This window comes from Aotus nancymaae, unplaced genomic scaffold, assembly GCF_030222135.1.
Source record: "Aotus nancymaae isolate 86718 unplaced genomic scaffold, 86718_ANA_hifiasm-v0.15.2.pri h1tg000028l, whole genome shotgun sequence".
Classification (NCBI taxonomy): Eukaryota; Metazoa; Chordata; class Mammalia; order Primates; family Aotidae; genus Aotus; species Aotus nancymaae.
Window position 1 is genome coordinate 41,305,207 of NW_026988441.1, and position 55,850 is coordinate 41,361,056.

Consider the following 55,850-nt stretch of genomic DNA (forward strand, 5'->3'; position numbering starts at 1 on the left):
AGTGAGACTCCATCTCAAAAATAAATAAAAATTTTAAAAAAAATTGCTGGAGAGAGATAGCAAGGCTGAGAACAGAATAGTCAGGAGAACACTAACTCAGCTCTTCTCAAGAATATGCTGAAAGCTACAGATGCTTTCCCCAAAAAGCACATCAATGCACCAGCACACACTTTGCATCCAGTTCAAAGTTCACAGAGCTCTTAAAAAACCTTACTCGGCCAGGCACTGTGGCTTACTCCTGTGATCCCAGCACTTCTGGAGGCCAAGGCAGACAAATTACCTGAGGTCAGGAGTTAGAGACTAGCCTTGGTGACAGAGAGAAACCCGTCTCTGCTAAAAATACAAAAAATTAGCCGGGCGTGGTCACGCGTGCTTGTAATCCCAGCTACTCAGGAGGCTGAGGCAGGAGAATCTATTGAACCCGGGAGTCGGAGGTTGCGGTGAGCCGAGATTGCCCGCTACACTCCAGCCTGGGCGACAGAGTGAGACTCAGCCTCAAAAAAGAAAAGAAACTTACTCATCAACCCAGTAGGGTCTAGACTGGTCGTGGATCAAGGATCTCTAAGGGAAAGCAACATGTTAGATTTGGGTGTAAGGAGATCGGACAGGCAGTCTCCCTCATTAGCTCAAGGAAAAAGGGAAGATTCACAGCAAAGTTAGGTGACGTCTAAGAGAAAATTTGTAAGTTTTTTTTTTTTTTTTGAGACGGAGTTTCGCTCGTTACCCAGGCTGGAGTGCAATGGCGCGATCTCGGCTCACCGCAACCTCCGCCTCCTGGGTTCAGGCAGTTCTCCTGCCTCAGCCTCCTGAGTAGCTGGGATTACAGGCACGTGCCACCATGCCCCGCTAATTTTTTGTATTTTTAGTAGAGACGGGGTTTCACCATGTTGACCAGGATGGTCTCAATCTCTTGACCTCGTGATCCACCCACCTCGGCCTCCCAAAGTGCTGGGATTACAGGCATGAGCCACCGCGCCTGGCCCCGTAAGTTTTTTTCTGAGGCAGTGTCTTGCTTTGTCACTGAGGCTGGAATGCAGTGGTGTGCTCATAACTCACTGTAGCCTGAAGCTCCTGGGCTCAAGGAGTCCTTCCACCTCAGCTCCCAGAGTAGCTGGGACTACAGGCGTGAGCCACCATGCCTGGCTAATGTTTGTATTTTTCTTTCTTTTTTTTTTGAGACAGAGTCTCACTCTGTTGCCCAGGCTGGAGTGTAGTGGCGCAATCTTGGCTCACTGTAACCTCTGCCTCCTGAGTTCAAGTAATTCTCCTGCCTCAGCCTCCTGAATCCCGAGTAGCTGGGACTACAGGCTCGCGGCATCACACCCAGCTTGCCAGGATGGTCCCGATCTCCTGACCTCGTGATTCACTCACCTCGGCCTCCCAAAGTGCTGGGCTTACGGGTATGAGCCACCGCGCCCAGCCTAATGCTTATGCTTTGCAGATACAGAGCCTGTATTGCCCAAGCTGGGCTGAACCCCTGGACTCAAGTGAGTCTCCTGCCTCAGTTCCCAAAATACTGGGATTACAGTTGTAAGCCACTGCATTCGGCTTTCCAAGAGAAAATTTGGGAAACAGTTCCCTGCTTGGTGGCCTGGTGAATGAGGTCTTGGCTTTCTACAGGTGGTTCAAGGCCAAATCCAGATTCCACTACTCATTTTTTTTTCTTTGAGAGAGTCTCACTGTCACCCAGGCTGGAGTGCAATGGTGCCATCTTGGCTCACTGCAACCTCTGCCTCCTGCGTTCAAGGTATTCTCATGCCACAGCCTCCTGAATAGCTGGGACAAGCAGCGTGTACCACCATGCCCAGCTAATTTTTGGATTTTTTGGTTGACATGTTAGCCAGGCTGGTCTCCAACTCCTGACCTCAGGCTATCCACTCACCTTAGCCTCCCAAAGTACTGGGATTTTCGGCATGAGCCATCACGCCCACCTAGATTCCACTACTTTATTATTTATTCATTTATTTACTTTTAGATACGGGATTTCTCCATGTTGGCCAGGGTGGTCTCGAACTCCTGACCTCAGGTGATCCACGCGCCTCGGCCTCCCAAAGTGCTGGGATCACAGGCGTGAGCTACCGCGCCCGGCATCCACTACTGTTTTTTCTGAGAAGAGTCTCACTTTGTTGTCCAGGCCGGAGTGCAGTGGCTCCATCTCAGCCCACTGCTACCTCTACCTCCCAGGTTCAAGCGATTCTCCTGCCTCAGCTTCCTGAGTAGCTGGGATTACAGACACCCGCCACCACACCTGGCTAATCTTTGTATTTTTAGTAGAGATGAGGTTTCAGCACGTTGGCCAGGCTGGTCTCGAACTTCTGACCTCCTGATTCACCCAGTCTCCCAGCCTCCCAAAGTGCTGGGATTACAGGTGTGAGCTACCGTGCCTGGCCAATTCCACTACTTTCTAATTGTGTGACCTAGAGAAAATTATTTCTGTTTCGTCTTCTGTAAAATGGAATGTGAAGAGTGGTTATCTCATGGGGTTGTGAGGGCTAAATGAACCACATGGAAGTACTCGACTGGTGCTTGGTATACAGTGAGCATCCAATACGTGTTAGTGACGATAACGCCCATCAGCACTCTCAGTCTCCACTTTGCTTGGTCCATCTCACAGGGTGGGACTTTTCCCAGGCCACCAAAGGTCATTCCCCGCCATGTCCCAAAGCCTGCTGTGTCCCCACCATCTAGGTATCCACAGTCTACCCTACCCCACTCTGTTCCACATCCTCAACAATTCTGGGTGCTATTTGATTTTTATTCATTGCCACAATGATGACAGCAGTACCACATGAAATGGCGAAAGACACAGAATCACACATGATCGGAGTCCCCAGTAATCACATAAATGATTCATTTCTTCACATCTCTCCCAGCCTCTGTCCTTTTGTGCATGGATGAAATTACTAGTACTATTTTGAACCCCTTACATTTTTTAAACTGCACATCCAAAGCACTTTGTCTTGGCACACAGCCTGCACCGGCGCAGTAGTGCACACGAGAGACGGGTCTAGCTAAGGGACCAATGTGAAACGCTGCAGCGGAACACTGAAGTGAAGGCCGGGCACGGCGGCCCACACCTGTAATCCCAGCACTTCGAGAGGCCAAGGAGGGTGGACGCTTGAGGTCATGAGTTCGAGACCAGCCTGGGCAGCCTGGTGAAAGCCCACTGCTACAAAAAATAGAAAAAAAATTAGCTGGGTGTGGTATCGGTGCACATCTGCAGTCCCAGCTACTTGAGAGGCTGAGGTGGGAGGTCTGCTTGAGTCTGGGAAGGGAAGGCTGGCTACAGGAAGCTATGATCACACCACTGTACTTCAGCCTCAGCAACAGAGTGAAGATCTGTCTCAAATAAACCCAGCAAAGAATATTGAAATTAAAACAATGAACAATGAAATAAAACAGTTAACACACGGAAGTAGTTAAGAATCAGCATACCTTTTGTTTAAGCAACTAAATCAACATGTGGTTCTCAGCAAAATGCCATCTGTGATAGCATTTTTGTCAACCAATCTTTTCTCAGACTCTGGAGCTAACTGGACAGAGCATAATGGCAATGCCTCCCATTAAAAGGCTGCTTCAGGTTGGACACAGTGGCTCACGCTTTTAATCCCAACGCTTTGGGAGGCCAAGAGAGGAGGACTGCTTGACCCCAGGAGTTCAAGACCAGTCTTGGCAATGTAGCAAGACCCCAACGGCATAAAAAATTTAAAAATTCTCTAGGCATGGTGATGCACACCTGTAGTAGACGGAGTCTCGCTCTGTCGCCTGGGCTGGAGTGCGGTGGTGTGATCTTGGCTCACTGCAGCCTCCCGTTTCGAGGTTCAAGTGATTCTCCTGCCATAGCCTCTTGAGCAGCTGGGATTACAGGCACGTACCACCAAGCCTGGCTCATTTGCATAATTGTAGTAGTGATGGGGTTTCACCATGTTGGTCAGGCTGGTCTCAAACTCCTGACCTCGTGATCCTTCCGCCTCGGCCTCCCAAAGTGCTGGGATTACAGGCATGAGCCACTGCACCCGGCCAATAAACCCACTTCTTTTCAAATAATCCATCACACCAGGGCAAAGTCTAACCACATGTATGTGTCAAAGTACTCAACAGCGGTTTACAAAGCATTGTACACTTGCTAGCATCCGATAAGATGTCTGTTCCGGTAGAATGCTTCCCCACAGTCAATGATCTTATAGGTTTTCTGGCTGCTATGAGTCTTCTGATGTGTGGCAAGGGAGGAGCTCTGGCTGAAGGCTTTCCCGCACTCCTGACACCTGTAGGGTTTCTCTCCAGTGTGAGTTCTCTCGTGCCTGACAAGGGAGGACCTCTGGCTGAAGGCCCTTCCACACTGCTTACATTCATAGGGGTTCTCACCCGTGTGAGTTCGCTCGTGCTGGTTGAGGGAGGAACGGTCGCTGAAGGCCTTTCCACAATCACTGCATTCATAGGGCTTCTCGCCCGTGTGTGTCCTCTTGTGCAAGATCAGGTAAGAACTCTGGCAGAAGGATTTCCCACAGTCTTCACATTTGTAGGGCTTTTCCCCGGTGTGGATCCTCTGGTGCTGAGTCAGAGATGAGATCCTGTTGAAGGCCTTCCCGCATTCGCCACACGTGTAGGGCTTCTCTCCAGTATGAGTTCTCAGATGGCGCGTGAGGGTGGAGCTGTGCGTAAAGGCTCGCCCGCACTCCTGACACTCGTAGGGCTTCTCTCCTGTGTGAATTCTCTGATGTTCGCTCAGTGAATGTCTCCGGTTGAACACCTTCCCGCACTGGTGGCACTCAAAGGGTTTCTCTGCTGTGTTGATTTTGTTGTATATCAGCGCCATACTGTGGTTCAGTGACTGTCCATTTTCCAAATACACAAACATTTCCCCTCCATGTTGACTAAAGTGACCGTTCCGGCTGATGGCATTTCCACATTCGTGATCTTCACAGGGTCTCCCATCAGCATGTCCCATCTGATGGCGGTTTAAGACTGAATCAGATGCCAAGCTTGTAATATCCAGTTCACTGTCACACATGTGTTTCCCTTTAGAGCTTCCCTGTGATAAAATGAGGGCTGAGCTCAGATGACCATTTTCCCCAAATCCATGCCATCCAGCAGCCGTCTCCTGAGGAAGTGCCACTGCCTGGACGGATGCCTTCTGGCTCAAAAGCCCCTGGGGGTCTTCATGACTCTCCTCTGACTGCTTCCATCCCCCGTCTTCTCTGATAAGCGTTATGATATTTATACCACCAGCTGGTTCCTCCTGTAAGACCACCTTCTTGTAAGTTGAGTCTTGGTTTTTCAGTACAGTTGTCCAATCTGAAATAAATTGAGGGGGAAACAATTTTTTTAGAAGCAGCAGCTACTTGAAAATCAGTGGGCCAAAAGTCCTTCCAACATCTACAAGGCCTATGTGGACTGACGTTTAGATATCAGCTTTGAACATGGGGGAAGGATGGGAAAAAGGGAAGTGGGCAGCAAGGAAGGCTACTGAGGGAGAAGTGCAGCAGCAGAAGATTGACAGTGATGGAAAAAGGCAGGGGAATAGAAATACAGAGATTATTCTGTGAAGCTGGGAGAATATGTCTGGAAGAGAGAAAGAGTTACCAAGAAAGCAAAGAGGAAAGAGACAACTAGAAACACAGGCAGAATGGCTTCAAGAAGAAAAGGGAGAAGGCCAGGTGCGGTGGCTCACGCCTGTAATCCCAGCACTTTGGGAGGCCGAGGCAGGAGGATCACCTGAGGTCAGGAGTTTGAGACCATCCTGGCTAACATGGTGAAACCCTATCTCTACTAAAAATACAAAATATTAGCTGAGCATGCTGGTGGGTGCCTGTAGTCCCAGCTACTTGGGAAGCTGAGACAGGAGAAACCCTTGAACCCAGGAGGCGGGGGCCGTAGCGAGCCAAGATCTCGCCTCTACATTCCAGCCTGGGTGACAGAGCGAGACTCAGCCTCAAAGAAACAAACAAAAAAAGAAAATGGGGCCAGGAGTTGTGGCTGATGCCTGTACTCCCAACATTTTGGGAGGCTGAGAAAGAAGGATCGCTTGAGGCCAGGAATTCAAGACCAGCCTGGAAAACACAGTGAGACCCCATCTCTGGAAAAAAAAAATAGCTGGGAGTGATGGCAAGTGTCTATAGTCCCAGCTGCTCAGGAGGCTGAGGCAGGAGAATCACTTGAGCCCAGGAAGGCAAGGATGCAGCGAGATATGATCGTGCCACCACACTCCAGCCTGGGCCACAGAGTGAGACCCTTAAGATAAATAAATAAAATGGCTGGGCGCGGTGGCTCATGCCTATAATCCCAGTACTTTGGGAGGCTGAGGAGGGCAGATCACGAGGTCAAGACATCCTGGCCTCGAGACCATCCTGGCCAACATAGTGAAACTCCATCTCTACTAAAATACAAAAATTAGCTGGCCAGGGTGGCATGTGCCTGTAGTCCCGGCTACTGGGTAGGCTGAGGCAGGAGAAGTGCTTGAACCCGGCAGGCAGAGGTTGCAGTGAGTCAAGATTGCACCACTGCACTCCAGCCTGGCACCTGGTGAAAGAGAGTCTATCTCAAAAAAAATAAAAAATAAGTAAATAAAACAAGAAAACGGGATATTCTTTTCTCTGTACCCAGAAAGAGGTCACATAAAGTAGTAAAGAGAAGGGGAAAGCTGACAGGAAGTGAACTGTGGGTGTCTGAGGAAGGTCTCTTGGCTCTGTCCTTACAGAATTGGGGCCTTCTGAAGAGGTCTCTACCAATGTTTCCCCAGATGCTACTGCCGTCCTGATGCTTTCCATGTGCCCGATTCTCACCAGAACAGGAGGCTTGAGGAGTTCCTTTTTCCTCCATCCACAGGGCTTCACTTTGCTCCACGTGGGCAGAAGCCACTGGTTGAAGAAGTAAATGCCCCATCCACGAGGAAAGACGAGTGGCTTGTGGGGTGTGTGCCGTGGAAAATGGACCCTCCTCAATCCCTGCATGAGCACGTGGGTTCTTCAAGGCTTCTGCAAGAGACAAGAGTGCACTTGAGAGGTAGCACAAAGTAAAGATTCCATTTTCTAATTAAAAAAAATCACAGGTCTGGCTGAGCATGGCGGCTCACACCTATAATCCCGAACTTTGCGAGACCCAGAGGCAGGCGGACGACTTGAGCCCAGGAGTTTGACACTAGCCTGGGCAACATGGCAAGACCCCGTACCCACACACACACACACACAAAACTAGCCAGGTGTCATGGTGTGAGCCTGTGGTTTCAGCTACTTGGGAGTGGACGTAGGAGGATCACTTAAGCCTGGGGAGGTCAAGGCTGCAGTGAGCCGTGATCACAACACTGCACCCCAGGCTGGGCAATGACAGTGAGAACCCGTCTCAAAAAAAAAAATATTACAGATCCCACATTTCTCCCGAAAATCAATAAACAAATTGTCAGTAAACACGTGAAAGGGCGCTTAATGTGGGCTTTAGGGAAATGCAGATCAAAACCACAAGGAGACACCACTTCCCACATACTAGGAAAGCCATCATAAAACGCAGCAAGTGTTGCCAAGGATGTGGAGAAATTGCAACAGTTTGCACTGTGGGTGGGAATGGAAAATGTCCACTGCTGATACAAAAAGCACTCTGGGGCTGGGCACAGTGGCTCACGTCTGCAATCCCAGCACTTTGGGAGGCCGAGTTCGGTGGCCCACTTGAGGTCATGAGTTCAACACCAGCCTGGCCAACATGGCGAAAATCCATCTCTACTAAAAATACAAAAACAGGTGTGGTGGTGCACACTTGTAATTCCAGCTACTCGGGAGGCTGAGGCATGAGAATCATTTGAACTGCGGAGGCGGAGGTTGCAGTGACCTGAGATGTGCCACTGCATTCCAGCCTGGGTGACAAAGTGAGACTCTGTGTCAAAACAAACAAACCAAAAAAAACAAAACAAAAGCCAGTATGTCAGTTCCTCAAAAATCTAAATTTTAAACATAGAATTACTGTATAATCCAGCAATTCTTCTACTCGTATTGACCCAAAGCACTGAGAATAGTAACTGAAACAGATACGTAGGGCCGGGCGGTGGCTCATGCCTGTCATCCCAGCACTTTGGGAGGCCGAGGCAGGCAGATCACAGGTCAAGAGATCGAGACCATCCTGGCCAACATGGTGAAACCCTGTCTCTACTAAAAATACAAAAATTAGCTGGGCGTGGTGGCGCGTGCCTGTAGTCCCAGCTACTCAGGAATTTGAGGCAGGAGAATTACTTGAATCTGGGAGGTGGAGGTTGCAGTGAGCTGAGATTGTGCCACCCCACGCCAGTCTGGAGACAGAGTGAGATGGAAGGGAGGGCGTAAGGAGGAAGCATCATGCCCAGTGGAAGCCGCCAGACACAAAAGGCCGCATGTTATATGATCCCATTTATATGAAATGCCCAGAATAGGCAAATCCATGGAGATGGAGAGTCAGAGAGTCACTCACGATTACCAGCAGCTGAAGGAGGGGCTGGGGAGGGAGAATTTAATGGGTACAGAGTTTCGGTTTGGGATAAAAACAGTTCTAGAAATGGACAGTTGTGTTGGCTGTAGTACCTGATGAATATAGGTAATGCCACTGAATTGTACACTTAAAAATGGTTACAAAGGCACATTTTATGTTGATATATAGATGTATAGATATGTACCTATATATTTTCGAGACAGAGTCTCATTCTGTCACCCAGGTTAGAGTGCAGTGGCCTGATCTCGGCTCACTGCAACCTCCGCCTCCCTGGTTACAGTGATTCTCATGCCTCAGTCTCCCGAGTAGCTGGGATTACAGGTGCCTGCCACCACACCCAGCTAATTTTTACACTTTTAGTACAGATGGGGTTTTGCCATGTTGGTCAGGCTGGTCTTGAACTCCTGGCCTCAAGTGCTCCACCCACCTCAGCCTCCCGAAGTGCTGGGATTACAGACGTGAGCCACCACACCTGGCCCTATATATATATTTTTTATCACAGTAAAAACATTTTTAAAAAACTGATGGCTCTTTACCTTGGCAGAAAGAATACAAATGCTCTGTGATACGGTTTGGCAATGTCCCGACCCAAAGCTCATCTCAAATTGTAATCTCGAACTGGAATCCCCATGTGTCAATGGACGTACCAGATGGGAGGTAATTAGATCATGGGGCGGTTCCTATGCTGTTCTCATGATAGTCACTTCTCATGAGAACTGATTTTTTTTTTTTTTGAGACAGAGTATTGCTCCATCACCAGGCTGCAGTGCAATGGTGCAATCTCAGCTCACTGCAATCTCTGCCTCCAGGGTTCAAGCAATTCTCCTGCCTCAGCCTCTCGAGTAGTTGGGTGCCACCCAGTAGGTGTGTGCCACCATGCCCGACTAATTTTTTTTATTTTTAGTAGAGACGGTGTTTTACCATGTTGGCCAGGATGGTCTTAATCTCATAACCTTGTGATCCGCCCGCCTCGGTCTCCCAAAGCGCTGGTATTCCAGGCGGAGCCACCGCTCCCAGCTGATCGGATGGTTTTATAAGGTTTCCCCCTGCTCTCTTATCTCTCCTGACGCCTTTTGAAGAAGGTGCCTGCTTCCCTTTCTGCCACAATTGTGTAAATTTTCTGAGGCCTCTCCAGCCATGATTAAACCTCTTTTCTTTTTGAGATGGAGTTTCACTCTTGTTACCCAGAGTAGAGTGCAATGGTGTGACCTTGGCTCACTGCAACCTCCACCTCCCAGGGTCAAGTGATTCTCCTGCCTCAGCCTCCAAGCAGCTGGGATCAGAGGTGCCTGCTACCACGCCTGGCTAATTTTTTAATTTTTAGTAGAGACGGGCTTTTGCCATGTTGGTCAGGCTGGTCTCAAACTCCTGACCTCAGATGACCCACCTGCCTCAGCCTCCCAGAGTGTTGGGATTACAGGTGTGAGCCACCAGACCCAACCTACACCTCTTTTCTTTATAAATTACCCAGTGTCAGGTGGTATTCTTTATAGCAGCGTGAAACCGACTAATAATACACTCGGACTCTGTTCCCAAGAGGAATCAGAGACATTCTCTATGCCTGAGCTGAGATATGCAATTCCCCTGCAGCTTCAGCTACCACGTACTGAACAAGTAAGGTCATCTGTTCTCAGAGAAACCAGACCATGAAAGCCACAAGACCAGGACCCATGTCTGTCTCATTCACCAAGGAATCCCCTATTCCCAGCATGATGCCTGACACATAGTAGATGCTAGATGATACGGTTTGGCTGTGTCCCGACCCAGATCTCACCTTGAAGTGTAATAATCCCCACAAGGGCAGAGCCAGGTGGAGATAACTGAATTATGGGGGTGTTTTTCCCCCGTACTGTTCTCGTGGTAGTGATAAGTCTCACGAGATCTGACGGTTTTACAAATGAGAGTTCCCCTCACAAGTGCTCTTGCCTACCGCCATTAAGACGTGACTGCACCGGGTGTGGTGGCTCACACCTGTAATCCCAGCACTTTGGGAGGCCAAGGCAGGTGGATCACCTGAGGTTGGGAGTTCGAGACCAGCCTGACCAACATGGAGAAACCCCATCTCTACTAAAAATACAAAATTAGCCAGGCGTGGTGGCACATGCCTGTAATCACAGCTGCTCAGGAGGCTGAGGCAGGGGAGTCACTCAAATCCGGGAGGCAGAGGTTGCAGTGAGCTGGGATCGTGCCATTACACTCCAGCCTGGACAACAAGAGTGAAACTGCATCTCAAAAAAAAAAAAAAAAAAAAAGACGACTTTACTCCTCATTTGCCTTCCACCATGATTGTGAGGCCTCCGCAGCCATGTGGAACTGCGTCCATTAAGCCCACTTTCCTTTATAAATTACCCAGTCTTGGGTATGTCTTTATTAGCAGTGTGAGAACAAACTAATCACTAGATAAATGTGAATCAATGAACATATGAATTAATGATGCCTGCCTTACCCAGCGAGACCAGGTTCCTGTAGTTCTCCAGCATCACCTCTCTATACAGGTTCTTCTGAGCAGGGTCCAGCAACTCCCACTCCTCCTGGGAGAAGTCCATGGACACGTCCTCAAAGGTTACTAGTTCCTAGAATATCACAGTGGTTCTGCTCAAGATGGGCCCATTGGCACCCACGTTCATGGCAGGAGGCGCGAGGTTGGTGGCACCAGGGGAGTTCAGAAAGGTCAAGGTGCAAAGTGCAGAAGTCAGCTTCTACTAGCTGCCTTGTGAGTGCTTGTCCTTGGCTTAAAAGCAGAGGGACGTACAGACGTGAGGCCCACCATCAACAGAGCAAGGACGACCAGCACACGGTCTAGATGAAACACTTTGCCCATTTCTAACTGAAATGGGGATTGTAACCTCTGCATCTCTGAGTATGACATTCCCATGTGAGAATCACCCCCTGCTGATTCTGAAAATGAATGGATTTCGTGGGTATGCCACTTGCTAGTTACGGACTGCAGGTATATCACAGACCTGTCCAAGACACAGCCTCATCATCTGTTCAACGGAAAGAATAATTTTTTTTTGGCCGAGCGCGGTGGCTCACGCCTAGAATCCCAGCACTTTGGGAGGCCGAGGCGGGTGGATCACGAGGTCAAGAGATCGAGACCATCCTGGTCAACATGGTGAAACCCGTCTCTACCAAAAATACAAAAATTGGCTGGGCGTGGTGGCGCACGCCTGTAGTCCCAGCTACTCAGGAGGCTGAGGCAGAGAACTGCTTGAACCTGGAAGGTGGAAGTTGCAGTGAGCTGAGATTGTGCCACTGCACTATAGCCTGGGTGACAGAGCGAGACTCTATCTCAAAAAAAAAAAAATTGGCCAAGTGTGGTGGCATACACCTGTAATCCCAGATACTTGGCAGTCTGAGGCATGAGAATCACGTGAGGTCAGGAGGTAGAGGTTGCAGTGAGCCAAGATCACGCCACTGTGCTCTAACCTGGGCAATAGCAAGACCCTGTCTCAAAAACATAAAAAAATAAAATTATAATCATGTCACGCTCAGTGAGAGAAGCCAGACAGCGAAGGACAAATCCTGTGTAGTTTCACTCCTAGGAGGTCCCTAGAGCTGTCAGCTTCACAGAGACAGAAAGTAGGATGGGGAGTGCCAGGAGCTGGGGAGGGGTGGGGAGTGAGTGTCTCATGGGAGGGAGTTTCAGTCTGGGAAGAGGAGAAAGTTGTGGAGAGGATGGTGCTGACGGTTTCACAACCGTGTGAATGTGCTTCATGCCGCTGAGCTGTGCACTTAAAAACGGCTAAGATGGTAAAGTTCATATATGTTTCATGTGTGTTTTATCACAATTACGAAAATATTTTTCAAGTAAAGAGGAGGATGCCTTCCTGGGCGGCCCTGACTGCTCTCCAGGGGAAGGTGCTGGATCCCACCTGCCGATGGCAGTGGCTGCTGCCATCATGCCGGCAGCAGCAGGGAGGTGCCACTGAGGTCACGCACTCCATGGGGCTGGGGGGAGCGGTTTGGGAGCCACCCAAACTGTAGCTGTGGATCGGAGCCTCCCTGTGCTCTCGGGGGACCTGAGAACAGGCAGGATCTGCCCTGCTGGGTGCAGCTGCAGACCTGGGCCTCCCACTCCAGGAAGCAGGCAGGAGCTGGAGACAAGTGGGAGCCCTGCCTCTTCCAAGTTGGTGACACAGGAGCTCCCGGGTGCAGCCGCGGCTGCCCTCCCAGGCCCAGGACCCAGGCATCTTTGCAGCCTGCACCCTCAGAGGTCTCAGGAAGGACCCCCCAGTCCCTGCAGGTTCAGGGGTATCTGCTGCCACTGCCTGGCCTCTGTCTGCTCCTGAAACCTGCTTCAATCTCAGAATAGGGGTTGGGGTCAAGCCCCAGGACCACGAATGGCAGCAGGAGGCAGCTTAATTCCTGGGCGGAAGCCGGTGGGTCCCCAGTAAGACCCCACCTTTAGTCCATGGAGGGTCTGAAGACAGGGCTGGGCTGCCAGTCCTATGGATAACAGGGGGAACTCACGGTGCCTCCTTCAGCCTGCCCACGGCCACCCATGAACCAGCTGGCACACATTTCCTTCCCTCTAAGATCCATAAAAGCCCTGGGCTCAGCCTTAGCAAGGCAGAGGACGGGCAGAGGACAGCCAGAGGACAAAGAGACGACAGGACAGGACCACCAGCTGCAGAGAGGAGTCCCCTCTCCACTGAGAGCTGCAGAGACAACCTGCCGGCAGGGAGGAGCTACCCTCTCTGCTGAGAGCCTCAGAGACCTGCAGAGACGTCCGAATGACTTGCCTGCAGAGAGGAGCCACGCTCTCCAGGGCCTCCTATCTGCAGAGCGCTGAGCACTGGAGCACACAACCTGCCTGCAGAGAGGAGCTGCGCACTCGGAGCTGTTCTAACAGTAAATAAACTCTTCTTCACCCTTCCCTCGTCTGCCTACCTCATTCTTCCTAGATGCAGGACAAGAACTTGGGCAAAGGCACCACGGCCACACAGTTTTCCAGCCAGGAAAACTGACACCCCAGAGATCCCGTAATCCTGTCTCCCGGGAAAGGCTGTGCTCAGTCCCTCTACTGGGGGGTCATTCCTTCCGCTTGGAAGCGGACTGAGTACCTCGTCCCACACACTCCTGGGGAATTCTCTGGAACTTTCCACATAGCAAGGGGTCTCCTTCTCTACCAAGGACTGAGTTTCTGGTGGGATTGTTCCCTCCGGATATACTGGGCACCTTTTGGGAGGGTGACGACATCTCACCTGGGACCAGCGGGGCGGGTGCCCAGCAGCCATTCTCTCCTCTTGGTAAAAGCAGGTTCCTGGGCAGGCAGAGCTGTGGGGAAGAAAAAAGTGCTGTGAATACGAGACCAAAGCCAGTCCCCAGATGCCAGAGCCAATGGCCTGGAGAACCTCCATTTACTTGAAGGACCCCCGTATACGGAGGGAGGTAAACTGAAACCAGGACCCAGGACTGAGGCCAGGGTTTTTGTTTTTTAAGAGACAGAGTCTCCCTCTGTTGCCCAGGCTGGAGTGCAGGGGTGTGATCATAGCTCATGGCAGCCTCAACCTCCTGGGCTCAAGCAATCCTCCCAACTCAGCCTGTAGCTGGAACTATAGGCACCACCATGCCCAACTAATTTTTTGTATTTTCTGTAGATATGGGGCCTTTCTATGTTGTCCCAGGTCCACAGCTCCTGGGCTCAAGGGATCCACCTTCCTTGGCCTCCCCAAGTGCTGCGATTGTAGGTGTGAGACGCTATACCCATCCACGGTCACGGGTCTTAAAGGCCCCCTTTTATTTATGGATGAAAGTACTGAAGCCCTTGGAAGCAAACAAGTTTACAAGACACTGAGGCTCTGTTAGGAAGTGAAGCGCTCCACATGTGTCTCCTGAGGCTGTTTCCACAACTGCCAGTAACCCAGGGGCTTAAAATGACAGGAACAGGCCAGGCGTGGTGGCTCACGCCTGTAATCCCAGCACTGTCAAAGGCCAAGGAGGGCAGATCACCTGAGGTTCGGAGTTTGAGACCAGCCTGACCAACATGGAGAAACCCCATCTCTACTAAAAATACAAAATCAGCAGGGTGTGGTGGCACATGCCTCAGGAGGCTGAGGCAGGAGAATCACTTGAACCCAGGAGGTGGAAGCTGCAGTGAGCAGAGATCGTGCCCCTGCACTCCAGCCTGGGCGACAGAGCAAGACCCAATCTCTAAAAAAGAAAAAAAAAGTTTGGCCCAATGCAGTGGCTCAAGCCTGTAATCCCAGCACTTTGGGAGGCTGAGGCGGGTGGATCACCTGAGGTCAGGAGTTCGACACCAGCCTGACCAACATGGAGAAACCCCATCTCTACTAAAAAAAAAAATACAAAATTAGCCGGGTGTGGTGGTGCATGCCTGTAATCCCAGCTACTCGGGAGGCTGAGGCAGGAGAGTCGCTTGAACCCGGGAGGCGGAGGTTGCAGTGAGCCGAGATAGCGCCATTGTACTTCAGCCTGGGCAACAAGAGCGAAACTCTGTCTTAAAAAAAAAAAAAAGGTCCATGTGATGATGCAGGCAGAGCCTGGAGCAATGAGGCTCCAAGCCGAAGGACACCAGCTTTCATACGCCACCATCAGAAGCTGAAAGAGAGATCTTCCCGCAGAGCCTTTACAAACAGCATGGCCCGGCCATGTCTTCATTTCTGGTTTCTGGCCTCCAGACTTGTGATGGAATAAATTTCAAGGCCCCTCCCGCTGTCCCGGTCTGTGGTACATTGTCACAGCAGCTCCAGGAGGTTCATACAAGAACCAAAGGCAAACAGACACCGTCTCCTTGATCTGAGGGGCTTCGCATGGGGGACTCTTGGTAGGTGCTGCTGGGGATTTACAACCTGCTGGCCTTCCCTCTGCCCTGGCATGGGGAAAGTCTTCCTTTGCACTTGGGACTTTATTTTTATTTTTATTTTTATTTTGAGACGGAGTTTCGCTCTCGTTACCCAGGCTGGAGTGCAATGGCGCGATCTCGGCTCACCGCACCTCCGCCTCCTGGGTTCAGGCAATTCTCCTGCCTCAGCCTCCTGAGTAGCTGGGATTACAGGCACGCGCCACCGTGCCCAGCTAATTTTTTGTATTTTTAGTAGAGACGGGGTTTCACCGTGTTGACCAGGCTGGTCTCGATCTCTTGACCTCGTGATCCACCCGCCTCGGCCTCCCAAAGTGCTGGGATTACAGGCTTGAGCCACCGCGCCCGGCCGGGACTTTATTTTTTTTATTTTTCTGAGATGGAGTCTCACTCTGTCGCCCAGGCTAGAGTGCAGCGGCATGGTCATCTCGGCTCACTGCAACCTCCGCCTCCCGAGTTAATCGATTCTCCTGCCTCAGCATCCTAAGTAGCTGGGATTGCAGGCGCGCCACGCCCCAGCTAATTTTTGTATCTTTAGTAGAGACAGGGTTTCACTATATTGGTCAGGTGCAACTCCTGGGCTGAAGTAATCTAACCGCCTTGGCCTCCCAAAATGCTGGGATTGCAGGCGTGAGCCACCGCATCTGGCCCACTCTTGGGACTTTATATTACAGCTCAAGGCAATGGGTACAGGACCTCCGGCTCCATAGCTCCTGCAGACCATCTCTCTAGTGGAGGGTCCTGTGAGCCACATGAGGGTGGAAGAGAGATGGGTAGGGGACAGATCAGGGAGCTTGGGGTTGCAAGACCGGCAGAAAGGTCAGCTGCCTCCTCATTCCTCAACAGGGGTGTGTGGCCATAAACAGAATGGAGGCTTGCTATCTTAACGCCAGGACTGCGGTGCAGGGTATAAGTGAGGTCTCTCCCCCTGGGCACTGTGCGCACTGGGGCCTGCATCATTCTCTGGGCAGGGGCAGGGCGCTGAGCTGCATCCTTGGGGTCCACTCACTCTGTGCCAGGAACGCCCTCCAGTTGTGACAACCAAAGACATCCCCAGACATCGCCCAGTGCTCCCTGAAGGGCGGGATCGCCCCTCCTGGAGACCCTGTGATGTAGCCTCATGGAGTGCGAGCGTGGCAGCCGCCCTGTCTTTAGGGTAGAGTCGAGGCGTTTTCTCCCTGACCTCGCACGCCGGGCCTCAGAGCTAAGGCGTCTCTGATCCAGGCGCCTTTTCACAGAGCAAGGGCAGACCGTGCCATCCTGGGCGCTGGGGCCCTGGGCGAGCTGCCGGCCCCCGACCCTCCCGTGGGGCCCCTAACGCGACAGGGTCACGCCCCGGCCACCCGGCCACGCAAGGACCAGCAGCACGAGAGCCCCGGCGGGCCCGGAGCGGAGGTCGCGGCGCGAGAGGCGGCGGCACTTACGGCTGAGCTGCCAGGAGCCGCGCGCGCGGGCTCAGGTGGGCGCAGGTGACCATTGGGGCGCGCGCTCGGGTGCCACGCAGGGCCCCCGAGGCGGGAGCGCCCCGTGCAGGCCGGCCGGGCCCGCCTGCGTGTCCCCGGGAGGCCTCCTCCGCTCGGCCCCCTCGGACGCCCCACGCAGGCGCCCCTCAGGAACTCGCCGTAGGCGCAGCCGCAGCCGCCAACCCCGGACGCGCGCAGAGGCGGACTCGGCACTGCGCCTGCGCACCCCGAGCCTGAGAACTACGAGTCCCAGCAGGCTCCGCGGCGCGGCGCTGGGCTCCCTGCGCTTCAAGCTGGGTCACAGCGCCGCCGCTCGCGTTGCCCCGGGGCTGTCGGATCCAGGGCATTCTGGGGTTCGCGGAGCCAATCCTTAAATCCCAGCTCGGTCATTTCCCGGCGGCTTGCCATTGAATATTCATAACTATTATTATTTATTAAGCATAAATAATATGAACATACAATGCTTTACATATTATTAAAATGATTGCTTAATTGTTAAGACTATTAAAGGTTAATCTTACCTGAATTGAACCTTAGAAAGACTGAAGAAAAAGAAAAAAAAGAAAAAAAGAAATGAAGACTATTAAAGGTTAATCTGTGATTGTTATGAAAAGGAAAAAAAGACTGAGTTTCGCTTTTGTCGTCTAGCGGGGAGTGCAATGGCGTCATCTCAGCTCACTGAAACCTGTCTCCCAGGTTCAAGTGATCCTCCTGCCTCAGTCTCTTGAGTAGCTGAGATTACAGGCGTGCGCCACCACATCCGGATAATTATTTATATTTTTGGTAGAGATGTGGTTTCAGCATGTTGTCCAGGCTGGTCTCCAACTCCTGACCTCGAGTGATCCGCCTGCCTCGGCTTCCCGAAGTGCTGGAATTATAGGCATGAGCCACCACGCCCGGCCATGATTGCTTAAATAACTGTTTAAATAAATTGTTCAAATAGTTTATTATTCTGATTGATATTTTTCATGAGAAATTATCATAGTTAAGCTACTATAATTAATATACTATAAAGGTTCATAACATAAGTCACAGTAATTGCATTAGTCTGTTCTCACAGTAAGGCATGGGCCACTATGCCTAATTTTTGTATTTCGGGTTTTTTTTTGAGACAAGAGTCTTACTCTGTCGCCAGGCTAGAGTGCAGTGGCATGATCTTGGCTCACCGCAACCTCCACCTCCCAGGTTCAAGCAATTCTCCTGCCTCAGCTTCTCAAGTAGCTGGGTCTGCAGGCACCTGCCACCAGGCCCAACTAATTTTTGAATTTTTAGTAGAGATGGGATTTCACCATGTTGGCCAGACTGGTCTCAAACTCCTGACCTCAAGTGATCTGCCCACCTCAGCCTCCCAAAGTGCTGGCATTACAGGCACGAACCACTGCACCCAGTCAAATGAAATTACTATTTAAATATTTAATATTCTACTGTTATTCATGAGAAATTAAAATAGTAAAACTACTATAATTAATATACCATAAAGGTTCATAATATAGTCTGAGTAACTGCATTAATCAGTTCTCACACTGACTAAGGCATGGGCCACCACATCTGACTAATTTTTGTATTTTTAGTAGAGATGGGGTTTTGTCATGTTGGCCAGACGGGTCTTGAACTACTGGCCTCAAGTGCTCCACCTGCCTCGGCCTCCCGAAGTGCTGGGATTACAGGCATGAGCCACCACGCCCAGGCAATAAATAAATAAATAAATAATGACTGGGAATGTTTGCACTGACATAACTGCCAAGTTCAGGGGCATTACTGGACCCGAACGTAAACTGGGATCGAGGCACCTGGACGACGTAGTGGGTAGCCTCCATCACAGCCATAGAGTCCTCCGGATTGGCACGCCTGACTCCAAGCAGCTCCACGTGCCGACAGCATTTCCTCCTCCCAATTTCAAGTTCAGGGAAAAATAAAATTCTTTTTCTAATAGTTCAAAGGCAGGTGCTCCAAAATAGATCACTAGCCCATCCGTAAACTAACAACAAGAGGTGGCCGGGGGCACGGGATGGCCTCCAGGATAGAGCTCCATCTCCCTGGCCTCCTGAGCTGAGGACGCGGTGAGAGGGAATACCCAACGGCCGTGTGGGGTCTGAAGAGGAGAGCGTCCCAGTGGCCTGATGCAGCCTTGAAAGACCGGAAAGCTCTGTGCACGGCCCCGGGGAGCTCGGTACCCCAGGGAGCCATGTGGGCAGTCCCTGGCCCCTAGCCCATGCTGGAACTCACCCCTGGCCCCATTTACCTTGAGACTTGAACCCAGACCTCCTGCCTCCCGGCCCAGGACTCAAGCCACCCGCAAGCTGCCCATCAATCTCAGAATCGAACCGAGTTTCACAAAACATTCCATTCCCTGAACTACGGACAGCCCTGGAGGGTGAGGGCCAACGCAGGAGGCCCCTTGCAAGGCTGGTGTTGCTGACTGGCGAGAGGAGGGAGGGGACACTGGCTCTGCTCCCAAGACACCCATCTGGAACACAGGGACAGTTAGGAGGATGAGGACAACACAGCGCCTGCCCACCCCGTGGCACTGGGCATCCCTGTAGCAGTCCCAGTGGTATTGCTCCAAGCTCAGGGCCGCCCACCAGAAAGATCCCAGTAGCTTCTCTGTTTGAGAAGTACTTAGTGAACGACCTCAACTGGGCCACGGGCACAAAGCCAGGGGTGCGTGTGTTGGAGGCAGCACCGGCAGGGAAAGCACTGTGGGGACGAGGAGCCAGGGACACCTGGGGACGGCCCATGGTGGCTGGACGGGTGACAGGGGAGGAGATCCCTTCTGCATTCAGGTTTTGTCAAAAACGCAAATAATGAGTTTATGGAGAAATGTTGCAAAGATCCCAAAACATACAGGCTCGTATATATATACATATATATATGTATATATATAATTTATTTTTTTCCCTTTTATTCTCCACAGGGGAGCAGCAAGGGGCCAAGGAGAACGACAATCTGGATGGACAGGGGATGCTAATGCCAGGCTGCCCTCATAGCTGCTGCTGGAGCCCTGTGGCAGGAGTGTGGGGTGGACGAGCCAGGAGACACAGCGGGTCTGCGTCCCCCTCCCTGCTCCTGGTGTGGGGCTGGGCCCCTGCGGTCACAGCTCCCGCTCTGTCCTGTAGTGTTTGGAGAAAGCCGGCTGCCCCGTGTGGGCATTTGGGAAGGCTCTGAGGATGACCGTCTCTCTGAGGCATGGGGCCTTGGACCGAGACTCTGCTGCTACCTCCAAGTTCCTGGGTGTCCACAGAGGAGCAGGGGACATGCTGGGGGAGGTGGCCCAGCCTGCCAAGCACTGAGGGGGCTGCTGGGGCATCTGGCAACTGACATCTAAGCCCGGTGTCTTCCAGGGAAGCAGGGTGTGGATGGTCGGGCCATCTGCCCAAGGCCCAGCAGCCCGACTGTGACCCCAGCTCTGCTGTGACGGGCCAGGCTATGTGTGTGACCACAAGGCTGTGCCAGCCCAGGGCCCAGCTGGTGTGCCCCAGCACACCTGGGTCTTAGATGCGGACAAGGTAGAAGCATCTGTGGTCCTGGTGCAGGGGAGATGAGGGCGGCCCCAGGCTCCCGCCTCCACCTCTGCCCGCTACTGTCGCTTCCAGAGACGGCCTCACTCTGTTGCCCAGGCTGCAGTGCAGTGGTAGGATCGTGGCGCACTGCAGCCTCGACCCTCCTAGGCTCAAGCAATCCTCCCGCCTCAGCCACCCAAAAAGCTGAGACCACAGGCACTCACCCCACACCCAGCTAACTTTTTTGTAGAGATGGGGTCTTGCTATGTTGCCCAGGCTGGCCTCGACCTCCCGGGATCAAGCAGTCCTTTGGCCTCAGCCTCCTGAGTAGTTAGGGCTTCAGGTGCAAGCCATGGCTGCAGCTCTGGGCTGAGTATTCAAAACGTGGCCACTGTCGTGTGCCCACTTAGCACTTCCCGCCTTTCTGGCATAACCCTCCTGGCCATGGGTTGTGCCGTCCAGCTCTGCAAAGACAAGACTCGCCCCTCAGCCCTCAGAGCTGGAAAGACACAGATGCAGGTGCATGGAGTAGAGCTCAGCGTGTGTAAGGTGCAGAGCAGGCCCCATGGCAGCGGCCACAGTCACACTGGCCCGGGCCGGGTGGGAACGGGACAGGAGGGGCTGGAGCAGATAGCACAGCACCCGGAGTCCCATCCAAACTGAGGTGAGGACAAGGCAACGTCTGGCCACCCATCGGGCCTCGGGAAGCAGGGTCACAGGTTGCGTTGGCCAGCCTCCTTGATGGAGGACCAAGAGCAGGGAGGGACGCCCCAGGGCATGGGGGCGCTCCCGAGAAGCTCACAGTCACCGGAGCAAACATCAGAGCACTCGAGTTGAAGCAAGGAGCATCGCCTGTCCTGCTCAGGTGCTGGGGACACAGTTGCTAGCTCTCCCTGAGGCACCTCTGAGCACCGTCAGAGGGTCCAAGAAGTGCCCCTGACCCTGATTAAGACATTGTCATGTTGCCCACAGCCAGGGGAGCAGGGCCACCAGGGAGGGCAAGCACGGGCAGTCTCCAAGGCCACGAGGACGAGGGCCACAGCCAAGCTGCCAGCAGCTGCCCTGGTTCACCTGGTTTGCTCACGTCCAGTGGGATCCCCCAGAGACTCTGCCCAGGAAGCCCGAGCGAGCTGGGCCTTCCCCTGAGGGTGAGACGGCGGGCGGCTGCCGACCCCAGCCCTGCCCGGGCTGCCTGGCTTTGTGGACTCACCAGCTGAGCCTGGTCCTTGATGGTCAGAGCTGAGCAGGGAGGGCAGGGGATGTTCCAGGATGCCAGTAGGTGAGAAGCACGCAGGAAGCAGAAGTCTCTGAGACCCCTGCAGGCCGGCCTGGCTGGCAGAACTGGTTCCCCAGCCCCCGGGCCTTCACTCTCTCCAACATGGACCTGTGCCCCCATCCAGGGCCTGGTGCGGCAACAATCCGAGGCTGGACCCTGACCCCATGTCCCGCCATCCTAGGACAGAAAGGGCAGGAGCCAACGACCAGGCTGGGGAGCCTCTCTCCTTTGTTTCTTTTTAATGATTTCATTTCAAAGAAGAGCCATCTCCTGACCAGGAACGTTTCCCAGGAAGGGGACGTGTTAGTGCAACAAAGACGAGGCCCCCGCAGCCACGAGAGGCCTCCAGATGCCTTGAGGACCCCGTCTCTAGCTGGGTGGGCCACTGGGCGGGGACAGACAATGACAAGGGGCAGGGGACAGCCGCTCAGCTGCCCTGCCAGCCCCAGGCGCTGTGCCAGAGCCTGCCCCGTCTTGGACTGGGGCTAAGGCACCAGGTCGGCGGGAGCTGGGCTGGACTGGGCAGTCGCAGCATGGGCTCAGCAGGCCTGCGGCTCACAGCCCCCCACCTGCAGCCCCTTGCTCAGGAGGAAGGCATCCTGCTTGGGGTCACGGCCCAGGAAGCGCTTCAGCATGGCGCTGGCGTCCTCGGAGCCGCCGGGCCTCAGGATGCAGCTTCTGTAATCCATGCCGACCTGCCGAGGAGACAGAGGGCGCTGCAGCCATGTGGGGACCCAGGGAGGAAGGGCAGAGGACCCCGGGAGACTGCACATCCCCGCCCAGGGGGGCTCGGAGCAACCCCTTCCAGGCTCCAAGGGAGGTCTGGGGGCTGCCTGCATCAGCACGGGTGGGGAGTGTAGGCACCTCTCATCAGAATCTCAGAGCAGGGTGTGTACTGAGGGACCAGCAGTGCCCCAACTCCCGAGGTGGCTCCCCCCATCAGCCCCCACTGAAACCCAGGCTGAGCCTGCGGTGGGGCAGGGGCTGGCCTCAGAGCTGGCAGCCATCTGCTCCTAGGGAGGGACTCTGGCGGCTGCCCTGAGCCTGCGTCGCAGCATGTCAGTGGGAGGCATAGGCTCACATGGCGCAACAGCCCACTGCACACTGAGGGAGCGGGGCTGGAGGGGCAAACACATGCAAAGGCCAAGCCAGGCCTCCCCAAAGACGGCTGTCTCAGCACATGGCTCCCAAGCCAGAGACACCTCATCGGGGTCTCCTTGGTGCCTGGCGCTGGCCACCTCGCTGTCTCGTCTCTGCCTCACCCGCCTGTAGTCTCAAAGGACGCCACTGGGAAGGCGCGGAGCTGCCAGGACTCACAGCCCCAGGCCTGAGGGTCCAGCGTGGAGCTTCCTGCAGGGCCCGGGGAGCAGCACTGCGCCAAGACCAGCAGGTGCCTCGGCCAGGCTGGCTCATCTGGCACACCCGGGAGGAGACCAAGGTCGCGCTGTTCTCGGCCCCACCCTGCTGTTCAGGACGTCCTTCCCGGTTCCTGGTCCCCATGTACCCTGCTGTTCAGGACGCCCTCCCCGGACCCCGGTCCCCATGTACCCTGCTGTTCAGACGCCCTCCCTGGACCTCGGTCCCCATGTACCTTTGCTGTTCAGGACGCCCTCCCCGGACCCCGGTCCCCGCGTACCCTGCTGTTCAGGACGCCCTCCCCGGACCCCGGTCCCCGCGTACCCTGCTGTTCAGGACGCCCTCCCCGGACCCCGGTCCCCGCGTACCCTGCTGTTCAGGACGCCCTCCCCGGACCCCGGTCCCCGCGTACCCTGCTGTTCAGGACGCCCTCCCCGGACTCCGGTCCCCGCGTACCCTGCTGTTCAGGACGCCCTCCCCGGACCCCGGTCCCCGCGTACCCTGCTGTTCAGGACGCCCTCCCCGGACCCCGGTCCCCGCGTACCCTGCTGTTCAGGACGCCCTCCCCGGACCCCGGTCCCCGCGTACCCTGCTGTTCAGGACGCCCTCCCCGGACCCCGGTCCCCGCGTACCCTGCTGTTCAGGACGCCCTCCCCGGACCCCGGTCCCCATGTACCTTTGCTGTTCAGGACGCCCTCCCCGGACCCCGGTCCCCATGTACCTTTGCTGTTCAGGACGCCCTCCCCGGACCCCGGTCCCCATGTACCTTGCTGTTCAGGACGCCCTCCTGCTTGAAGCGCGTGTGGAACATGTCCATGGAGTACACCTCGCTCCACAGGTACCCGTAGTACTGGGCATCGTAGCCGCCCGCCAGGTGGCCGAAGGTGGCGGGCATGTTGGTTCCTGGAACAGACACATGGCAGGGTTCACACTGCAGCCCCCACCCCGTGCTCCTCCCCAAGGTGAGGACATCCAGCCAGACTCCTGAGACCTCTGCCTGGAACAGGGAGAAGCCAGAGGATCACAGCGAGGGTCAGAACCAGCCAGATAATGTCTAGAACCAGAGCCCAGCCAAGAGGTGAGGGCCACAAGTCTCTGCCTCTCTCCTGGAAGGACAGGAGCTCATTGAACGGAACTGTCAGCTGCAACAAACTCCCCAAACTCCCTCCTCGGTGGCTATCCCCATCAGCCCCCACCAAAATCCCAGGCTGAGCCACGGTGCAAAAGTCCCCGTTACGAGACTGCATCAATAAACTAAGGCACGTCTATGCAACAGCATAGGACACACTGCTTCAAATGCTTCAGAAAGATTGTTTTAAAGTCTATGGAACAGTAAACCCACAAAACACATGTTAAAATCATGCTGTGTTTATGTATCACGTGTGTTCACACATCATGATCCTCTCTAGTGCGTATGAACACACGTGCACGCAGGAAGAACAGGTGCGAATCAACACAGGACCCACTTCCTCCCGTCAGGACCTGAAATTCCTAGTCCTTCCTGTACTTTCCCAGGCTTTTCATAAAGCGTGTATCACAAATTTGAATCAACGAAACACTAGCTTCATTAAAAGCAAAGGGTCCAGAGAACGGACTCCTCCTCGGGGCTGGGCTGCACACCCACCCCTGACCCTGGGCCTGCAGCTCGTCTCAGCTGGGGCTGTCCCCGAGGAGCCTGGGACACGCTCCGTGGCTCCCCAGCAGAAACTCCTGCACTTGTGAAGTGAAGCATGGGGACCAACTCCCTTCACCCTCCCGGGACGCGGCTGAGGCCTCAAATTCCAGGGTGCGCCCAGCTCCAGGGTGGCTACCTGGTGTGGCTGGGACCCCGAGGATCTCCTGGCAGAGCCGTGCATACTCCTCAGCGGGGTCTGCGTCTGTCTGTGTGTGCAGGGCCTGGTCTACCTTGGCGAGGACGATCTGGCGCAGGTTGAAGAGACCTGGGCAGGAGGGGAGGAGGGAGCTGGCCTCTGCACCTGCCCCAGCCCACTGTCCAGAGCTCTGACCCCCCTGGGGAACGTGCCAAGCCCTGGCTGGGTGCCACCACCCCTGGGCCAAGCGCCCTCCCCGAGACAGGGTGGGTGCACACACCCGTGTTGGCCTGCCGGGACTCAATGAGCTTCTCCAGGAGCTCCTGGGGCACCGCGCTGCCCGTGCGGTAGTGCCGGGACATCCGCAGCAGTGGCTCCTTCTCCCACACCCAGTTCTCTAGCATCTGCGACGGCGCCTCCACGAAGTCCCGCTCCACGTGGGTACCACTGAACATGGCGAACTCCGCCTGTGGGGGTGGGCAGACTCTGAACGCCCGTTCCCGCCAGCCTGGCCTGTGTCAGCTGCCACAGTGCAAACATGCCAGGTGCACAGGTGAAGCACTGGGCCCGGCCCTCCCACCCCAAACCTGGAAAACGACTGGGACCCGCAGGCCCCTGGGCTGTTGCCATCTGCCTGTGCCAGCAAGACACCTGAAGATGCCAGCCACACGCCTGTCCCTGGAGGCCACCCACGCTTCTCCCCATCCACAGAGCCACTGTTCCCTGAAAGCTTTGTACCCGAGGGGCAGAGAAGCCAGTGCAGTTGGGAGCTGGGGACGGCCAGGTCTGCATGAGGACACTGCGAGGTGTGCTGCGTCTCCCTGCTTGCGTGTGTGGAACCTTCCGGAAAAGCACAACCTTTGACCCAGTCCCGCAGGAACCGTGGCTGGCAGCCGACGGCCAGGGAACCCCTGGGTGATCCTTGAGGTCCTCTCTGCGACACCAAGGCTTTTCCAAGGACTGCACAGCCACGCTCCTCATCCCGATGACTGACTGCACAGAGGGACTCGCCGTGCCAGGCCCCGGGGTCAGGGAGAGAGCAGCAGGCAAGGCAGGCTCCAGGCCCGTGTGTGTGCTCCTGCGCGGACGCGCCCATGCGTGTGTTGGCTCTGAGCCCCGTGCAAACACCACGGCAGGGAAGCCAGGAAAGGCGGACACACGGTCGATCCTCATTCTGGACTCCGTGTTCTCTAACTCGCCTACCAAGATCCCCGGTAGCCCCAGAGGCCAGCACTGCAGCGCTCCTCAGACGGGGCACGCTCTGTCTTCACGCTTCCGCTCATTCTGTGAGCAAGGGTGCTTTCCTCAGTGTAGGGGGCACGCTTTTTGCATTTTTGTGCTCTCAGTGATTTTGCTGTTTAGGCCCCAAGCATTGTGCAGAGCACTGTCTCGTGCCCCTCAGCGCCAGGAGGTCACCATGAGCCACACGGGGACACCCTGTGTGTGCGAGCTGCGTTCAGGCACGGGTGACAGAGCCGCTGGCCATGTGTTTGACGTGAACCTGCCAGCGCCGCACAGCAATAAGGCATCTTGAACCCAAAACACACACAGTAAGGCTCTGGATTGATCAGTGGGCAAACACATGACCAAAGGCTCATGGGAGCCCAGTCCTGGGTCCCCAGGGAGGGACAGCTACATGTGTGCTTCTCAGGGTTCTCAGCGCCTTCACAGGACAGAGCTTTTCCGAGGAATGACAGCTGTGTGCCAGGAAAGATGCTTGCCACAAGATGGCACCATGTTGGCCAGGCTGGTCCTGAACTCCTGACCTCAGGTGATCTGCCCACCTCTGCCTCTCAAAGTGCTGGCATTACAGGTGTGAGCCGCTGCGCCCGGCCAGATGTGACTGTACTTGGAAACTGGATGTCTAAGGAGGTCACTAAGGTAGCATGCCTGGGGGCCCTGCAGGAGGAGCTGAGGACCCACACAGAAGGACAAGCGCATGAGGACACGGAGGAGGCGGTGTCTGCAGGCCGAGGATGGGCTCGAGGGAGCCAGCCCTGCTGACGACATGACCGCAGACTCCAGCCTCCAGGACCAGGAGGACATACACGCTCTTTGTCTAAGCCCTGGTCTGTGGTGTTTTGCTGGGGCAGCCCCAGGACACAGGCATGAGAAGGAGCCGCCATCTTCAGGTGGCATAGGATGAAGGAGCTACCAGGTGGGTGCAGAGAGAGCCGGAAGCTGAAGCCCCGAGCTCGGGCCCCACTGACCACAGGCAGTCCCAGCCCCTGCCCCTGCCCGGGCCCCACACCCACCTGGGAGCAGAGCTGGTGCATCACGTGCCCAAACTCGTGGAAGTAGGTCTCCACCTCGTCGTGCTGCAGCAGCGAGGGCGCGTCGGGCGTGGGCTTGGTGAAGTTGGCCACCATGGCCGCGATGGCGATCTGGCGGCTCCCATCCTGCCGCAGGCAGCCAGGCTGCAGGCCAAAGCAGGCCGCGTGCCCATACTTCCCTTCCCTTGGGGGTGGAGGCAGCGTCAAGTCCTGTGGGCACTTGAGTCCCCGACTCCACATCCCTCAACCCACTTGACTTATAACCCAGACCACTGGGCACCTCTGAGGTTCTAAACCTCCCTCTCAGCAGAAGCAACTTGGCACCGGGCAGCATGAAAACCACGGCCCGGTCCAGCTGCCATCCCTCCCCTAAAGGACTCTGGCCTGGGCAGAGCTGTGCCCTGTCTGGGTGGCCACGTGAGAGTGGAAACAGGACAGCTGCATTTTCGGCCCCCGTGGTGTGCCCATGGGCGCTACTCAGACAGGAGTGCGGGCTCTGAGGAGACCCAGGGCCTGGGCACGCCCCCCGCCCCCCTGCCCTCACCCACCGCGGGTACAGGTCCAGGTAGAACTTGCCGACCACTTCCCCCGAGGCTGCGTCCCTGGCTGTGTAGAGCCGCACATCCTCGTGCCAGGCGCCAGCGCCCTCCTCCTGGTGGAAGGCCAGCCCCAGCAGCTCCTGGTAGATGCCCAGCAGCCCCTGCGTGACCACCTGCACGGGGAAGTACTCCTTGAGCAGGTTCTGGTCCACGCGGTAGCGCGTCTCCTCCACCTGGTTCATGTAGTAGCGCATGTCCCAGGCATGGATGCGCCCGTCGAAGGTCAGGCCCCGGCGCTCGCACTCAGCACGCTTCAGCTCCAGAATCACCTCGCGCTCCTGCTCCCCCAGGGGCTTCAGCTTCTCTGCCAGCTCATCTGCGGGGAGGGCAAAAGGTGGGTGTCTCGCCCTGCAGGCTCCTCCATGGCTCTAGGTTCTCCTGCCCGCAGCCACAACTTCATCAGGCTCCCCGTCCGTCTGGAAGGGAGGGCCCGCAGCTCTCAGCAACCCCTCGCAGGGCCCATTATCCTCACGCTCAGGACGAGGGGGCGGAGGGATCGGTGCAGGCATGGGACTGACACCAGGGCCTGGGCGCTTCCCTGTTCTGAGGGTCCCTCCAGGGGAGTGAGGGAGCCAGGGCAGGGGTCGGAAGTCCCTCTTCATGGAGGGGAAGAACAGGGCTCTAGGGATAGCACCAACTGCCCCCGGGGATGACTCTGAGAACCTTCGCCACAGGGACCCCGGTGGAGGAGAAAGAAGGGCTACCTAGGAAGGTGGCCACGGTCTGGCTGGTCTTGGCCATGTTCATCTCCAGGACATAGTCAGCATGCGTGCAGAACCCCAGCAGGCGGGACTTCTGGGCCCGCAGTGTCACCAGCTCCTTGAGGATGGCGCAGTTCTCCTGCAACCGATATCACCGTGCTGTCGGCCAGGGTGCCACTCCCTCCGCCTCCAGGGCCAGGGGCTCATCCCATGTCTGGCCTCCGGCCCCTGCCCCTCTCTGGCTGTGTCACTACACAGCCTTTCTGGTCACACCACGAGTGTCATTATAAGCCTTAGTGTAAATGACTCTAAGGCCTCACACAGAACGTGGTATGGGCACGGGGGCTGTGTGCACAGAATGTAGTATGTTGCGGGGGACTATCTGAGGAGCCTCTGAGGGCATCACTGCTGCACATGGGGATACCCCCATGTCCAGGCCCTGGCTCCCAGTCTCAGGGCTCTGCCCATCTCCACCGGCACGTGACACGCACGCAGCCTCACCTCCAGGGACTGGCATTGCTGACCAAGGGGGTGGGGGGAGAAATATGACAGATGTGCCCATCAGCACACTGGTTCCACAGGGAACCCAGCTGTGACCAGGCAGGTGCATGCAGAGCTGCCAGTCAAGGGGGGCCAGGCCGACCACCAGCAGCAAAGTCTCTGAGGCGGCACATGCTCTGGGACCTGGAACTCAGCCCGCCCATGTACTCTCTCTTGGCCCGGCCCTCACTCTGCCACTAGCACCCAACCTTGGGGACCAGGACAGTATTTAGAAATGAGGACTCGTAGGGCTCGGACCCCTGCCCAGTTGACCTTCCAAGGTGCGCTCGGGAAGTTGAGGTCCACCCAGTCCATGGGTCTGCCTACTCAGGCGTACAGCAACGAGAATTCACTGCCAACATGTAGAAGGGCAGGCCCCGCATTTGAACCAACCACGGTCCTGGCCCCTGACCAGCAAGGAGCCCTCCTCTGCAGTGACCGGTGCCTGCCCATCACCCTACAGTGATCTGTGCCCGCCTGTCCACTGTCCGCTGTCCCCTGCGGTGAATGGCGCCCGCCTGTCTTCCTCTCAGTGATTGGTGCCCCACCCCGTTCCCCTGCAGTGATTGGGGCCCACCTGTCTTCCTCTCAGTGATTGGTGCCCCACCCCGTTCCCCTGCAGTGATTGGGGCCCGCCTGTCTTCCTCTCAGTGATTGGTGCCCCACCCCGTTCCCTTGCAGTGATTGGGGCCCGCCTGTCTTCCTCTCAATGATTGGTGCCCCACCCCGTTCCCCTGCAGTGATTGGGGCCCGCCTGTCTTCCTCTCAGTGATTGGTGCCCCACCCCGTTCCCCTGCAGTGATTGGGGCCCGCCTGTCTTCCTCTCAGTGATTGGTGCCCCACCCCGTTCCCCTGCAGTGATTGGGGCCCGCCTGTCTTCCTCTCAGTGATTGGTGCCCCACCCCGTTCCCCTGCAGTGATTGGGGCCCGCCTGTCTTCCTCTCAGTGATTGGTGCCCCACCCCGTTCCCCTGCAGTGATTGGGGCCCGCCTGTCTTCCTCTCAGTGATTGGTGCCCCACCCCGTTCCCCTGCAGTGATTGGCGCCCACCTGTCTTCCTCTCAGTGATTGGTGCCCCACCCCGTTCCCCTGCAGCGATTGGCAGTGATCAGTGCCTGCCTGTCCCCCAGCCCCTTTCGCTGGCCACATGAGCACCAACATGGTGTGGTCAGGAGACTACCAAGGCCCACTGTTCCAGATGCCAGACGGGAGAAGTGCAGAGGTCACCTGACCACACCATGGCGCCGGGGACAGTTACACGAGTCCATGTGGGAATGGCCGTCTGGCGCCAGGTCACAGCGAGAAGGCCCAGTCACGACCCACCTGTGGACCCAGGCTCAGGCCTGGGCACCGCCATGTCAGACCAAAGGAATGACCTGGGCGGCTCCAGATAAGGGAGAGAGGACACCTGCGTGTGGCCAGATGCTCAGAGCAGCAGCAGGAGCGTCAGCTCGGGAAGGATGAACTGGGCCCTGAGCTGTGGCCCCAGGGTCTAGGTGGAGCCCAGCATAGACAACCCCAGGGGGCGGCAGAGCCCCACAGGGAGACCTCTGCTGGCCAATGAGCCTGGCCAAGGAGATTGGGAAGTGCCTCACACGTGCGCGGCCGACAAGCCCCACAAGCTTCAGCCCCACAGTCCCTGGGGCCCCAGCCGCACCTTCTCACCTCCTTACACCGGCAGTTGAAGGCCTCCTCCACTTTCCTCCTGGTCTCTGGCACGTGGCATTTCTTCAGGAGGGGGAAGTAATGGGGGTACTTGAGGGTGACCTTCAACCTGCCGTCCTCCGTCTTCTCCAGGGAGTTGAGAAAGTCCTCGGGGAGCCCTCCTATGGGGACAGAACAGTCCTGTCAAAGCAGAGGGGTGGGCTTCCCTTCTGCCCGAAAAACTACAAGGGGGCCCTGAGGGAGCAGCCACAGCCCGGCCACCACCCGCCGCCAGGTCCCCCTCTAACCCCACCAGGAAACCCCCAGCACCCCCAGAGCAGATCTCCTACCCCGGAGGGGTTAAAGCTAAATCCGGCTCAACCCCTGGACAGCGTGAGCTTCCAGGGTGCTGCTGCCACCCCCACGTGTGAAGGGAGGAGTCGGCAGGAAGAGTGGCTGCCAGCACGCAGCCCCGCTGCGCATCCACTTCCAGGCGCGTCCCTCAGACAGACCCAATCCCTGCTCCCAGAGCTGCTCACAGCAGCCCTGCCGGCCTTTCTCCACCCACAAACCCCTGGCCGGACACAGCCCACCCCGCTGCCCAGCAGCCACAGTCTCCCACCTGGCTCCCCAGCCAACAGCCCCAGGGGAGATGGGGGCAGCAGCACCCCACACTGAAACCCTCCACGACTCCCACCTCACGGCTCGGGAGACGCCAAGGCCACCATGCCTTAGGTTCGCAGCTTTGACACAAAGACTGGCTCACCCTGCCCTCCAGGGTGGTAAGGGTGAGAAAGAATGATCGGGATGAGGGGCTGGTGGCCGATGGGGGACATTCTGGGAGATCAGCCCGTGGGGGTGGGTGGTGACGAGGGAACCAAGAGTCCCATGTGGCAGAGCCCCACCTCCCCATTTGCACGCCGGCACCAGCACCGGCCTGGCAATGTCTGCCCAGGGACTCAGCGGGCTGAGCTCAGCTTCCAATGTCCCAGCTGGGTTCTGCGGCGGGGGTGGGTTGGGAGGAGACGAAGGGAAAGAGTGGCCTCCTGAGACCTGCACATCTTCCTTTCCAAGGAGCAGGGGCCTTCAAACAGCATCGCTCCATCTCAACAGTGTGTCAGCCAGGAGTGACAGCTGACGGTCAGAGACGCGAGTTAAAGACAGCAAGGGAGACGGCCAGAGTGGCTCAGCAGTGCTGGACTGGAAGTCAAGCTGTAAAGTGCACTCGTCAAAGTTTTAATGTTTTTAGAAACAGGGTCTTGCTCTGTTGCCCAGGCTGGAATGCAGTAGTGCGATCAAGTTCACTGTGGCCTTGAACTCCCAGGCTCAAGCAAGCCTCCTGCCTCAGCCTCCCGAGTAGCTGGGACCACAGGTGTGCCCCACCATGCTCCGTGGCACTTGTGGGTTTTATATACAGACACAGAAGAGAAGAGTACGTGTGCCCATGGGTGACGCAGAGATGCGCATCTGCTCCCTGACTCTGTTGACAGCGTCCAGGAATGCTGCTCCCCAGCAGCGATGAACACACCTGGGGCCCAGATTCTGCTTCCTGAATCACCCTCCACTCAAAGGCACCACGGCTCCTCCAAGAAATGGCTCATCTGAGCTCTGGGGCAGAGAGAGCACGGATGAGCCAGCGGCACCACGTGTCCAATAGTAAGAGCAGGCTCAGAGGACAGCAGGTGCATTCCAAGGACACGGGGACTGTCTGGAGGGGCTCCCGAGGGTTGGTGTGGAACGATTTGAGCACTGAGATAAATAGTAATGGATGATAACCTGGGAATAAGACGGGAGCCTCATGCACACGGCAGGGAGAGAAACAGATCAGTAAAAAAACGGGCAAGGAGGAAGGTTCGGAGTCACAGCAGGATGACTAACGCTCGGAAGGATGAGGGCAGCAAAAGTCACCTATGGATGCAGCACTGAGTGCGTGAGAAGTGCGAGTGATCGACACTCACAGGTCTCCGGTCTAGGTGGGGGCATCCACTCCAAAACACACAAGGAACTTAATCCCAGAGATGGCAGCATTCGGGGTGGCAGTGCTGGGGAGATGGCGGTGCTGGGGGATGGTGGCGTTGAGGGGATGGCAGTGCTGGGGGATGGGCGCTGGGGCACTGGGGTGCTGGGGGATGGGGGCGCTGGGGGATGGAGACGCTGGGGGATGGGAGCACTGGGGGGATGGCAGTGCTGGGGGATGGGCGCTGGGGCACTGGGGCGCTGGGGGATGGGGGCGTTGGGGGGATGGCAGTGCTGGGGGATGGGGCACTGGGGTGCTGAGGGATAGGGCGTTGGGAGATGGTGGCGTTGGGGGGATGGTGATGTTGGGGAATGGCGATTGGGGGCCAGCATTATTGGGGGACAACGGCATTTGAAGACGGTGTTGTTGGGGGATTTGGGTATTGGGGACAGTGGTACTGGGGGATGGGGGTGTTGGTGGATGGTGATATTGGGTGCTGGGACCTTTAACAGGCAACCAGGTCATGTGGGCTCCGCCTTCAGGAATGGATGAATCCATTCATGGATTCATGGACTAAGGAAGGGATTGATGGATTAATGTAGCAGTGGGACTGGGGCTTTGTGAGGAGAGGAGGAGACCTGGGCAGGCTCGCTCAGCCACCTCCTCTCACCAGGTGACACCCTGGCCCCCTCACGGCTCCAGAGTCCCCACCAGGAAGAAGGCCCTCATCAGATACGGCCCCTTGACCTGGGACCTCTTAGCCTCCAGAGCTGTGGCAAGTTAATTCCTCTTCTTATAAACTATTCGGCTTTAGGTCTTCTGTTGTAAGCAAAAGAAAAGGGACTAAGCGTCTCCTGACAAATGACTGACTCAAAGGGAAATAGGCCCCGGGGCAGTGGAGAGCCTGGGGGGACCACCCCTTTCCCAGGCATGTGCCACCATCACCCACCATGTGGGACTCAAGCCACCTGCACGGGAGGCCCTTCAGGCTGGACAAACGGAACGGCGGCCCAAAGAGTTAGACACCAAACCCAACACACGCTCTTGAGTGTGCAGGATGGCAAATGTGAAAAGCAGCAGCTGAAACGCTGACAAGAGAACACAGCTGGCTGCGATCGGGGAACCCATGTGCCCCAGCACTCTGCAGAACCAGCCTGCTGACACCATTACCCAGCGGAGTCTGCAGAACCAGCTTTGCTGACGCCGACTGACTGAGCTTCTGCTGCACTTCAGACCAACTTCCCCAGGATCTGCACCGGACCTGTGTGCTGGCATGGACAGACAACCATGTGCGCCCGAGGACCTTCCCGACCTCCTCCCCTTTCCGTCCACCCATCACCTGCTAACCCCAGAACCCGCCTCTAAACCTTCTCTAATCAAAGCACTGCCTGAAAGCTGGCACAGGAGGCAGATGTGAGCTGGACGCCCAGTCTCCTGGGGAGCCACTTGCGATGAAAAGCTTTCGTTTTCTCAAAAACTTGGTGCCACAGCACTTGCTTCTAGCACACTGGGCATCGAGCCCTTCTGCTTGGTAACACGAGCAGGTGGGAGGAACAGCCCTGCGGGGATGGTGTGGGAGACTGTGGTGACAGTGGGGAGGGTGTGGGTGACGGTGGGGAGGGTGTGGGTGACGGTGGGGATGGTGTGGGTGATGGTGTGGGTGACGGTGGGGACGGTGTGGGTGATGGTGTAGGTGACGGTGGGGATGGTGTGGGTGATGGTGTAGGTGACGGTGGGGATGGTGTGGGTGATGGTGTAGGTGACGGTGGGGATGGTGTGGGTGATGGTGTGGGTGTGGGGGGGACGGTGTGGGTGATGGTGTGGGTGTGGTGGGGATGGTGTGGGTGATGGTGTGGGTGTGGTGGGGATGGTGTGGGTGATGGTGTAGGTGACGGTGGGGATGGTGTGGATGATGGTGTGGGTGTGGTGGGGACGGTGTGGGTGATGGTGTAGGTGACGGTGGGGATGGTGTGGATGATGGTGTGGGTGTGGTGGGGACGGTGTGGGTGATGGTGTAGGTGACGGTGGGGACGGTGTGGGTGACAGCGAGGATGGTGTGGGTGACAGCAGGGATAATGTGGATGGCCATGGGGATGGTGTGGGTGCAGTGCACCCACTGAGTTGCAGGGGCTGGGTCCCTGGGGCTGGGAAATGTACGTTACTGCAGATTGTAGGCTGACTTCTCTCCCTTGTGTAGACGCGCTGCCTGAGACCCAGCGGGGCTGTGAGGGGCTAAGCCAAGCGCTGTGGTGTCAACCTGTGACCGCTCCTTCAGGGAACGTGCGCCCGGGTCACTGCACATCAAGCCACCCAAGGAGGCCTCGGACCATAAGGGCCTTGTCCCCACCCGTCACCTCAGAGGCAACCACAGTTAGAGTCTAGAACTAGACATTATATTCTACAGCATTCATTAGAATATTCTGGCCCAGCCTCACTGTGGCTCATGCCTGTAATCCCAGCACTTTGGGAGGCCGAGGTGGGAGGACCACCTGAGCCCAGGAGTTCAAGACTAGCCTGGCCAACACGGCGAAACTCTGTCTCTACTACACACACAAAAATGAGCCGGGTGTGATGCCATGCGTCTGTAATCCCAGCTACTCAGTAGACTGAGGCAGGAGAATCACTTGACCAGGGGGCGGAAGTTGCAGTGAGCTGAGATCACACCACTGCACTCCAGCCCGGACAACAGAGCAAGAATGCATCTCTAAATAAATTTAAAAAAGGCAGGAAGTGGGGTCTCAAGAGAAAGTTCTGGCTGCCTCAGGGCCATTGCTGACACTGGCACCCTTGGCTGCCCCATCTGGCCTGGGCTCCCGCCACTGCCAGAGGCATTTGCCATTAGGGTGGAATCTTGGTCAGACAGACCTCAGCCGGAGTGTACCAGGTGAGGAAAGCCCTCGTCCCAGCGGGTCAGATGCAGGTGGCTTGGCCTCCCTCCACCCTCCACCGCAGAAGCCCGCGGGAGGAAGCTTGGCCTGAGGGCCTGCCAGCCCTGCAGTGAGTCCCAGGACCCACAGCTGCCCACCCCCCACGCCTGGTCCCTACCCAGCTCCTCCACCGTGAAGGGCAGGAAGGTCGTGTCCTCGTTCAGGTTCTTGTTGAAGTCGATGCACAGGAGGCTCAGCTTCTTCTTGATGCTTTTGATTTTCTGGAGAGAAAGGCGAGGCGTGAGAGGAGGGAGAGACCAGAGCGGGAGCCACAGGAAGACGCAAAGTCCTGGGAACGCTCCCACCTAGGGCTAAGGGATTTCCCCAAGAACGAGGCAGAAAGAAGAGACCACCAGGGATGAAAGAGTGAGGCGGGAGGCAGAGAACGGACAGACACGGAGACCACGAGGCTGCGGAGCTGGGTGACCTTGGGTAGCCTCAGGGCTGTGCTCCCGTCTGTCAGGTGTGGCCCTGGCCAAGAAGGCCTCAGACCTTCCTATCCACTCAGGAATCACTTTCAGAGCCTACAGTCTAAGCTTGTCAACACTTTCCTGAGATGGCGGTCTCACTCTGTTGCTCAGGCTGGAGTGCAGAGGCAATCTCAGCTCACTGCAGCCTCAACCTCCCAGCTTTATGCATCCTCCTGCTTCAGCCTCCTGAGTAGTTAGGACTACAGGTACACACCACTACGCCCAGCTAATTTATATACGTTTGGTAGAGTTGGGGTTTTACCGTGTTGCTCAGGCTGGTTTTGAACTCCTGGGCTCAAGCGATCCTCCCAACTCAGCCTCTCAAAGTGCTGGAATTACAGGCATGAGTCACTGTGTCTGGCAGCTTTTGAACATTTTATCCCTTATCTGGTAAAGGGGGTTTTAGAAACAGCTAAAAATCGACCCTGGTGATAGGGGATACCAACTAAGAACTCAGTCTAGAGGGGCCCCGCTGGTAGCCTTGAGGGCTAGGAGCCGACCACTGTGTGAGCAGCACCTGGCTTGAGGGCATGTGACACATGACAGGCTGGCAGCAGGGCCGGGCTTTGACTCAGATCTTCCCTCTGGAAGCTCCGCCAGGCAGGTCTGGAGCCCAACTCCACGGGGCCGGAGCAGAAATGCTCACCCATGGGACAGAGTGCGGCGGGGGCTAGAAACTGTGCCCACGGTTTTGCTTGTCAGGCAGGCCCCTGGCTCACAACCAGCCGAGGGCTTGCTGGGCCTCTCCCGGGAGAGACTGCTGGGCGATTCTGTCTCCCTCTCTCACCATCTCATGCAGACAAACCCAGCAATGCCAGGGAAGGCTCTGGAGACTCAATGTGCCAACAGCGTTGGCCCGAAGAGCCCGCAGGAACACCGGGAACTCTGCTCGCTTGGGTCTGGACCTGGCACCTCTTCTGGCCTCTGCCCTCCATGCAGGGCTGCCTCTGGCCCTCCTTGCTCACTGGTCCTTGTCGGAGAGTTTGTGGCTTCTGCCGTGCACTCGACCACACATGCTGCGCGTGCAAGAAGCTGGGTGGCTTTTTAAAATAACTGTGGCACGGTGCCTCATGCCTGGAATCCCAGTGGTGTGAGAGGCCGAGGTGGGTGAATCACTTGAGGTTAGGAGTTTCAGACCAGCCTGGCCAACATGGTGAAACCCTATCTCTACAAAAAAATACGAATAATTAGCCAGGTGTGTTGGCAGGCGCCTATAATCCCAGCTACTCAGGAGGCTGAGGCAGGAGAATGGCTTGAACCCAGGAGGCGGAGGCTGCAGTGAGCTGAGATCGCACCACTGCACTCCGCCCTGGGCGACAGAGGGTAACTCCCTCTATAAAGAGATATACAAATAAATAAAAATAACTGTGACTCTTGTCCGCTACAGCTGAGCTGAGACCCCCAGTCCCGAGTCCTGAGAGGGACCCTGACTCCGCTCTTATCAGTGCTGGTTTCACTGACAAACGCACCGGCCTCTCCGAGTTGTGGCTGCCTCAGCCGTCAGGTGGAGATGCCCTAATCAGGAGAGCTGTAGCTTTACATAACAGGAACAGGGACAGCCACGGGGCTCTGGCTGCAGCCTGAGAGATGCTGCAGCGTCCTGGACAGACGCTCCTTGACTTAGGACGGGGGTATGTCCCAATAAACCCATTGTGAGTTGAGAATCTCATAAATCATGTACGTATTTACTATCTAACATGCAGAGCGTCACAGCCAACCTGGCCTGCCTTAACCGTGCTCAGGACGCTCACAGCGGCCCACATTCTGATGTCATCGCTGAAGCAAAGACTATTTGACAGGAGGTGTTGCGAACCTCATGTAACTTTTGTTTTCAGTTCACCTGCACCATCGCAGGCTGGCTGGGAGCCATGGCCGGTGCCCAGCATCACAGGAAAGCAAGTGCCCAGGTGGCCACCCTGGGAGAGATCAGCATTCCAATACAGTCTCTACGGAACACGCATCATGGTCACACCATCCTGAGTCAGGGGCTTGTGTTCTGATGCTTTGACGTCTGGGGGCCTTGCCGGCCCTGGAGAAACAGTCCCTCTCAGAGGCAGCCAGCAACTCGCTGCAGACATCTTTCATGCAAATCAACCAGCCTCGAGCCCCTACACTCTGGGGTACAGCCACTGGACCCCAACACCCTAGGGCGAGGTACCCGACGAAGGGCGGCCCCCATGCCAGGGCCGGCTGGCATGGTCCACTGATCGCACTCCCCACCACGCCCACGCCTTCACAAAGGACCACAGTGAAGGCCCTGCCCAGAGCACAGCTCCTGACCCAGCCCTGCTTCCCATGTGGCACGCTGCCAGTTCCTGGGAACTGTGACAAACATCTCTTCAGTGGCAGTCACCCCTGCTCTGTTGGCATCACCAAACCCCGATATTCTGCTAACACACGACGCTTGACTTCAGCGCTGTCCTCCCAGCTCTGCACCAACTAATTCACATCACCCTTGAGACGCCCACATCAGGCACAGTGGGCAGCGAGTGGAGGGGCTCCTGTCGTTACTGAGCCTCTGTGCCCCATGTCTGCATGTACCTGCCTTGCCAGAGTTCATGTCCTCAGGCAGCACAAAGACGGACATCAGGCTAGGGGGTCAGCCTTAAAGGGAGGACACTCCCAAGGAGGCAGGAGCAGGAAGCCACGGGAGCCTCACCAACCACGCCCAGCACTCCCCACACACAGTACTCCCCAGAACCGAGCACTCCCCACACCCAGCACTCCCTAGGACTGAGCACTCCCTGCACCCAGCACTACCCAAACCCAGTACTCCCTGGGACTGAGCACTCCCCATACCCAGTACTCCCTGCACCCAGCACTCCCTGGGACCAAGCACTTCCTGCACCCAGCATTCCAAGCACTACCCACGCCCAGCACTCCCTGCACCCGGTACTCCCTGAGCCCAGCACTTCCCCTGCCCTGTACGTCCCGCTCCCAGAACCCCCCTGGCCCGGCGCTCCCCACACTCAGCACTCACTTCCTGAGTCTCTCTGGGGAGGTGAAGCCCATTCCTCCGGCCCAGCTTGATCAGCCGCTCCAGGTACCGCGCAGCCTCAGGCCTCAGAGAGTCCTTCTGAACTTTCTCCTGGAATAAGAACATCAAAGCATGTAAGACATGGGCCAGTGCAAATACTCCAAAGAGCTGTTTGGCAGTTTCTCAAAGACCTGATCATCTGGCCCCCATGTAACTTGGCAGCTGAACTTCTGGGCATTTATCTCAGAGAAATGACAACCTGTGTGTACATGAAATCTGAGCGCAAGTGTTTGCTTAGTTTGGAAGAGCCCTACACTGACATCAGCCCAGAGCTCCTTCACCAGGGTGATGGCAGAGCAGGAGTAAGATCGCTGATCGTCCCAGGTCAGTACCGGGGTGTAGATGACACCATAGTTTTGGAAAACGTCCATGCTGGGGGAACTGGGCAGAGTCGACAAGGGCACCCGACTATTCCTGCACCTGTGTGGGAACCTGTTGTCGTCTCTACAGAAACTCTGGAAGGTGGGGGTGGGAGAATTGCTCGGGCCCAAGAGTTTGAGACAAGCCTGGGCAACATATGAGACCCTGTTTGCATTTAAAGAAAAAACAAAATAATCCATTGCTATCATGGGCCACCCTGATGTGTACTGGTACCGAAGCACCTGGGCTGCATCTTCCTGACACTGTGGGGACGTGGCTGCATGTTCCAGGGGTCCTCGGCTAAGAGGATGAACAGCAGCAGAAGGGTCTCTGGGTCTCTCGAAATCACGTGACATCAACAGCAAAGGCCCCACTGCATGCTGGGAGGAGCGTCCAGGGGAGTAGGAGCCCACGGGGCCATGTCATCAGGCCCTGTCAGTTCACATCACGTAGGGATGGGGTGTTTGGGCCAAAAACGTGGGATGGCCAGGAAAGGAAAGTGCACATGCGTGGCTGGGCATGGTGGCTCACGCCTGTGATGCCAGCATTTTGGGAGGCCAAGGTGGGCAGATCACCTAAGGTCAGGAGTTCGAAAGCAGCCTGGCCAACATGGTGAAACCCTATCTCTACTAAAAATACAAAATATGGGCCAGGCACAGCGGCTCATGCCTGTAATCCCAGGACTGTGGGTGGCTGAGGTGGGTAGAACACTTGAGGTGGGGAGTTTGAGACCAGCCTGGCCAACACAGTGAAACTCCACTGCTACTAAAAATACAAAAATTAGTCCGATGAGGTGGCACGTGCCTATAATCCCACTATTTCAGAGGCTGAGGCAGGACCATCGCTTGAACCTGGGAGGTGGAGGCTGTGATGAGCTGAGATCACACTATTGCACTCCAGCCGGGACAACAGAGCAACACTCCGTCTCAAAACAAAGCAAAGCAAAAAATCAAAAAACAGAAAAGGAACTGAGTGTGAGGGAGCCGTGGAGCCCCAGGTGTTCTGTCCCTTGCTGTTGTCATCATGCTGTATTTGCCTTTACCATTTTTTAACAGTTTTTAAAAAAATGGTGCTGTATCGCTGGGCATGGTGACTCATGCCTGTAATCCCAGCACTTTGGGAGACTGAGGCAGGCAGATTACGAGGTCAAGAGATAGAGACCAGCCTGGTCAACATGGCAAAACCCCATCCCTACTAAAAATACAAAAATTAGCCGGGCGTGGTGACGTGCGCCTGTTGTCACAGCTACTCGGGAGGCTGAGGCAGGAGAATCACTTGAACCCGGGAGGCGGAGGTTGCAGTGAGCGAAGATGGCGCCACCGCACTCCAGCCTGGCAACAGAACGTGTCTCCGTGTCAAAAAAAAAAAATTGTTTAAGACAAGCCTAATCTAAAATTCACCACTCTAACCCCGACGAAGCACACAGCTGAGGGCATTCAGTGCAGGCCCATGCGGTGCAGCCCCCGCCTGCATCTGCTCCAGAACTCCTCCTCGTTATGCTTTAGAACCCAGAGAGCAGGAGTCCCCAGTCCTCAAGAGCTTTCCACCCACTGCTGCTGCTGTCTTACAGATTCTCCTGGCCTGACAGATTCTCCCCGCCTTACAGATTCTCCCGGCCTTACAGATTCTCCCCGCCTTACAGATTCTCCCCGCCTTACAGATTCTCCCCGCCTTAGAGATTCTCCCCGCCTTACGGATTCTCCCCGCCTTACGGATTCTCTCCGCCTTATAGGTTCTCCCCGCCTTACAGATTCTCCCCACCTTATAGGTTCTCCCGGCCTTACAGATTCTCCCCGCCTTAGAGATTCTCCCGGCCTTACAGATTCTCCCCGCCTTAGAGATTCTCCCGGCCTTACAGATTCTCCCCGCCTTACGGATTCTCCCCGCCTTATGGATTCTCTCCGCCTTATAGGTTCTCCCCGCCTTACAGATTCTCCCCACCTTATAGGTTCTCCCGGCCTTACAGATTCTCCCCGCCTTAGAGATTCTCCCGGCCTTACAGATTCTCCCCGCCTTAGAGATTCTCCCGGCCTTACAGATTCTCCCCGCCTTACGGATTCTCCCCGCCTTACGGATTCTCTCCGCCTTATAGGTTCTCCCCGCCTTACAGATTCTCCCCACCTTATAGGTTCTCCCGGCCTTACAGATTCTCCCCGCCTTAGAGATTCTCCCGGCCTTACAGATTCTCCCCGCCTTACGGATTCTCCCTGCCTTACGGATTCTCTCCGCCTTATAGGTTCTCCCCGCCTTACAGATTCTCCCCACCTTATAGGTTCTCCCGGCCTTACAGATTCTCCCTGCCTTAGAGATTCTCCCGGCCTTACAGATTCTCCCCGCCTTAGAGATTCTCCCGGCCTTACAGATTCTCCCCACCTTACGGATTCTCCCCGCCTTACGGATTCTCTCCGCCTTATAGGTTCTCCCCGCCTTACAGATTCTCCCCACCTTATAGGTTCTCCCGGCCTTACAGATTCTCCCCGCCTTAGAGATTCTCCCGGCCTTACAGATTCTCCCCGCCTTAGAGATTCTCCCGGCCTTACAGATTCTCCCCGCCTTACAGATTCTCCCCGCCTTACGGATTCTCTCCGCCTTATAGGTTCTCCCCGCCTTACAGATTCTCCCCACCTTATAGGTTCTCCCGGCCTTACAGATTCTCCCCGCCTTACGGATTCTCCCCGCCTTACAGATTCTCTTCGCCTTATAGGTTCTCCCCACCTTACAGGTTCTCCCGGCCTTACAGATTCTCCCAGCCTTACGGATTCTCCCCGCCTTACGGATTCTCTCCGCCTTATAGGTTCTCCCCGCCTTACAGATTCTCCCCACCTTATAGGTTCTCCTGGCCTTACAGATTCTCCCCGCCTTACAGATTCTCCCGGCCTTACAGATTCTCCCCGCCTTACAGATTCTCTCCGCCTTATAGGTTCTCCCGGCCTTACGGATTCTCCCCGCCTTACAGATTCTCCCCGCCTTACAGATTCTCCCCTTCTGACGGATTCTCCCCGCCTTACGGATTCTCACCGCCTTACAGGTACTCCCAGTCTTATGGATTCTCCTCGCCTTACAGATTCTCCCCGCCTTACGGATTCTCCCCGCCTTATAGGTTCTCCCAGCCTTACGGATTCTCCCCGCCTTACAGATTCTCTCCGCCTTATAGGTTCTCCCAGCCTTACGGATTCTCCCCGCCTTACAGATTCTCCCCGCCTTACAGATTCTCCCCGTCTGACGGATTCTCCCTGCCTTACGGATTCTCTCCGCCTTATAGGTTCTCCCAGCCTTACGGATTCTCCCCGCCTTACAGATTCTCTCCGCCTTATAGGTTCTCCCAGCCTTACGGATTCTCCCCGCCTTACAGATTCTCCCCGCCTTAGAGATTCTCCCGGCCTTACAGATTCTCCCCGCCTTACGGATTCTCCCCGCCTTACGGATTCTCTCCGCCTTATAGGTTCTCCCTGCCTTACAGATTCTCCCCACCTTATAGGTTCTCCCGGCCTTACAGATTCTCCCCGCCTTAGAGATTCTCCCGGCCTTACAGATTCTCCCCGCCTTAGAGATTCTCCCGGCCTTACAGATTCTCCCCGCCTTACGGATTCTCCCCGCCTTACGGATTCTCTCCGCCTTATAGGTTCTCCCCGCCTTACAGATTCTCCCCACCTTATAGGTTCTCCCGGCCTTACAGATTCTCCCCGCCTTAGAGATTCTCCCGGCCTTACAGATTATCCCCGCCTTACGGATTCTCCCTGCCTTACGGATTCTCTCCGCCTTATAGGTTCTCCCCGCCTTACAGATTCTCCCCACCTTATAGGTTCTCCCGGCCTTACAGATTCTCCCCGCCTTAGAGATTCTCCCGGCCTTACAGATTCTCCCCGCCTTAGAGATTCTCCCGGCCTTACAGATTCTCCCCACCTTACGGATTCTCCCCGCCTTACGGATTCTCTCCGCCTTATAGGTTCTCCCCGCCTTACAGATTCTCCCCACCTTATAGGTTCTCCCGGCCTTACAGATTCTCCCTGCCTTAGAGATTCTCCCGGCCTTACAGATTCTCCCCGCCTTAGAGATTCTCCCGGCCTTACAGATTCTCCCCGCCTTACAGATTCTCCCCGCCTTACGGATTCTCTCCGCCTTATAGGTTCTCCCCACCTTACAGATTCTCCCCACCTTATAGGTTCTCCCGGCCTTACAGATTCTCCCCGCCTTACGGATTCTCCCCGCCTTACAGATTCTCTTCGCCTTATAGGTTCTCCCCACCTTACAGGTTCTCCCGGCCTTACAGATTCTCCCAGCCTTACGGATTCTCCCCGCCTTACGGATTCTCTCCGCCTTATAGGTTCTCCCCGCCTTACAGATTCTCCCCACCTTATAGGTTCTCCCGGCCTTACAGATTCTCCCCGCCTTACAGATTCTCCCGGCCTTACAGATTCTCCCCGCCTTACAGATTCTCTCCGCCTTATAGGTTCTCCCGGCCTTACGGATTCTCCCCGCCTTACAGATTCTCCCCGCCTTACAGATTCTCCCCTTCTGACGGATTCTCCCCGCCTTACGGATTCTCACCGCCTTACAGGTACTCCCAGTCTTATGGATTCTCCTCGCCTTACAGATTCTCCCCGCCTTACGGATTCTCCCCGCCTTATAGGTTCTCCCAGCCTTACGGATTCTCCCCGCCTTACAGATTCTCTCCGCCTTATAGGTTCTCCCAGCCTTACGGATTCTCCCCGCCTTACAGATTCTCCCCGCCTTACAGATTCTCCCCGTCTGACGGATTCTCCCCGCCTTACGGATTCTCTCCGCCTTATAGGTTCTCCCAGCCTTACGGATTCTCCCCGCCTTACAGATTCTCTCCGCCTTATAGGTTCTCCCAGCCTTACGGATTCTCCCCGCCTTACAGATTCTCCCCGCCTTACAGATTCTCCCCGTCTGACGGATTCTCCCCGCCTTACGGATTCTCACCACCTTACAGGTACTCCCAGTCTTACGGATTCTCCCCGCCTTACAGGTTCTCCCGGCCTTACAGATTCTCCCCGCCTTACAGATTCTCCCGGCCTTACGGATTCTCCCCGCCTTACAGGTTCTCCCCGCCTTACAGATTCTCCCCGCCTTACGGATTCTCCCCGCCTTACAGGTTCTCCCGGCTTTACGGATTCTCCCCGCCTTACGGATTCTCCCCGCCTTACGGATTCTCCCCGCCTTACAGGTTCTCCCGGCCTTACGGATTCTCCCCGCCTTACGGATTCTCCCCGCCTTACGGATTCTCCCCGCCTTACGGATTCTCCCCGCCTTACCGGTTCTCCCGGCCTTACGGGTTCTCCCCGCCTTACGGGTTCTCCCCGCCTTATAGGTTCTCCCCGCCTTACGGATTCTCCCCGCCTTACAGGTTCTCCCAGCCTTACAGATTCTCCCCGCCTTACGGATTCTCCCCGCCTTACAGATTCTCCCCACCTTACGGATTCTCCCCGCCTTACAGGTTCTCCCGACCTTACAGATTCTCCCCGCCTTACGGATTCTCCCGGCCTTACGGATTCTCCTCACCTTATGGATTCTCCCCGTCTTACGGATTCTCCCTGCCTTACGGATTCTCACCACTGTGGGCTTTCCCTTAGTCTGCCCGGCCACTGGCCGCCACACTCCCCGCGGGACCCCTCACCTGGAGCCAGACAATCCTCTGGTACACGTCTTCCCTCATGCTCATCTCCACATCGAACTCGGAGAGCTTCTTGTCAGCCTCCGTGCTGGCCGTGCGGATGTCCTTGGAGGGAGAAACGTGCTGGGGGAAGTCAAGGCTATTCCTCTGAACTGAAACGGGGGAGAGCAGGGAGATGGGTGAGAACAGGCCCAGTGCAACCAGCAGGTGCTGCCGTGACCTCTCCCCTAGCCCAGGCCTGTCTGCTGAATCCGCCGTGAACCATCTCCTGCCTCAGCCTCCTGAGTAGCTGGGATGACAGGCACATGCCACCATCCCCTCCAGCCTGGGCCCTGGGATGGAGAAACAGGTACTGTCGCCCAGGTCCTTGGGGATCTTATAGACCAAAGAAAAACACAGATTAGACTCCAAGCACTCCAAGCCAAGGAGGACCCCAACAGAGCGGGGTACCACGAAACAGGGAGGCTGACGGAACTCCGTTCTAGATGGAGCTGCAGCTGGCGATGGTCACATTTAAATGCATCAACTACTTACAATTTCCTGAGCACATCTGCGCTTTAGGTTGAGTAGAGGAAGTGTCAGTGGCTACAAAAGCATAAGCTTTAGGCCAGGTGAGGTGGCTCACGTCTGTAATCCTGGCACTTTGGGAGGCTGAGGCAGTCAGATCACCTGAGGTCAGGAGTTCGAGACAAGCCTGGCCAAAAAGGCGAAACCCCATCTCTACTAAAAATACAAAAATTAGTGGGGCATGGTGGCATGTGCCTGTAATCCCAGTTACTTGGGAGGCTGAGGTAGGAGAATCAGAGAACCGAGGTTGCAGTGATTTGAAATCATACCACTGTGCTCCAGCCTAGGTGACAGAGTGAGGCTCCATCTCAAAAAAAAAGAAAAAAAAGGCTTTAAAATGGTGTCACCCCATGACCCCGAGCCACCAATGCCAGGCATCAAGTCAGGAGACATGAACGCACATGCACAGGAATCTGCACACATGCATTCACAGCAGCACGATTCACAATTGCCAAAATCTCCATCGATGAGCGAATGGACTGACAAGATGTGGCCTCTGCCCAGTGGAACATGATTCGGCTAGGAAGAGGAACGAGGCTCTGGAACAGGCCACGGCGTGGACACACCGAGGACAGCACACTCAGCGAAAGCAGCCAGACACAAAAGGTCACACGGTGTGCAACAGCATTTCTATGAAATGTCCAGGACAGGCCCATCCACAGAGACAGGAGGAGCTGCATGGGTGCCGGGGCTGGGAGGAGGGCAGATGGAGCGTGGCCACTGCAGGGTATAAAGTTTCTCTCTGGGATCACAAAGATACTCTAAAATCAAAGAATGGTGACACTTGGACAACTCTGTGATTTTATTAAAAACCCCTGAAGTCTGTGCTTTAGATGGGTGAACTGTGTGTTACACAAACCGTATCTTAACGGAGCAGTTTAAAAAAACCAATCAGCAGCTGGGTATAGTGGCTCACGCATGTAATCCTAGAACTTTGGGAGGCTGAGGTGGGTGGATCCGGAGGTCAGGAGTTCAAGACCGGTCTGGCCAAGATGGTAAAACCCCATCTCTACTAAAAATACAAAAATTAGCAGGGCACAGTTGCAGGAACCTGTAATCCCAGCTACTCTGGAGGCTGAGACAGGAGAATTGCTTGAACCAAGGTGGCAGAGGTTGCTGTAAGCCAAGATCGAGCCACTGCACTCCAGCCTGGGCGACAGAGTGAAACTCTGTCTCAAAAAAAATAAATAAATAAACAAATTAGCCAGGCACAGTGGCACACACCTGTGCTCCCAGCTACTGGGAAGGCTGAGGCAGGTGGATCGCTTGAGCCTGGGAGATGAAGGCTGCAGTGAGCCATAATCACACCACTGCACTCCAGCAGCCTGGGTGGCAGAGCGAGACCCTGTCTCAGAAAAACAACAAAAAAGCCTGTAGTGGGAGAGCTCTGGGCCAGGCCTGACGCTAGTGTTGAAGAGAATAAAGAAAACTGCCCTCTCGGGATTTACAGGCGACCGATTAGACAAGCAACTGCCGGGGCGCTGGGTGTGACAACAGCGTCAGTGCTGTGCAGGGACTAATCCAGGCAGCTGGCATCGGGACAGGGGGAGCAGGAAGGGCTCCTGGGTGAAGTGGACTTAATCTGTGATCAGAGAGAAGCTGGGCATTCAGCAGAGCACAGGGAGAGGGGTGCCAGAGGCCGGCTGGGGAAGCGTGCCAGGCACGACGAGACCACATGTCCATGCACAGACGTAGCAGATGCTGGGTGTCCCGAGGGCCATGGAGAGGCTCGGAGGGGAGCACAAGGGTTGGTTTCAGTTTCCTTTAATGTTGCCTCTCGCCACCCCATGGAGGAGGAAAGGAAAGGCTGCAGGATGGGAAGGCAGGGCATGGGGAGGGGGAAATGATGCCTGGCACTGCTCGGTACCATGAGCGGGAACTGGTGCCACCTGCACCTGGTAAGACTCCTGCAGGAGAGACAAGGGGCCACCACGTGGCTGAGGAGGGGAAACCGAGGCCAGCCGGGATCTAAGTCACCTGTCGGAGCCAGAGTGAGTGGGAGGAGGGTCAGGATTCCAGGGGGGGCTGCAGGCGCTGCAGGCTCAGGGTGCTTCGTCCTTCCACCCCCCAGCATGCCAACTTAGACAGTAAACTCCCGGGAGGCCACATGGCATAGGCTGCGGAGGCTAACCTCTCCCAGGGATGCCTTGGGAACACACGAGAAGCCCTGAGCTTGAACTCAAGGATTCTTGATGGTTCTCAACAAAAAGGCCTTTTGCTAGATGGAAGGGTGGGAGCTGTCTCACTCAGAGTTACCTGCAGAGACTTTCTGGGTTCCTTGGACAGACAGGTACACTGTCAGCCTCCTGCAGAGCTCTGGAAGCAGTGTCCCTAACCCATGTCACCAGGCACCTCACTCCTCACCATGAGCACAGGGAGAAGAGGAGGATCAGGTTGAGAGTGAGGAGGACGCCCCAGGTCATGAGGTCACTCAGCAGGCAGAAGCCACAGGGGCCAAGTTGAGTCATTCAGAGGGAAAACAAATACCCGCCCTCCAAGGACAGGGAAAGAGGTCAGACGGGGGTCAGGTTTCAAGGCTGTCGCCTCTGGGAGAGGTGGAGAGGCTGGAGAGGCGTGCTGTTTAGACATGCTATCTCACGTCGGGCGCTCAGATCACACACCGAGAGGAGTCCTCTGAATGGACGAGGCTGTGAGGCAGAGTAGGGCCCGGGCGGAACCGCCTCTCTTCAACACCCTCAGTGACCAGCCCCTGCCAGACGCCTCCGCCCAGCCATCGGTTTCGCCACCGTGGCCAGCCTGGGGGTAGGTGACACTGCCCTGTGCTCAGGGGCAGGTGCTGGTGACACTTGGTGCCAAGTTCTGAACTGGCTCCGTGGGCTGGGTTGTTCCTGCCTGTTGCACACGTCCCTTGGCACCTGCAGCCCATGCCCACACCCTACCTGGGGCTTACCTGTGTAGGTGACTTCCACGTCGGCCAGTGCCTTGAGCGTGCTCTCGTAGGATACGTCCTCGAACGCCTGGGCGCCCACCTGGTCGTACACGCGCTTGGTCTGCTCAATGAGCTCCCGGGCGCGCTCCTCTATCTGCTGGGCGCTCAGATCCCATCGCAGGTAGTTCCCCACGGAGCACGGAGATGGCGCGTCTGCCATGTCTCCCGCACACGCTGCACAGAAAACAAAACCCAGTGCCGGGCAGGTCTGCTTTAGGTTCAGAGTTAGGGTCAAAGTCAGGGGGGCAGAGGAGAGGCTTCCCGTCCAGGATAGAGGTCCAGGGCTCTTGCGGGGAAGTACGAACTGACCAGTCCTTCAGAGCAGGAGGCAATTCTGTCACCTACCCTGTCCAGGGGACCCTGGCTGACATCTAGGACACCTGTGGCTGTCGAGACTGCAGGTGCTCCTGGCATGGAGTGGTTGGAGGCCAGGGATCCTGCTCAGTGCCCAGGACGGCCCCGGCAGAGAACAATCCAGCCCCAGATAGAGATGCTGCTGCTGTTAAAAGCCCCCCTGCCCTAGAGGGGAGACACCACGCACAGATCAGCTGGCACAGACCCCGGGTGTTCACAAAAGGGGAAGTCCAGGCCCACCCATGCACTGCTCAACTCCTGCCACGCCAGAGGGGAAAACTGAGGTAAAGCGGGGGTTGCCGGGAAGATCCCCTTCTTCCATACCCCACACCCTGTGGGGGGAACACACATGCCTCCATTCTTCAACTCAACAACAAAGTCAGCCTGGGATGTGGCCGTGCCGGACCCACGGGTGCTGGGGCGAGTCATGTGTGGCCTGGCCAGTCACTCCAGGGCCTCTGAGAAACGGGTGCGTAAGCGCAGCCGGAAAAGAAGACTGGCAGGCGGGGGCTCCTGGCAGCAAGAGCAGCTGCGGGAAGGGCGACTACCTGGAGAAAGTCCGCGCAAGCTCAGCACAGAGGAGGTGGCAGAACCGCCTGGAAAGACCTCATTGTGCAGGACCCAGTGGGGTCTACACAGAGCAGACGAGGGTCCAGCAAATGGTTCTGCAAAGGGCCAAGGAGTTTCAGCTTTGCGGGCCACAGACGGTCTCTGTCTCACCCAAAAATCTTTAGTTCCAGGGCTGTGCAAAAATAGGCAGGCTGACTGGGCGCAGTGGCTCATGTCTGTAATCCCAGCGGTTTGGGAGGCCGAGGTGGGCAGATCACCTGAGGTTGGGAGTTCGAGACCAGCCTGGGCAACATGGAAAAACCCCGTATCTACTAAAAATACAAAATTAGCTGGGCATGGTGGTGCATGCCTGTAATCCCAGCTACTCAGGAGGCTGAGGCAGGAGAATCACTTGAACCTGGGAGGCGGAGGTTGCAGTGAGACGAGATCACACCACTGCACTCCAGCCTGGGCAACAAGAGCGAAAGTCCATTTTCAAAAATAAAAAAAGAGTCCAGAGTTTGCCAACCCCTGGCGTAGATGACAACAAAGGCTTTGAACTTCAATCTTGAGTGCAAGGTAGAGCCCTGGAAAGGGACAGGAAGGGGGTGGGACAGTGGCACTAACAATCAGATGTGCATTTTCACAAAGCCTGGGGTGGGCCCAACAGGTTAGCTCAGATCCCAGAGGTTGAAGTCAGGCGGCCCGGGTTCGGACCCCACCTCTGCCACTTGCTAGCTCTGGGATTCTGGTAAGAAATGTTAACTCTCAGGCTTCCTGCCTGTGAAATGGGAACGATACAGGGTACAGAGAACGAGAACTGTAAGGAATGAGGCAAAGCATCTTGCATCCTGAACACCGCAAGACAGTTTTCCAGAGGTAGCTGTAAAACTGACAGACCACGCTCTCCAGCCCAAAAACTCTTGTGGCTGGGACATTTGAACATTCAGAATTTCCTCCTGTTGTAGAAACGTAATAGAGTCCAAGTGCCATGTACTCCATGTCACTAGGGAGGCTGGGGCAGCACTCTGACATCAAATGACTCTTTCTGCAGTGAAACGCGGGAATATGCACCAGGGTCTCTCCCTGTCTGCTCTGGCTGTGGGGGCCGGATTGCTCTCTGGGGTGGAGCTGTCCTGAGCACTGCAGGGTGCTGAGCACCCCTGGCCTCTACCCCCTCCATAACGGGAGTGCCCCCCGAAACTGTGACAACCACAAGTGTCCCCAGATATCGCCCAGGTTTTTATTTTTATTTTTAAGATATAAATTTATTAAAACTTTGATGTTAACAATTGATTAATTAATATGTTAACTATAAAAACCTAGAAGTCCCAGGAATTAGATTTCAAAGGATTTGGTCTCAAAGAATTCCTTATAAATGATTTTAAGGTGACACTCCTTATTAAACTGGGACCGTTTCTGCTTTGGGGCTTGTGTTGCCCCAGCTGTAGCCAAGATTAAAATGAGTCAGCAGCACATGAAGTTGTGGAGATGAGAGGTTCACATTCACTCTTATCCAAGTTTCAGCAAATAGCACCCTATTTCCCATTTAATGGAATGCAGTTTCTTCTGCGATTCTTTGGCATGAGGCGCTAGACTCCTCAATTCTCAAGGAAGAGCCATCTGCATTCTTGTCCTCACACGTGAGTACTTGTCACAAGTTAAAACACTGGCCAAATCATCACCTTAGGACTCCTTGTATGCATTCAGGTAAAAACACCCGGGGTGGGAGGACGGTGCTTTCTCTCAGTTCTCACGCTCACCCCTCAGTCACTTAGTTGGTCACAGTTGGGCAGGTAGCAGTGGGCTAAAAATTTTAAAACTCCTAATTATCGTGTCCAGAAGTAGACGCATGCTGCTGTTAACAACCATGACAGGAAAACCTGGACCAGCAGTTTTCTCCATAATGCCAGCGAGGAGGAGGTCCAGAAGAAGTAACAAAAGGCATCCCAGCCGCCCTGAGCCTCCAGCCTGAGGTAGCACAATCGCCCCAGCAGAGAATCACTGAGATTCACTAAGCGGGAAAAAGAAAGGCTCTCAGTCAGTCAGTTTAGGTCATTTTCTGGCCAAATGACATTGCTGTGAACTTCAGGCAAACCTTTCAGTTCACAGAGTAGTTAGGATTTTAGAACTGCAAATAAGGGATCACGGATCTACCTTAAACCGAGGGGTAAAGAAGAGCTTCAGGGTCTCGGAGAGGAAGATCGATGGGAACTGGAATTGTCAGAAAATTCTCCTGCAGGAGTTGGGATTTGAAAAACATGTGGACGTCTGTTTGTCCTGTAAATATTTACTGATTGTGCCAAGGATCCAGTAGCAAACGAGGCAGATGACATTCCTTCCTTCTTGAAGATCCCTGTGGCCTGAAGATCCCTAATTATCATTATTACAATTATTACCCTCAAGGCAATGGGCTGGACAAAGAGCCTGGGAGTGTGGCCTGGAAAGAGAAAAGTCAAGGATGGGGCAAGGAGTTGCCTCACAACAACCTGAGTGACTTTCTAAAATCCAGGCTGGGCGCGGCGGCTCATGCCTATAATCCCAGCACTTTGGGAGGCCAAAGCTGGCAGATCACCTGAGGTCAGAAGTTTGAGACCAACCTGGCCAATGTGATAAGACCCCCATCTCTGCAAATAATATAAAAATTAGCCAGGTGTGGGGGTGGGCACCTGTAATCCCAGCTACTTGGGAGGCTGAGGAAGGAGAATGGCTTGAACCCAGGAGGCGGAGGCTGCAGTCAGCAGAGATAGCACCACTGCATCCCAGCCTGGAAGACAGAGTGAGACTGTCTCAAAAAATAAATAAACAAATAAATTTAAAAACCGTATACAGGTGCCCCTTTGTCTTTAAATTAAAAGGGTCTTGGCTGGGTACAGTGGCTCATGTCTGTAACCTCAGCCCTTTGGGAGACCGAGGCAGGTGGATTGCTTGAACCCAGGAGTTCAAGACCAGCCTGGGGAACATGGTGAAACCTCCTCTCTACAAAAAAACGTTCCTGCCTCCTCGCCTCTGGCCTGGTGGTTCCCTCCTCCCGGGACTCCTCCTTCCCCGATCCTGGCAGGACACCTGCTTGTCCCCATCAAGTCTAGGCTCACCTTTTCAGAAAAGCACCCCGCCTAGGACCACCCTCTCTCTAAAGATGTCTCCCTGGGACTGCCCCGTTCGTGTTTATTTGCTCCGGAGCACCGATCCCCATCTTCGATCCTCCCTTGCTTATTTACTTGTTGAATGTCTGTTTCTGGCACTAGAATAACGGGAAAACGGGGACCGGAGTCTTCCAAGTCACGGCCTCCCCAGGGTCCGCCACGGGGCCCGACCCGTCCAGAGCGGAAGCGCCATCAAGTTTGCCGAATGAATGAAGCGCTGGAAAAGCTGGTTCATTCATTCGGCAAACGAGAGGGCGGGGTCGCCCACTCCCCCGCCGTCCCTCCAGCCCGGCCGAGGGTGGCTCGGGGGTCACTCGGCTCCAGCTTTAGGCCCAAGTCGCGACCCCGGGAGCAGCGAAGGTGCAAGGGACGCCCGGGTCCGGCGAGCGGGGCCGCACCGAGGGGTAGTCGTTACCTGCGGGGGGCTTCATGGCGGGCGGGTCTGCGCCTGCGGTCCCCTCCCTCTTTCCACCTGCTACGCGTCCAGCCACCTCGGCCCAGCCGCCGCCACCGCTGCCCGAAGACTGAGGGGCCCGCCGCCCGCGCGCCCGATGCATGCCGGGACGGCGCGTGCACACTGAAAGCTGGACACACGCGGGTCGGGACGCTGGAACCCTCTGCATACGCGCCGCAACGCTGCCGACCCGTCATTGGCTCTCTGAGGTGAGTGGGCGGAGCCTGTCGCTCACGCCTCCCCAAGGAAGGTTTCCTTGGAAACCTCACGCCGCTGACGCCTCTGAGGCTCTGTCTGCGCTGCTCATTCTGCTGAGACTTCGCCTGGGTTTCGGACTACCGTGCTAATGTGTACTTGCCTCCCTTCTTATAGCTGTCTGTTGGGCTAGTGTTGTTACTGATCGCTTACTGTTTCCCCGGCCCAGTTTCCAGCATCTGAATCCGACATATCAAATTAACCAGAAATTTATCTTTTTTTTTTTGAGACGGAGTCTCGCTCTGTCGCCCAGGCTGCAGTGCAGTGGCGCGATCTCGGTTCACCGCAACCTCCGCCTCCCCAGGTTCAAGGATATCCTGTCTCAGCCTCCCGCGTAGCGCGCACCGCCACGCCGGGCTTATTTTTGTATTTTTTAAAATTTCTTTTGTTTATTTCTTTTTATTATTTTTGTATTTTTAATAGAGTCTGGGTTTCACCACGTTGGCCAGGATGATTTTGATCTCCTGATCTCGTGATCCGTCCACCTCGGCCTACCAAAGTGTGAGGATTACAGGTGTGAGCCACCGGGCCTGGCCAAGTGTTTTTTTTTTTTTTCCTAGTTAGAAACATAAGCAGGTAAACGGATTCATGTGAAATAACAGGTGTTTTGGAACACTGCAGTAGCCTGACCTACATCCAGTGTTGTGGGTTAAAACAAAAAACGTCTTGAACCCTCATCTTGAACTGTTACGGCACCTAGAAAAAAACGATGTACTGGAACGAAACTGGCAAAAACCCAAACAACCGACCTCGTTTCTGTTTTTTTTGTTGTTGTTGTCGTTTGTTTGTTTGTTTGTTTGTTTGTTTTTTGAGAGGCTAGACGGAGTCTCGCTCTGTCCCCTAGGCTGGAGTAAAGTAGCGTGATCTCGGCTCACTGCAACCTCCGCTGTTGAGAAATGCTAAGTGTATGATTGCTGAGAAATGCTGAATGTATGATAAAATATATTGTTTGCTGAGAAGAACCATGGCAAGGAAAACCTAGCTCCCTCTCTCCTCCCCGCCGGAAGAAAACTACTTGGGGCATTCTAAAGTGACAGGACAATATATAAATATAAAAATATCATGCACCGGTTAAAACAGTTCTTTAAGTGCGGGACATCTGACCCTGTCCCGTGGCTCACTCGTGGAGAATACTTTTTAGTTTGTGATCAGTGGTAAGTGGTCACCAGCTGCCTACTTGGTACATTTTTGTGTTATGAGAAAATACCAAACATCGGTTTATTAATAATAATCACCTGTTCAGAGAGAATAACTGTGTGGGTCAGAGTGTGCTTGAGGCCCTCAGCCCGGAATGCTGTGAGCCCCTGAGGCTCTGAGCTGGGAAAGCTATTGGCCCATGGATAGACCCACGTTGCTGTTCTATCTGGCTATCTGCTTCTTAATTCCTTCAGCGCCACCTGACTGGGGGTCTTTACGGCTGAGGTGGTCTTCGTATGCTGCCTCTCGGGTTCAAGCAATTCTCTTGCCTCAGCCTCCCTAGTAGCTGGGACTACAGATGCCTGCACCAGGCCCGGCTAATTTTAGTGTTTTTAGTGGAGACAGGGTTTCACCATGTTGGCCAGGCTAGTCTTGAACTCCTGACCTCAAGTGATCTGCCTGCCTCGGTCTCCCAGAGTGCTGGGATTACAGGCCACCACGTCTGGCCTCACCTCCTTTATTTCTGCAAAAGAAATTCAAATAATCCACTTCATTAATTGTGCGTGTATTTCAAGTAGGAAGAAAATGAATTGGGAGAATATTGGATACAACGAGTTCTAAATTTCTCTTCAAAGCATCAGTATGTTGGCCAGGCGAGGTGGCTCATGCCTGTAATCCCAGCACTTTGGGAAGCGAAGGCAGGCAGATCACCTGAGGTCAGGAGTTCGAAACCAGCCTGGCCAATATGGAGAAACCTGGTCTCTACTAAAAATACAAAAAAAAAAAAAAAAAAATCAGTATTTCATTATGTTCAGTTATTTGTCCTTCATTTTAAAGTTTAACTTCCTTGTAGTTTCGGAGTACATAACCTTATCCACCAGTTCTAATCAGTCGTTAACATTTGTTCCCCCTCCCCAGCCCCTGACTCTGTCCTGACTCATCCTGGTCACCTGCTCCAGTCACCTGCTCCAGTTGAGGAAGGAGATCCAGGCATCTGGGATTCCCTCCCCCTCTGTCATCCACTGGGCATCTCAATAGAAGAGAGAGCAGGCCAGCTGGCACCTCCTGAATCTCCTTCCTGAAAATAACACGCTTGGTCTCGGGGAAACTCTCTGGAAGACACTATTTTTACTTAAAACAAGATCAAACCAGAAACCTTTTCACATGTGAGTCCTAAAACTGTAAACCGGAACCCTTTCATATGTGATTCCTAAAGCTATAAACCTAAGATTCTTCCCCATGTAACATCTAAAGTATAAGCCTATATAAAGGCAGAACCTTCCTTTGTTAGATGAGCTGGGCTTTTGACAAATTACTGCCCGCTCTCCCAGCCGAATAAACTCTTCCCTCTTTTATTCGGTGTTTGAGAGATCCATTTCCCGTGGCTCCTGCTACACAGTCACCTTCTTTGACCTAGGTCACTCCTGGTTACCTGCTCTGACCTACCTGTAATGGTCCTTCCCACCAAACCACCCACGCTGCCACTCCAGCTTAGATCCCTGCTCTCTTTAAAATAGCCAATCGGGGCCGGGCCCGGTGGCTCACGCCTGTAATCCCAGCACTTTGGGAGGCCAAAGCAGGTGGATCACGAGGTCAAGAGATCGAGACCATCCTGG

At 55.3% G+C, this 55,850-nt stretch overlaps 2 protein-coding genes across 2 annotated transcripts; both read right to left on the reverse strand.

Moving 5' to 3' along the window:
* Positions 1 to 2,734: 2,734 nt before the first annotated feature.
* Positions 2,735 to 21,506, reverse strand: ZNF554 (zinc finger protein 554). The gene is made up of 5 exons (XM_064382120.1): positions 21,448 to 21,506; positions 13,656 to 13,728; positions 10,895 to 11,021; positions 6,783 to 6,974; positions 2,735 to 5,295 (listed from the first exon to the last, which is right to left on the reverse strand). The coding sequence occupies exons 2-5, from the start codon at positions 13,686 to 13,688 to the stop codon at positions 4,127 to 4,129; spliced, it is 1,521 nt and encodes a 506-aa protein (XP_064238190.1). The 5' UTR covers positions 13,689 to 13,728; positions 21,448 to 21,506; the 3' UTR covers positions 2,735 to 4,126.
* On the reverse strand, positions 19,580 to 52,888 carry THOP1 (thimet oligopeptidase 1). Its single transcript, XM_012436224.3, has 14 exons — positions 52,804 to 52,888; positions 48,301 to 48,513; positions 44,826 to 44,974; positions 38,771 to 38,878; positions 35,439 to 35,541; positions 30,458 to 30,618; positions 28,257 to 28,392; positions 27,502 to 27,868; positions 26,936 to 27,137; positions 24,961 to 25,147; positions 24,681 to 24,809; positions 23,636 to 23,772; positions 21,448 to 22,208; positions 19,580 to 20,701 (listed from the first exon to the last, which is right to left on the reverse strand). Exons 1-13 carry the CDS (start codon positions 52,817 to 52,819, stop codon positions 22,053 to 22,055), a joined length of 2,064 nt encoding a protein of 687 aa, XP_012291647.2. The 5' UTR covers positions 52,820 to 52,888; the 3' UTR covers positions 19,580 to 20,701; positions 21,448 to 22,052.
* Between the last annotated feature and the right edge of the window lie 2,962 nt (positions 52,889 to 55,850).

Bases quoted from the DNA above. Each gene is read 5' to 3' on its own strand.
- THOP1 (XM_012436224.3), bottom strand. The intron at 28,393-30,457 runs GTGAGAAGGTGC...TATCGGTTGCAG, and splicing joins TCAACTGCCGGTGTAAGGAG to GAGAACTGCGCCATCCTCAA. The intron at 27,138-27,501 runs GTGGGTGAGGGC...TCCACCCCCAAG, and splicing joins TACCTGGACCTGTACCCGCG to GGAAGGGAAGTATGGGCACG.
- ZNF554 (XM_064382120.1), bottom strand. From the start codon at position 13,688: ATGGCTGCTGGGCACCCGCCCCGCTGGTCCCAG. The intron at 6,975-10,894 runs GTAAGGCAGGCA...TGTCTCTTGCAG, and splicing joins CAGGAACCTGGTCTCGCTGG to AAGCCTTGAAGAACCCACGT. The intron at 5,296-6,782 runs GTGAGAATCGGG...AATTTATTTCAG, and splicing joins TCCTCAAGCCTCCTGTTCTG to ATTGGACAACTGTACTGAAA.